Below are 72,089 nucleotides of genomic sequence, written 5' to 3' on the forward strand. Positions count from 1 at the left end.
TAGACTCTGTTTTCTGGATCTCAGCTGGAAATGTTTTTCAAGAGGGGGACTGAAACTATAAAAAGGAGAGACAAACACCCCAAGGGACCCTATCTCTTCTCCTGCCCATGTCATTCTCTGCACCTGATAACACAAAAGGAAACAACTTTTACACTCTGGGGAGGAGTCCTGATCTGAAGTTTGATCAGTAATCTGCTGGAGCATGTGGTGAGATAGTTTGCTTTGCAACAGGTAGTTTATTAAGTAGATACTAGTAACTGTTTTATCTTTATTGTTCTTGTAATCCTTTCTGAGTTTTATGCCCCATTACGTATACTCACTTAAAATCTCTTTGTAATTAATAAACTTGTTTTATCTAGTTCAATGTGTTTAAACTGAAGTGTCTGGGTAACTATTTAAAGTAGGTTTCAGAGTAGCAGCCGTGTTAGTCTGTATCCTCAAAAAGAACATGAGTACTTGTGGCACCTTAGAGACTAACAAATTTATTAGAGCATAAGCTTTCGTGGGCTACAACCCACTTCTTCGGATGCATATAGAGTGAAACATATATTGAGGAGATATATATACACACATACAGAGAGCATGAACAGGTGGGAGTTGTCTTACCAACTCTGAGAGGCCAATTAAGTAGGAGAAAAAAAACTTTTGAAGTGATAATCAAGATAGCTCAGTACAGACAGTTTGATAAGAAGCAAGTGTGAGAATACTTACAAGGGGAGATAGATTCAATGTTTGTAATGGCTCAGCCATTCCCAGTCCTTATTTAATCCTGAGTTGATTGTGTCTAGTTTGCATATCAATTCCAGCTCAGCAGTCTCTCGTTGGAGTCTGCTTTTGAAGTTTTTCTGTTTTAAGATAGCCACCCACAGGTCTGTCATAGAATGGCCAGACAGGTTAAAGTGTTCTCCCACTGGTTTTTGAGTATTATGATTCCTGATGTCAGATTTGTGTCAATTAATTCTTTTGCGTAGAGACTGTCCGGTTTGGCCAATGTACATGGCAGAGGGGCATTGCTGGCACATGATGGCATATATCACATTGGTAGATGTGCAGGTGAACGAGCCCCTGATGGTATGGCTGATGTGATTAGGCCCTATGATGATGTCACTTGAATAGATATGTGGACAGAGTTGGCATCGGGCTTTGTTACAAGGATAGGTTCCTGGGCCAATGTGATCTCCCCTTGTAAGTATTCTCACACTTGCTTCTTATCAAACTGTCTGTACTGAGCTATCTTGATTATCACTTCAAAAGTTTTTTTTCTCCTACTTAATTGGCCTCTCAGAGTTGGTAAGACAACTCCCACCTGTTCATGCTCTCTGTATGTGTGTATATATATTTCCTCAATATATGTTTCACTCTGTATGCATCCGAAGAAGTGGGATGTATCCCACAAAAGCTTATGCTCTAATAAATTTGTTAGTTTCTAAGGTGCCACAAGTACTCCTGTTCTATTTAAGGTAATAAAATGGCATATTATTCACTGAAGGGAATCACCAACTTAAATATATTTGTTCTGACCAGGAGAGGCTGAGCAATACAGGACATACTTTTCTGGGTGACAATCTGGGACTGGGGGGTGTTGGGGTCACCCAACAGTATAACCAAGGCTGAAAGCCATGGGGTAGCTGGCAGGCTGCAGTTACACATAGACATTCATAGTGTGGCTTGCATGCTGGAAGGCTGTTCATGAGTGACCTGGGTGGGAGCTACTACAGCAAGGAATGAAAGTTACCTAAGGTTTCCTGGCAGAAGTGACACAGCCCTCCCACCCCACTAATTTGAATTGTATCCCTGATATGAGTCACAATATTCCATAAAGGAACCAGAAAAACTTGGACAAGAAGGGCAGAAGGAGTCCCACTGAGATGAGAGCTGGTTGGGAGCAGGAAGCAGGGCTGGGGCTTGGATTGTGAGATCAGTCAAAATACAGCAACCCTATTGGCTGGCAGTAGTTCAGAGAGGGTAACCTCTCAAGAAGCAGCATTAGTAGTACATGACCTGAAACACCAAACGACCATCAGCCTTTCCATGGCAACAAATGTCCAAGGTGGCTGAGCTCAGACTGGTGCCCTGAGAGCTCCTCACGCTGGGGTGATCAATTTACAGTAATACGACTCCACAACAAGGATGGTTAACTGCCTCTGCTGTAATAAAAAAAAGCATGAATCAAGAACAGGGAGGACCATACTTTCTCCCATAGTGGAGAGGTTGTCTTGCCTTTATGCCATCTGCTATTCAGTGTGTCACATAATGTAGGAATTAAAAAATTGAAAATTATTTTGAGTTAAGGCACCAGAGATAGAGCATAAGCTAAAAATGCTGTTCAGAAAAGGTCAGAAAAGTCTCTCCCTTGGATTGGATAAAGCTGGGGACATGCACAAGTCAGGAGAGACTCTTTCCTACAAACTTCTAGGAATGAGCGATTTGTCCCTGATACAGAGTGTTGGTGCCATTGTATAGGAGAAATAAATTTGATCTGTTGTGCCTGTGAAATCATGCATAAAAGGCAGAGAAAAAGAGAGGGAGGGAGCTCCCAGTGTTGCCTTCAAGGATCAGTCAGGCAAGGTCCTTATGCTTTGCTCGCCATCACACTCCTAGAGAGAAGCTAAGCTTCTCAGAAACACCCTCAAGAGTCAGGCAGAGTGTACTCATAAAAGAGTCTCCTATCACAGGCATGTCTCCCAAATATGAGGGGAAATGTGATTCTACGGTACAGATCCTTTAACTCTAACACCTTCCTTATTGATTATGGAATAATGGTCCGGCCAGTATGGTTTAACTTATTTCCAAGTCAGGGGAGCTGGGTGAATGCACGGAGTGACATTATCCCATCTCCTAGAACTGGAAGGGACCTTGAAAGGTCATCGAGTCCAGCCCCCTGCCTTCACTAGTAGGACCAAGTACTGATTTTGCCCCAGATCCCCAAGTGGCCCCCTCAAGGATTGAACTCACAACCCTGGGTTTAGCAGGCCAATGCTCAAACCACTGAGCTATCCCTCCCCCCATTAAAAGACTTATTCCAGGCAAAACATCTAACTATTCTGTAAAGAAACCAGAATAATTGGGACAAGACAGGCAGAATGAGCTCCATCGAAATGAGAGCTGGCTGGATGCAGGCAGCATGGCAGAGGTTGGACTGTGATCAGATCAGTCAAAATACAGCAATCTGATTGGCCAGCTGCGGTTTAGAGAGGGTGGAGTCATCAATGGAGTGTCACAGTGCTGATGACCTCATCTCCCCTGTATGTTCTGTCAGGACCCATCTCTGCCTCACAATATCAGAGGGTCAGCTAAAAGCCTGCTTCCCTAACTCTACTAGAGCTTTATCACTGTTAGAGGTGGGCCCAAACAAAAGAATTTGGATCCAGATCTCGATCTCAGCCCTTCTTTCAAAGCTCTGAGGTGTTGCAATACAAGATTTGGTCTGTACCTTCCTTTAATAGATAATATGGTGATAATGTTACAGCACACAAAAGAGACTCACAGCAAATACACAATTCTCCACCTGCATAGGTAAGTCCAGTTTCTTGAATGCACTAAGATGAGGTTAGTGCAAATGGCTGTCCACTCTCTAACTGTCCTTGATGCTTGCTCTGTCTTTGTGTGTGAAGGAAAGAGAAGGCTTCAGGGTTTCTGGGATCACAACTGAGTGATGTGTGATTAGAATTACAGATAGGGACAGAGCTGTAAATTTAAAATCCAGATTACAAACACCTCAGAATCTGAGTGCAAATGGATTCAGGGATTGGGTGCGACCAAGACTTGTATCTCTTTATCACAAGATTTCTTTCCAGTCTGTCCCTTTCCTTCTTGCTTGTTGCTTTGTGCACTTTTCCTTCTCTGATCTTCAAATGGTTTTGCTAAAGATTTTTTTAAAAATACTATGTTTATAATGGCTCAAAATGGTCTTTTCTCACTCTGTTGAGTACAATTCTAGATAATGAATTCCCTTTTAGGGAAACCAGAAACCTGTGTGTGTGTGACGACTGTGATGTTGTTGATCTGACCTAGTGGTTGGAGCAGGAGTTAGAAACAGTGAGATACTAGGAGATCAGTGTCTGAGACAGGCCAGACGGCGAGCCAAAAATCAGGAGACAGGCAGGATCAGGTTATCAGGAGACCAGAGACAGGCAGTAGGAGCAGGTAGCACAAGGGAACCAATGCTTCACATGTGAAATCCAATTACATGGGCAACTTCCTGTATCTGTGCTTGGTTTAAATAGAAGCGGGGAACCAATCAGGACCTGTAGATTTCCTCCAGTCAGATCCAAGGACAGGAAATTTCTGACAGAGTTGAGCTTCTAGTTCTGACAACTCTTAAGCAGGTCACTGGTTGGTAGATTAGTATTTATTAGTGCCTTAGAGCACGGTGGACCAGGACTTGAGACCCACAGTCCCTGATCACATGTGACAGAAAGAAAAAGGACTCAGCTGAGAACTGGAATAGCAACCCTGAACACCTGGGTCATATTTCCCTCTCCCTCACTGACCTGCTATCTCCAGAGACAAGTCCCTTTGCCTCTATTTCTCTCCATCCTTTGTCATTTCTGTTTTGACTATTTATATTCTGAGCTCTACAAGGCAGCAACTGTCTCTTACTCTGTGTTTCCTGTAGTGCAGACACAATGGGACCCCAAATTGTATTGGGGTCTCTAGGTACTCCAGTTATACAAATATTACTTATAATTTGGATGGTGGCTAGGTGGGAAAATAGCCCCATGTATTCTTTTGAGGAAGAAATTTATAGAAAATGCATCAACTTAGTCAGTTATTGGTGGTTCAGATGGCAGGTATCACCAGGGTGTGACATCAGGGATGGTGCCATTTTTCCTCAACTACATGTCCATGGGACTCATTCTGGGAAAGGAAGAGGCTCTGGCACTATCAGTGTTATGCTTATAAGAAGCACACAAAATGTTATGCCTATAAGAAGCACCGGAATCTTTTTCAAGGGGATAAGGCAATATGCTGTGTTTGTTGAGAGTACAATTTAAGCATTAAAACCAGCATATGCTTCCGTTCGTTCACCCCCCACCCAAAAAAAAATGGTTCTGAAGCTGGATCTTATAGTTATCAATCCTTCATGCTGCTCTGTCAGGGTATATCTACACTACGGGATTAATCTGAATTTATATAATTCAAATTTTGGAAACAGATTGTATAAAGTTGAATGTATGCGGCCACACTAAGCACATTAATTTGGTGGTGTGCGTCCATGTACCGGGGCTAGCGTCGATTTCTGGAGCACTGCACTGTGGGTAGCTATCCCATAGCTCCCGCAGTCTCCTCCACCCATTGGAATTCTGGGTTGAGATTCCAATGCCTGATGGGGCCAAAAACATTGTCGCGGGTGGTTCTGGGTATATTCTCCCCCCTCGCCAGGGAAGCAACGGCAGACAACCGTTTCGCGCCTTTTTCCTGGGTGAATAGTGCAGATGCCATACCACGGCAAGCATGGAGCCCGCTCAGCTCAAGACAGCAGTCATGAACATTGTAAACACCTTGCGCGTTATCGTGCAGTTTATGCTGAACCAGAACATGCAAAACCAGGCTGCGAGGAGTAGGCTATGGCAGCGCGGCAGCGAGAGTGATGAGGATATGGACATGGAATTCTATCAAACCGCGGGACCCGGTGCTTTGGAAATCATGATGTTAATGGGGCAGGTTATAGCCGTGGAACGCCGATTCTGGGCCCGGGAAACAAGCACAGACTGGTGGGACCGCATAGTGTTGCAGGTGTGGGATGATTCCCAGTGGCTGTGAAACTTTCACATGCGTAAGGGCACTTTCATGGAACTTTGTGACTTGCTTTCCCCTGCCCTGAAGCGCCAGAATACCAAGATGAGAGCAGCCCTCACAGTTGAGAAGCGAGTGGCGATAGCCCTGTGGAAGCTTGCAACGCCCGACAGCTACCAGTCAGTCGGGAATCAATTTGGAGTGGGCAAATCTACTCTGAGGGCTGCTGTGATGCAAGTAGCCAAAGCAATCACTGAGGTGCTGCTACGAAAGGTAGTGACTCTGGGAAACGTGCAGGTCATAGTGGATGGTTTTGCTGCAATGGGATTCCCTAACTGTGGTGGGGCGATAGATGGAACCCATATCCCTATCTTGGCACCGGAGCACCAGGGTACCCAGTACATAAACCGCAAGGTGTACTTTTCAATGGTGCTGCAAGCACTTGTGGATCACAAGGGACGTTTCACCAACATCAACGTGGGCTGGCCAGGAAGGGTTCATGACACTCGCGTCTTCAGGAACACTAATCTGTTTAAATGGCTGCAGCAAAGGACTTACTTCCCGGACAAGAAAATGACCGTTGGGGATGTTGAAATGCCAATAGTTACTCTTGGGGACACAGCCTACCCCTTAATGCCATGGCTAATGAAGCCATACACAGGCAGCCTGGACAGGAGTCAGGAGCTGTTCAACTACAGGCTGAGCAAGTGCAGAATGGTGGTAGAATGTGCATTTGGCCGTTTAAAAGGTCGCTGGCGATCGTTATTGACTCGCTCAGACCTCAGCCAAACCAATATCCCCATTGTTATTTCTGCCTGCTGTGTGCTCCACAGTCTCTGTGAAAGTAAGGGGGAGACCTTTATGGCGGGGTGGGAGGCTGAGGCAAATCGCCTGGCTGCTGATTACACGCAGCCAGACACCAGGGCGATTAGAAGAGCACACCAGGAAGCGCTGTGCATCAAAGAAGCTTTGAAAACCAGTTTCATGACTGGCCAGGTTACAGTGTGAAATTTCTGTTTGTTTCTCCTTCATGAAAACCCGCCCCCTTTATTGACTCATTCTCTGTAAGGAACCCACCCTCCCCCTTCCCCCAGCTTGCTTTCAAAGGAAATAAAGTCACTATCATTTAAAAATCATGTATTCTTTATTAATTGATTATAAACATAGGGAGAGAACTGACAAGGTAATCTGGGTGAAGTTTGGGAGAAGGATAGGAGGGAAGTAAAAGGCCAGTGAAAAAATTCAATATAATGACAGCCTTTTGGTTGGGCTGTCCACTGGGGTGGAGTGGAAGGGTGCATGGAGCCTCCCCCCTGTGTTCTTACATGTCTGGGTAAGGAGGATATGGAACATGGTGACGGGGGAGGGAGGTTATACAGCGGCTGCAGCGGCAGTCTGTTATCCTGCTGACATTCCTGAAGCTCCACCAGATGCCGGAGCATGTCTGTTTGCTCACGCAACAGCCCCAGCGTTGCAGCCTGCTACCTCTCATCTCGAGCGTCCCTCATGACCTCATGTTCACTGGCATCTTTCCTAAATTTAGATACCATGTCCTTCCACTCATTCAAATGAGCTCTTTCATTGCAGGTGCATTCCATTATTTCCGTGAACATCTCGTCTCGCGTCCTCTTCCTCCACCGCCTTATCTGAGATAGCCTTCGTGACGGAGGAGGGAGGCTTGAAAAAATTGCAGCTGCTGGAGGGAGGCTTGAAAAAAAGGAGAGAAGTTTTTTAAATGATACATTTTACAGAACAATGCTTATACTCTTTCATAGTGAACTACACTATTCACATTACATAGCACATGTGATTTCAGTACAAGGTCACATTTTCCATCTTCATATTGAGTGCCTGTGGCTTTGGTATTAGAGATCACAGACGCAGGTCCGGGCAACAGAATTCAGCTTGCATGTGGCCATGGTAAGCCATTGTCTTTCGGTTTCTGCGCCCTCCTTCCCCCCCCCCTGCGCTTGGCTAACTGCAGGGAAGGATTTCTTTTCAGCCACAGGCAAACAGCCCAGTAGGAATGGCCACCTCTGTCCCCTTAATTAAATTTCCATATTTCAACCAGGTTACCATGAGCGATATCACTCTCCTGAGGATTACACAGCGAGATAAAGAATGGATGTTGCTCGAATGCCAGCAAACACCGGGACCATACGCTGCCAGGCTTTGTAATGCAATGATACCAGATTACTTGCTGCAAGCATGGCGTGGTCAAGTGTCCTACCATGGAGGACGGAATAAGGCTGCACTGCCCAGAAACCTTGTGGCAAGGCTTTTGGAGTACCTCCAGGAGAGCTTCATGGAGATATCCCTGGAGGATTTCCGCTCCATCCCCAGACACGTTAACAGACTTTTCCAGTAGCTGTACTGGCCGCGAATGCATCCCAAGTCCTCAGGGCAAACTAATCATTAAAAAATGCTTGTTTTAAAAGCAAGTTTTATATTTTAAAAGGTAAACTCACCTGAGGTCCCTTCCATGGGGTCATGGTCTTGGATATTGGCTTGGGAGGGTTGGGAGGGTACTTCAGTCAGGCTAAGAAAAAGATCCTGGCTGTTGGGGAGAACAGAGTGCTGGGTGCTCTCCGCAAGCTCGTCCTCCTCCTCCTCCTCCTCTTCCCCATCCGCAGAATCCTCAGGTGTAGCTGATGAGATTATCCCCACCTCGGAATCCACGGTCAGAGGTGGGGTAGTGGTGGCGGCCCCGCCTAGAATTGCATGCAGCTCGGCGTAGAAGCGGCATGTCCGCAGCTCTGACCCGGAGCGACCATTTGCCTCCTTTGTTTTTTGATAGGCTTGTCTGAGCTCCTTGACTTTCACGCAGCACTGATCTGAGTCCCTATTGTGGCCTCTCTCCATCATGCCCTTGGAGATTTTTTCAAAAGTTTTGAACGAAGTTCTGCTAGCATTGAATCCTCTCCCCATATAGCGATCAGATCCAGTACCTCCCGTGTGGTCCATGCTGGTGCTCTTTTTCAATTATCGGCCTGCATGGTTACCTGTGCTGATGAACTTAGCTATCTATGGTCATCTGTGCTCTCCACACTGGGCAAACAGGAAATGAAATTCAAATGTTCGCGGGGCTTTTCCTGTCTACCTAGCCAGTGCATCTGAGTTCAGATTGCTGTCCAGAGCGGTCACAGTGGTGCACTCTGGGACAGCTCCCGGAGGCCAATATCATCGAATTGCGGCCACACTAACCCTAATTTGAAATGACAATATCGATTTTGGTGCTACTCCACTCGTTGGGGTGGAGTACATAAATCGATTTTAAGAGCCCTTTATTTCAAAATAAATGGCTTCGTTGTGTGGATGGGTGCAGGGTTAATTCGATTTAACGCTGCTAAATCTGAATTAAAGTCATAGTGTAGACCAGGCCTCAGTTCCAGTGGCCAGCTGAAACTGTACACGAGGGAGGGGAGCAGGTGGAGCTGGGTCTCTGTCGGACACGTCTGAAGCTCTGATGTTGATGCAGAATGAACCCAAAGTCCCATGACAATACACCCTTCTTTTATAGTAATAAGTTCCCATAAAAGTCTATGGACCTTGCTGTGTCACACCGGAGCTGTTAATCATGAGGTAGTCAAGGTTGCTCCCAATCAGCATTATTTTGAGTTGTTATTGGAAGTATCCACGGCTATTTCTTATCTCGTCCCTCTGGCTCCACTCTTTATCCTCTCCTTGGGGTGTACGCCTTTGCTTTAGGGTTGTCAATCTGCCATCCAGGTGATTCTGATAGTAAGGTTGGTGCTTCTCAACTTCTCCACTTCCCTCTTGACCATCTGGCCCATCAGTACTGGCACCTCCTGCCTCTTCTCTGTTAGCATGCCATACATTCTTCATTCACACACAAAACAATAAATAATTTCAAAAGCAAGAATTACAGCCATAACACTTCTATCCTTCTAAAAGCAATCATTAACACATAAACATAAAATGAAAACAATATAGTCTTGCTAATTCAAAGCTAACAAAATAAGCAAAATGGAGTACAATTTACTTGAGACAATCTCTTCCCCTTAGGCTTTTGGCCTACATCAGCACTAAGGTACAGTAGAATGTTTTAGTTCCAATAATGAAGTTTCTCTTTCCACAGGTCCCACAGTGCATAAATCATCCACCATTCATACAGAGAGTGAGATGGAGAGAGATAAATAAAGAGAGAAAGATAACCAGTACTGCAAATCAGCAGGGAAGCCCAAGAAACCCCATGTGGCAGTTCAGAGTTTGCCTTGTACCCACATCTCGCAAAGAAGCAGAGACTGAGGGTCTTTTTTGATTTAGGGGCAGATTGTGAATCCCTTACTCCCACAGCTGAGAAGTTACTCACCCAGGTAAAACCACTGACTCCAGTGGGACTAGATGTGCAAAAAAGAGCTCACCACAGTGAATTACTTCTCACAGTTTGGTCCTTTGTCCATTTGGGGAGGGACAGCTCTTGGGCATGTGTTTGTGCACATTTGCTGTGTTCTATAAAAGCCATTATGTGCCACCTTTTACTGAGGCTGAATAGTGCCTTACTGCAGAGCAGTTGCCATTGATATGAATGGTACTACTGTACTTGTGCTAAACATGTATGTTACAATCCCTCACTTCCACACCAGGGGAAGAAAACCTTCTCTCTCTGTAGCTGAGATAAGAACAGTCAAATTGTATGCTTCAGGGCTTTGGCTGGTTGCCTGCACTGGGCCAGGAAGGAATTTTTTCATCTTAGTACAAAATTCGCCAAGCTATTTACCCAATAATCCTTTGTTTCTTGGAGAATCCAGTTTGAACTAGTTTATACATCTCTCTCGAGGGAGTGGCTTCTAAGGGTTAATAATGGAAGAAGTACATTAGCATTCCCCAATCCCTACCAAAGAAGGTACATATAATGCCACAACACATATACAATTGCATTTTTAGTACCCATCGGATACATTGTATTGACATGAATCAGTAAAGTTTAACTTAATTCAGTAAAGTTTATACTAGTTCTATAAGGTTTGTTGAGGATACAACAGAATAGTCTGTCACAGGCACGACAAAGCTCTGGTTCTTTGCACCATAAACACATTACTAAATATAATAATTGCTAAATAGCATGAACAAGCAACTTTTGGCCTGGAAAAAGACATTCTGCCATAAGTGACCTCATTAAATTTTTGACACCCACAGTTGCAGAATCTGTAGAAAGGGATGACTTATACTTGCCCCCTCCCTTGCTAGATGCACTTGGATTTGTTTGAAAAAAAGTACTGTGAAATACAGAGGCTTATCAATGCCAATTGTTAGAAGAGGTCAGACTCCCATCCCTAGGGCAAGGAGTATTTTTTATGGGGGAAAGTAGCACTGAAATAGCTTAATGTTTGGTCCACATAAGAAAATAAGAGCTGAGTACTGCTACTAAATAAAGAAGCTATGTCTTTATCTCAAGTAATAGAGATCTGTCCTGTGGTACTGGGAGTCCTTGGGTTGCAAGCAATGATTTTGCCTGTTCCTCCCTTGTTTCCTGAGAGGTCCAGAGGCACTTAAGATGACAAGGCTGAAGCTGAGGAGTCTGAACACTACTGGTGATCTATCAGGGGGTTGCCACTCCACTGCCGCCTGGTGATTCCAAAAGGTGGTCTAATTTTTCCCTACTGCAAATTTTAAACTTCATCTTAGCAAGATGAGTCTCTCCTATACCCATGCATTGAAAAAGCATTAAAAGATTTCTGCAATTTTGAAAAACATTTCAGCTGTTGGCCTGACTGATGAATTTTCAGACTGATCTGTCTTTTTTTGTTTTTAGACTTGAGAGAATGCAAAATCCCACTTCAAATAGAAACTTAACTACAACTATAACTATGGAGGGTAAACTGCCTCTCCTATATAGTGCTTGCCAGGGGAAAGCCAAAGTCACACTGGAGTTATGATATGGCAAAATCTTATGTAGCTGTGATACCACAATCTGTTGGCACTCTATGAAAGGTCTGATTCAAAGCATATCAAAGTCAATGGAAGTCTTTCAAAATTAAAGAAAGTTCAAATGCACTTTTTTGTACATTCTACTCTCTCTCTAATTAAAGGGAATAAAAAGGCTGCATGAATATTAAATATCCGTGTTCTGATTTGGGCCAACAATAATTTCATTCCCAGTGTCTAGTAGTAAATCCTAATAGTACACAAATAGCAAACCTGGACCTTAACTAATGGCAAATAAAACATCAGAAGCATTTTGAATTTTTAAAGTAACCTATTATATATATATATATATATTCAGTCAATTGAGTTCTCACTGTGATATAAACCAAAATCTGAGATCTAATTAACTCAGCAACCAGTCGAATTGGTTTTAACATCCAATTTTCTTGGAAACTTTTCAACATGCTTATGTAAATCAAGGCAAATCCCAATCATTCTTACATATTTCCAAGAAAGTGTTTGAAAGCCATAATTGCAGATACAATTTAATTTAAAAGTAAATTTAATTCTCTTACAGCAAATTTGTTTTTTCCAAAATGTTAATATTTGAAACAATTGGACAGCAAAGATGATATCACTTAGGTGCAAATAGAACTATCATCAATATTTCCAATTTAATCTAGCACAGGGTTGGATTATTAATGGCCTTAGGCCTTATCTTCATTGTTAAAAAAGGTGCATTTTTAGCTCAGGATAACTAATAGATGTTAACTATAAAACTACAGCAAGAACAAGGCAATTCAGTTTTAACACAAGGTTAACTAGGTGAGGTGAACCCCAGTGCATTTACAGCATGGTGAATTTACCTCAGAGTACACCTAAATGTTGTCTTTACTGTGTTTTTACCTCAAGATAACTTGTGCATTAGTGTCAAGTATCAGGGGGTAGCCATGTTAGTCTGTATCCACAAAATGTTGTGCATTATTACACCCTGGGAAAAAAACACACATCTTTAAACCATGAAGTCAAGGATTAAAACAAACTGGGAATACTACCGTTAACTATCACATTTAATTCTCTTTTTATTCTTACCTTGTTTTGGATTCAGTTGGAACACAGATGCAAATTGCTTACTTCTATAATCAGGCATTCTGTAAATTTCAGTGTCAGTGCCATCATGATAGCATTGCCACACGTGCTGTAGCACATTTCTTTGCAGGACATTATACCAGCAGAAATAGAAGCAAGTCCATCCTTTATTCATAACAGGAAGAGGAGCATGTTATAGCTCAGGGGTCGGCAATGTTCGGCACGCGGCTCGCCAGGGTAAGCACCCTAGCGGGCCAGGCCAGTTTATTTACCTGCTGACGCGGCAGGTTCGGCCGATCGCGGCCCCCACTGGCCGCGGTTCGCCGTCCCGGTCCAATGGGGGCGGCGGGAAGTGGCGCGGGCCGACAGATGTGCTGGCCATGGCTTCCCGCCGCCCCCATTGGCCCGGGACAGCGAACCGTGGCCAGTGGGGGCCACGATCGGCCAAACCTGTCGCGTCACCAGGTAAATAAACAGGCCCAGCCCACTAGGTGCTTACCCTGGCGAGCCGCGTGCCGAACGTTGCCGACCCCTGTTATAGCTTTTACCATCTACTTTATCATATCGCTGCAATGCACATTTATATTACTGCATTTATAATGTGTAACTGCAAAAAGCTCTTCAGTCAATTATATACATGGAAGAATTGCTGAGGATAATCTGGAACATCTGACTACTACCACATGCTGCTCATCCATGTGGGCACTAGTGATACTGCAAGGTATGACCCTGAACATTTGAGAAATGACTACAGGGCTCCGAGAGTAAGGGTGAAGAAATTGGGGGTGCAAGTAGTGTTCTGATCAATCCTTCCAGTCAAGGGTAGGGGCCTAGGCAGTAGATATGTCCTGGAGGTCAATGCATGGCTGTGCAGATGGTATTGCCAGAAGGACTTTGGCTTCCTCAACCACTGGATGCTGTTCCAAGAAGGACAGCTAAGCAGCATTAGGGTCCACCTATCAAAGAAGGGGAAGACTATCTTTGGATACAGACTGGCTAACCTAATGATGCAGGCTTTAAACTACGTTGGATGGGGGCAGGAGACAAAAACCCACAGAAAGTCCAAAATGTGGAGACCTAGTCCAAGGGTTGGATTCTGGGGGAAAACACAGCAGGGACAAAAGTGATATAAGATGGAATATAGAGGGAAAATTAATGAACATCTTAGATGTCTGTATACCAATGCAAGAAGTATGGTGAATAAACAGAAAGAATTAGAAATACCAGTGAATAGTTACAATTACAACACATACAGGCATAACTGAGACTTGGCTGGATACTTCACATGACTGGAATATTGATTTAGAAGGATACAGCTTGTTCAGGAAGGATTGGCAAGGGAAAAAAAGGAGGTTGTGTTGCCTTGTATATTAAAAATGTATACACTTGCATTGAGGTTGAGATAGAAGTGGGAGGCAGACCTGTTGAAAGTCTTTGGATAAAGAATTATATACAAGGGTGATGTCATGGTAGGGGTCTGTTATAGGGGCTTTTTTAAACAACAACAAACAGGATCAACCAAAGCACAGGAATTGGTGGTAATGGGAGACTTCAACTATCCAGAAATCTGTTGGGAAAGGAATACAGCCAGGCACAAATCATCCAACATAATCCAATTATCTTGGAATACATTGAAGAATTTTTTTTTGTTGCAGATGGTGGAGAAAGTAACTAGAGGAGGGGTTGTTCTAGATTTGATTTTGACAAACAGGGAGTAACTGGCTGAGAACTTGAAGGTGGAAGGCCGTTGGGGTGAAAGTGATCATGAAATGATAGAGTTCATGATTCTAAGGAATGGTAGGAGGGAAAAAGAGCAGAATAAAGACAATAGACTTTCAAAAAGGCAAATTTTAGGAAACTCAGAGGATTGGTAGGTAAAATCCCATGGGAAGCAAGTCTAAGGGAAGATGGTAATCAGGAGAGTGAGCAGTATTTTTTTTTTAAAAGATAGTTTGCTTATGGGTCCTAAATACTATCTCAATTTGTAGGAAAGATAGGAAGTATGGTAAGAGACCATCATGGTTTAACCAGGAGATGATCTAAAACCCAAGAGTCATACAAAAAGTGGAAACTATATCAAATTATGAAGGATGAATATAAAAAAAGCAAAACAAAACCAGAAGCACATAGTTACTACAATTGCTCTTTTTAGTCCTCTTGGCTCTCTCCTGTCCTCCATGAAATTATTTTTAAAAACGCTAATGGCTCAGAGATCTCTTGAGCCAGTTCTTTAGGTATTCTAGGATGTATTTCATTAGGCCCTGCTGACTTAAAGACATCTAACTTGTCCAAGTAATTTTAACTTGTTCAGTCTCTATTTTAGCTTCAGATCCTACTCCATTCATACTGATTTTCACTATGCTAGTTGTCCAATCACTGCTAACATTTTGGGTAAAAACTGAACAAAAAAAAGTCATTTAACACTTCATTGCTGCATTTTTTGTTATTTCTTTCCCTCCTCATTGAGTAATGGGACTAAGCTTGTCAGTTCTCCTCTTGCTTCTATTGTATTTGTAAAGTATTTTCTTGTTACCATGTATGTTCCTAGCTAGTTTAATCTCATTTTGTGCCTGGGGCTTTCTAATTTTGTCCCAATATATAAAAAGGGGAAGGACTACCCAGGGAATTATAGACCAGTCAGCGTAACTTTGGTACCCAGAAAACTAATTGAGGAAAAAAATAAAATAAAAAATAAAACAAAAGAACCAAACAATCAATTTGTAAGCACCTAGAAGACAAGTCAAGAATAGAGTTGTTGTTACTCAAGTCTTGGAAATGTACTCAGAGTATCATAACTAAATACAAGATAGAACAGATTGTTTAGCGTAAATAGATAACGCACATTTCAAGGGACCATTCAAAGTCAAGTGGCTTCTTAACACCCCTCTAGACATAGTTAGGGAAAGGCGGGGTGGTGTTTTAGTGGGTTATAGATTATTGTAATAAGCCATAAATCCAGTGTCTATTCAGTCCATGATTTTTAATGCCTAGCAAAGTTATGAATTTAAGTTCCCACTCTTGACCTTTGAAGTTTTGTGCAGTTTTCCTTTGAGGATGAGAACTGATAGGTCAGATATAGAGTCATCATTTTGTGAAAAGCTTCACCCACAGGTGATACGGTGTTTTTATCTTTTATTATTTTCCTGTGTGATTTCATTCAAGAGTATAGTAACTGTCTGATTTCACACACATAGTTGTTATTGGGGACAGTTAGTATACTGGATGAGGTACATCATGTTGTGATAAGCATGTCTAGGACCCATGGATCTTGAAAGGTTTGTTGTGGGGGGTGCTGATCATTGTAGCAGTGGAGATATGTCTGCAGGTTTTGTACCTGTTATTCTAGAAGGATCTGGTGCCCCTTTTAGTTGGTGCATCCTGATCTGTAGATGTTTGCTTCTGATGATAAGATTGAAGGCCAGAAGAGGGGATTTCTCTTATGATAGGTTCCCCATTGAGTATGGTGAGACTATCTATAACTGTCTGACCACTACATGCAACTCCAAATATGCTGATCAGCTCTGCACACTTCAGAAAAACTGAGGAACCACTTATTGCACCTCACATACTCCAGAAGGGACGACCTCAAACAAGAAATCACCACATGCTTCCACACATTTGAAGAAAAAAAAAATCAGGAAAGTTACCTGGAAAACCTGAAAGAAATCCCAACTACCAAAAAAAAATCTGAGGTCAGCAATCCAACACAAAAACAAAAAAAGTGGAACCAACTACAACTACTCCAAAACCCACAGAACACAACCTCCAGGAGAAAGCATGGCACCAGTACCCACTTATGTACACTACATGACACCCACACATCAATTTAACAAGACTACCGTTAACTGAAGCTGAATTATCTGTACTCTTCAAGAGACTGAACCTTCTGCTCCATCACAGACTCTGATACTATACTAACATGTGGAGAACTAGAAGAATTCTTCCACTGACTCTGCCTCAAAGAATTCCTTCACAACAATGACGCCACCACTCACAATTACCATGCCCCCACGGTCATTCATAAGAAAAAAAAATCATTTGACTGGACACCACAGAGCGGACAAAATCACATCCTTAATCACTATATATTGTTTGCTTCAGGGGAAAAGAAGTGACTGAAATCCTTATCAAACATTACAATCGCTCCGCTGCTGAGAGGACAGCTATACAATCCCTGCACCAACATTCACTGATTAATTCTTGCAAATGAACTATAAATTCATGGGTAGGAAGTGGTGAAGATGGCCTCTGACTTAGCAAACACTTGCCATTAGCACAATGCACTGAGTTACACTCACACTATCAAATCAAGGTCAGGATGTTTCTCTTTTTTCTGTATTAATTCCATCCAGCCAAAGTTAAGATTAAAAATACAAAATACACAAGGGGCTACTATGGAGAAGCCAATCATTAACCAACATATTGTAGGACAAAGATTCCTAACCTGGGAAGTGGTTGGAAACAATGGGCTGCAAGTTGCACCTAGCTGAATTAGATCAGGGATCAGCAACCTTTGGCATGCGGCCCGCCAGGGTAAGCATCCTCACGGGCCAGACTGGTTTGTTTACCTGCCACGTCTGCAGGTTCCGCCGATCGCAGCTCCCACTGGCCGTGGTTCGCCACTCCAGGCCAATGGGGGCTGCCGGAAGCGGCAGCCAGAATCCAGTAGGAGTTGCTATAGTGACCCAGTAGGGGTTACTATGAATTATGTGTTTTGAAAGAGCTAGCTATAAAATATTAAGTAAAAGAAACACCTCGGAGTAGAAAAGTAGGGACCTTTTCTTCAGGCAAGGAGCTGAAACCGAACCTGAGGACACGGCAGGTAAACAAACCGGCCCAGCCCACCAGGGTGCTTACCCTGGCAGGCCGCGTGCCAAAGGTTGCCGATCCCTGAATTAGATTGTTACATGCCGGAAAAAACCTGTTTTGTTATGTGAGACGAGTTGTGTAGTGTTAGCTGTGGCTGCCTAGAGCCACTGTGTAGATGGTCATTAAGGAACATTAGGGGAGAAGTATGAAGCTGTAGGCAAGGAGGAAATGCAGTTCATTCAAGTTACTCACCCTCACTAAGTTGGACATAAGGGGCTTGGTTCTGATCACATTGTCAGATGTTACACACAATTACCCAGGGTTTTCTAAACCCAAAGCAGCAGTAACTTAACTGTTTCTCTCCAGGCAGTGTCAGAAATAAATCAGTGGGGGCACAACTCATCCATCCGATAAATGACTTATACGAACCAGATTTTCCTAAAACTACTCTTTTAGTAAGTCTAAAGCACATACACACATATACGTGATAGCAATACGTTCAGAGCACTCCAAATATTATAATTACCGAAAGTCTGAGATGGTTTTGAGTGATCACCAGCTGGGCTTCTGGCTACTCTCCTTCAATCCAGCAGATGGAGAGTTTAGGTGTCAGCTCTTAGCCTGAAGAAAAGCTCCCTCGGACTACTCCAAGGTGTTTATTTTACTTAATATTTTATAGCTAGCTCTCACAAAACACATAATTCATAGTAACCCCTACTGGGTCACTATAGTAACTCCTACTGCTCCTACTGGGTTCCTAATTCTAGCTTTAACAAATTGCTCATTATCTCTTCTTGGCAAAGCATTTCTAGTTATAACAATAAAGTTTATATCTCAGGGACACTCAAAACCAAAGTTGCTATCCACTCACTCTTTCATTTTTATGGTCTGTTAACTCTTTTCCCCTCCTCCGACAGCTGGCAGTGTTTGCTGAGCAAACCCCCTAGGGAGAGATGGTCCCTAGGCGGGCTCCGTGCGCTGTCCCACCTTGAGCGCCAATTCCACAGCTCCCATTGGCTGGAACTGCGGCCAATAGGAGCTGTGGGGGCGGTGCCTGCAGGCAGGGGCAGTGCACAGATCCCCCTGCCTCCCACCAGGGGCTGCAGGGACATGCCGGCCACTTCTGGTTGCGGTGCAGGGTCAGGGCAGGCTGGGAGCCTGCCTTACCCCTCTGCACCGCTGGACTTTTAGTGGCCTAAAATCTCCCGGTTTGGCTTCAGTAGCCTCCAGGAGATATAGCTGGATTCCAGGAGACACCCGGCAAAACTGGGAGGGTTGGCAACCCTAAAGTTAACTGGGTTCAATTTCCAGCTGTGCCCCAGACTTCCTGCACGACCTTCGGCAAATCATTTTAAATCTCTCTGTGCCTCAGATCTCCAGCTGTAAAAGGCGAATAATAGCACTTACCCTACTTCCAGGCTGTTGTGAGAATAAACAACTTATAGATTGTGAGATGCTCAGATACTATAGTAATGGGGGCTACAGATAGGCAGATGGTCTTCATTGTGACTTGCTGTGGAATTAATAGTTTACCTTAATAGCAACAATTGTCCCAAGTTTCTATCTTTCTAGGAAAAGAATAAAAAAAAAGTTTGTTTCTAACCTGCAGCTGATGAGTTCATTTACAATCAATCATAGTTAGCCATGAAGTTACACATTAGTCTGACACTGAACTTTGGTACAATTATTTAAAAATAGAATTGTGTTTAACCTTGATTTGTACCAATTAAAAGAAACGTTAAGAAGTGATGGCATAGAATCTTGCTCTCAATAGTGAGAGTGGCATAGGCAGCCATAAAAAAAGATTAAGACAGATTCAGATCTTGACTTGAGAATAATAATATTGCCAGTTCCATAATATTGTTTAACCTTTCTCCTATCCTGTGGCACAGATGCACAGGCAGGAAGACAAGGACTACACTATGTTAAAGAGTGGCAAGCAGACAGTGCCAATGCACTAAGCATTTTATTATGTGGATTTCCCATTCCACGAGTTAGTGAGCTCAGGAATAGTGGCCCGTCAGACAGTAGCATACCTGGCAGGTTTCCTTCAGGAGCCACAGTGGCTGGCAGAGGCAGGAGGTAGTGCAGAGATACTGAACATCTATCCAGAAATCAGGAGATCCACACTTTCCGGGGGCCTAAACCTGCCTCCCAGTCAAACTCAGAGTAAACAACATGCATGAAAACTTGTCAAGTTTCTGTCCATTAAATGGTGAAAACCTAGTGAAGGTAGAATATGGCTGTATGTACCTAAAGCTCTCTATGCTAGGGAGGAATAATCAGACACTGAGAGAGACTCAGAAATGTTTGCTGCTATTCTAGTTTTTGTAATAATGTTCTGAATGCAACTATCTTTAGCTTTACATCCAAGGTAGAAATTACTTTACAATCTTCAAATTGTCATGACAGTGGATTAATTTCATAGCATTTTCAGATCTCATTACTATTGACAGAAGAATAGAATTTCTACCCCTCCTCTCATTGCTGTTTCCCCCCCACACACACACACTGGAATGAGCTTAAGACTCTATAATGAGCATTTCAGTCATTAGCATTTTGGTAATACCTTGCTTCTGTGATAAAGAGGATAATAAGAATTAGAATATGGGATAAAACTGGAACTGGAATATGGCATGTGTGAGGCTATTTTAAAGTTATTGCTTGGTCATTTTCAGATGCCAAAATTCAGCACATGTTGAAATTCTGTGCCTTTTTGTCTATACAGAGTGTGTTATAAGCTTGATCTGCTCTGACTTCTCTCAGTGCCAGGCTGTGTAATTAACACAAAGGCTTCAGTTAGGGATGGTGCAGAGCCACACAGCTGTAGTATACTTGTAGCTCCCAGAACTTGCCAAAGTGCAGGAGCCATTTGCTGTGGATACTTGTGAAGAGGTGCCTGACTCATCTCTAGGATGGCGCCTCCTCCTGGCCATTTTAGGGATTAGCTTCACAAGATCAACACCCTTTCCCATAATTACAAGCTGTCTCTCCACCTCTTTCTCTGGGTCTGCAGCCCCTCTCTTGCTCCACAAGCTGCTGCTACCTCTTCATGACTCAGCCAGGTTACTATATGCACTTCAGAATGAAGTATCGAAGTCCATCCTCACCAGCAGTCTCAGACAGTTTTCCATTTCACTACCCCATAGGTTCAAGTCCTCCGTGGCTGGTAGGGGGAACCTGAATCCACCCTCTAATCTAGATTCCAGCTCAGAGCTCCACAAATCAGCCACCAAGGTCTATTCCCTCTTAGACCTTGCTAACTTTCCCTGAGCCCTCTCCTGTCTTCCTAGTTTCCTCCTCTCTGGGTTTGCCAGCCTCTCAACTCCTTCCTCCCAGGGAGTAACTCTGCGTTACCTGTCTCTGGAGCCTCCAAACACTCCTCTTGTCTCCCAGAGAGCGACTGCCGACTTTCCCAGCTGCCTCCTCTGCTTCCAATTTCCTGTCTTCAGACATCCAGCCCAGTTTGTTCCTCCCCAGCTGGGCTCCCGCACTGAATCTGGGGATTCCTTAGCCACCTGATTCCTCTCAGCTGTGGTCTATCAAGTTAATTAACCCCAATCTCAATCTACATTAACCCTTTCACTAGCCAATGTGGGATGAACACCCCATCACAATAGTGTAGCATGCTCCCTGCTGTGCTGCTGGCCAGTTCTGCATGTTGGTGTAGAAGGGGGCATTGGGAGCATGGCATTTCTAGAAAGGAGCATGCCTTGTGCTTCCCCCAAGTAAGAGACAAATGGAAGGAAGAGATCCCATGCATCTCTCCCCTGCCTTCTCCCCTATACTACAGCCAGACAGAGTCTGGCCTTTAAAATTAAAAATGGTGAAAGTTACTGGTCATTTGCTGGGCCAGACTTATAATTTCAGTGATGCCAATGCTCATTGTATTAACTTTTCTTAAAGCTCCCGGCTCCTGGAGTCTGAAGACCATATAAGTATCTCAACTTTCAGTTAAAAAATATGTTTTTGGCCTTCACGGTTATAGAGAAAGGCTTGACAATGTAATTTAAGTGTGCCCTACATGCTCAAAGAACAGATGGCAAGGGGAAAAAAAATCTCACATTTATTATTATTATTATTATTATTTTAATATTATGATTTCTAAGCCACTCCCACAGTTTTCTTGGACCTAACTCGTGATTTTTTGGGTTGGCAATGCTGCAATTCTAAGCATCCCAGGCTGCCTAGAGAAGAACAACCAAGTCTCGAATTTGTTTCCCTGCCTCTAGTTCTGCTGCTGAAGTGTGTGTGTTTCCTAAGTTGTTTTTTCCCCTGCCGGTCCTGATGACAAGAGAAGAACAGTCTATGTATTATAGAATTTCAATGAGATGTAGAGCACAGCTGGTCAAAATTTCTCATTTGGGGTTTTTTTGTTTTTGTTTTTTTGGACAAAAAATGTTTAATCAAACTGAAAATTTACATAGGAAATGTCAAAAGTTGTTTGGTTTTTAAAAACCCTACACTGAAAAAATTCACCAGGCAGGTGAATTGTATTCAATAAAGTCAAAAGAGTTAGCTGGAATTTTTTCAGTTTTGGGTGGCCGAAATCAGAAACATGTTCATAAATTGCTGAAAATAAAGTTTGTTTTTGTCAGTGGAAAGAAAACCATTTCCCGACTAGTTCTAGTTCTCAGGCAGGTGCCTGCTTTGCTCTTGTTTAATTGGGTTTGCTGTGTGCTGCTACTTAAACAAACCAGTTACACCAAAAATGAATTACAGTGGACCCATTGTAAGCAATAGCCACCATTGGTTACCTCAGGTAGAGCTCTGAAAGACAGGGTGCCTCATGGAGTACACTCCCGGGCCTATAATGGAGTATGCATACTCCCCTGTCCCTTGGTTTGGTAAAGCCTGCTCCCAGTAACACTCCCAGTTAGCTGTGCAGGAAGCAGTGGAGCCATGCTTCCACCTCTTATTCCTCCTCTTTGGCTGATTTGCATCCTCTGAGGTGCCAGTTTCCATGCCCTCCTTAATATAGAGATTGTTATTATGCCCAAACCTTGTGCAGAAGGAGTGGGAGAAACAAAGGAATGGAGAATTTTTATTGACAGAGCCCTATCCCCATTCCTTGCCCCTGTGCTAGCACCAAGTATGATCTGGCCCAGTGCATGAATTATACAATTTTCAATGATTATTTTCATTAACTATATAGAAAAGGAAAATCTGAGTTTATAAACTATACAATGCATCAATAAATCACACTAATTATGTTTTTTGAGGGAAATGAGTGGTGAAATTACTTCAGTATTGATACTTTCCACCAGATGCATTATGACAGCAGATTTACTGTACTCTAGGCTGAGGTGTGTGTATTTTAGTTCATAAAAGCCTGTGATCTCACATCACTGAATGCCTAGTTTTTTGGAACCAGAAACCACTGACCCACTAAGAGAAAAATAGTGCAAATCCACATTAGGGTCACATAAGCCTTCCTCATTCTCTTGGATTGTATTCAAAAAGACAGCATGACAGCTAGTGTCTAAAGCAGGGAGTATGTTCTGGAGCCACACTGTCCCACCTGAAGCTCCCATACACCTATTGATAGGGACCTATCAAATTCAGGACCATCAAAACATGTCACAAACCATGAAATCTGTTTTCCCCCAATGAAATCTGGCTATTGTTGGGGAGGGGCAGAGCTGGCCTCGGCCAGGGGCTCCTACCTTGTGCTGGTCTCCAGCTGCTAGTCCTGGCCCAGGCTGGGAAGAAATGGGACTTCCTCTTCACCTGCAGGTGCTGCTCCCAGAGTCGGGTCAGACCCACCCCCAGGAACCTCCAATGGCTGCAGGAAGCTCTGTGATTGCTGGGGGTGAGCCCAGCTCTGAAGGCAGCACAGAAGTTGGGGTGACTGTCAGCCCCTGACCCAAGTGGGGAGGCTGCAGCTCAAACTATCAGCCCCCTTGCATGGAGAGGCTGTGGCTTGAACTGTCAGCCCCACTGCATGGAGAGGCTGCAGCTCAAGCTGCCCCCCGCCCTGTACGGAGAGGCTGTGCCTCCAGCTGTCAGCCCTCGACCAGGGTGGGAGGCTGTCGGAAAACCTGGACATATGGCAACCCACCTGCTATACCCTGAAACCCTCACTTCTGTGCTTCTGCTGGCAATGGTGCTGGCTTTAGATCTGGATGCCCGGCCAGCAGCCGCTACTCTCCAGCTGCCCAGCTCTGAAGGCAGTGCCCCTGCTGGCAACTGTGCAGAAGTAAGGGTTGCAATCCCATGACCTCCCCTATAATAGCCTTACAACCCACCCCAGGGACCCTCATGGTTACATTTGAAATTTCACGGTGTTGTAAATATCTGAAACCATCAATCTGACTATTTTTAAAATCCTGCAACTGTGATATTGATACAAATGGATCTTAAATTTGCACATTCGACTCAAACAATGAATTTAAGAGGAAGATGGAGCATGGACCATGAACCTGCTGTGCTATATGTGTGACCAGCTCTGGGTTAGGACAGTTGTTTCCAAACTGTAATTTAAGAGATATCAGTGGTCTGCAGAGTTGATCACACGGTTGTGCCTCTCCTCCTCTTTCCAGCTAATGCATCCCATTAAAAGAAGCTAAAATAGGATAAGAGGTCCTACTATGACATATAATATTGCTACACAGTAATTGATGTAGTTCCCACATCTATTTTTTTTTAATATCATAGAATACAACTTCAGGATGCCTGGAGTAGACTGCAATGCCCAGAGTCACACAGATCTAATGTCCATGCTCTAACTAGCACCATAGATTATGATGAATGTGATAAACCCAACAGAAGAAGCAAAGTTGTTTCTCAGGTGGAAGGTATAGCGGAGGCATTAATGATACTGTATAATACATTACAGTTTTCCCTTCCATAGCATCCTCCATACATATCATATCATATTATACAGTTAATGTCAATCATAAACTAGATTAAAAACAAAAATATGAAGGTTTTAAAGGTCAGATTTATAGAAAGCTGCTGACACAGTGACCAGGAGGGAGATCTCCAGCCATATAAAAACACAGCACAAATGAAAAAGTGACTTACCAACCCCTCAAGATTCATGGAAAAGGTCAGAGAGGAGAACAAGACTGACTTGTAATCCCCGTACTTCCAAACCACCATTTGATTCTTCCAGAGAGGGAATATGGAGAGTTTTGAAAAACACATTCAAAGTCAAACTAAACCCAGAGCTTGATATTAAGCCAATGAGGTGACTGAGCATGGATCTGATATAGTACCTTGTTAACTTTATAATGGAAATTATGAAATGTCAGATTATTCATTTGCCTTGAGACCAGCAGCTAGGGAATGGTACATTTTGTTTCTTCAAGTGCTCTCACTGACTCATCTTGATTCTATGAGCCACTTGTTTATATTTCTCATGAATCCTGAGAGGCCTGCATAGATATTGCCAGTGTAGAAAGGTCAAACGCCTTCTTGCTTAAGAAGAGACGTAGGCATTACTGATAAGGTGGATTGTATGAGTACAATGAAATTATTCAAAGGCAACACTTTAAAGTATGTGATGAATCATTATATTAACGCTTATATTCACTGAGTACCAGTATCATAATTTGTGATTAATTAATTTGCTGGTAAGCGGATTCCATTGTAATATTGTACTATGTGTCCAGGGACTGTCAGTTGAAAATGTGTTGGGAAATATAAGGGGTCACCAGAGCTGAGCAAAATTTGGTTTTGTGGAACAGAAATTCTGAAAATTTCAATTCAGAAATATCAAAAAAGTCAGAAATCTGTTTGGCAACATGTGAATACACATGCTCCAAAGAGTGAGGGTAAGGGCGTGGAGTAAGGGCATGCGGCACACAGATGAGCAGAAGAAATGTGCATAGCAATATGGGGAGCATCCAGAAAAGTACTGAAAAAGACCAGGAAAGAAGTTTATTCTGACCATCCGATGTTATTGGGCTACAGGAGTACTGATGAGAGCTTTATATAGTTTAGATATAGTATATGTTTTGGAAAAGTTAGATTAAAAACATATTGGAAACGTACTGGGGAAACCAGTGAAGTGGCTAGGGAAGATTGTGGGAGTGAAGCATCACTGAGAGTAAAGGGTATTGGCTATGGATGTGTTTGGGGCCAAGCATTCAAGATAATTTCAGTTTTGGAATTCGGGTGCAGTGTTTGCCTAGAGTGCTCCTGCTGCTTTTCTCCCTTTGCACTCCCCAGGTCAGGGACAAGGACACAAGTCTCACTGCACCTGAAAACAGGTATGAAGAGATGGCAAGAATGTATCATTTTCCTCTCCTTGGGGAGGTAGAGCAGGCCAAGAGCTGGCTTTCTTCAGCAGTGGGAGTAAACCAGTTAGCGTTCTACCAACATTTCCAGAGGATCCTTTTCTGATACAGAGTATTCCCCATCACTGTTCTCAGAAAAGTCTGACGGCACCTCATGAAGGCAATGTCCTGAATTATGAATGTCAGCTCTGATATTTGAAGGTTCAGAAACTTATGGTATTCCGGACTTATGTATGCACCTACTGTTGGGAACAGTGTTATAGCAGTCATTCAATATAATACTGGCTGAATAATTTATTTGCTTAATGTTGCCAATATTCATTGTTTGAAGAATAGTAAAGTACAGTTCAAACTGGCTGAATAATACTACACACCCATCCAATTAATAAAAGAAAAATGTGGCAAATACTGTGTTTGATTAATAGGATTCAATCAGCTCTGATTAAGGATGAAGGAAAAGTATGATCATGTAACAGCTCTGAATCATGATCTGAGTTAAAAGGACTCACTGAGTGATCAATTTGTGCGTGATGTCCCAATGACTAACCAATTCCAGTGATGTTCCACCAAATACTTCCAGGTTATTGAATATATGTTTCCCCTTGCCCCCCAAAAAAGAAAACTAGAAACTTCTGCAAAAACCTATATGTTAAGAGAATATTAATCATGTGCAATCTAAACTTTGTTTGATAAAGTTAAACTACATTATCACACACTATGATTCAAATAATACACTATAATTATCATCCAATTCAAACTGCCTCTTCTAACAAACATAATCAATGAGGAAGTGGCTCCAGCTTGTATACAAATTCATGGACTGTTTGACATATATATGTCAATACATAATAAGGAGATATTACATGTGTGTATCCATGTTCTTGATCTTGCAGTTTTATCTGCTTCACTGCCATAAGAACAGCCATATTGGGTCAGACCAATGGTCCATCTAGCCCAGTATCATTTCTGCCGACAGTGGCCAATGCCAGGTGCTTCAGAGATAATAAACTGAACAGACAATCTTTAAGTGATCCATTCCCTGTAGCCCACTTCCAGCTTCTGGCAGTCAGAGGCTAGGGAGACTCAGAGCATGGAGTTGCATTCCTCACCATCTTGGCTAATAGCCACTGGTGGACCTATCCTCCCTGAAATTATTTAATTCTTTTGTGAACCCCATTATAGTTTTGGCCTTCACAACATTCCCTGGCAATGAGTTCCAAAGGTTGACTCTGCATTGTATGAATAAGTATTTCCTTTTGTTTGTTTTAAACCTGCTGCCTATTAATTTCATTGGGTGACCCTTGGTTCTTGTGTTATGTGAAGGGGTAAATAACACTTCCTTATTCACTTTCTCCACACCATTCGTGATTTTATAGACCTCTATCATATCCCCTCTTAGTCATCTCTTTATCAAGCTAAAAAGTCCCAGTCTTTTAAATCTGTCCTAATATGAAGCTATCGCATACCCTTAATCATTTTTGTTGCCCTTCTCCATACTTTTTCCAATTGTAATATATCTTTTTGATATAAAGATATCAAAGATAAAGATATAAAGATAAAAACCTGGGGTTTTTTAGTCTTCTCCTCTGCATTTGCCTGCCTCTGCTTTTTGCAATACACCTTGAGAGGTTACCTCTGTCCATGACCCCTCTGACTGAGACCTTGAGTGGGGAGTCAGACCCCAGGAACTCCTGAGACTTCAGCACCTCTCCTTGGAGGCTGAGGAGGTCTCATCTCTTTGGAATCAAACTGTATGAAATTACCCTGTGGTATTCTTCAAACCATGATGTATTTAGAATAGAGAACAAATGGTAAGATACAGTTTGCCCAACATACCTCATCTGAATACTTTGCTAAGCCCTGTGAGGTTGGCCTTCCCTTAATCTACACACAGAGAAAAGAAAGTCTTACATCTCTAGAAATCAATCCCCTCTCTGACCACTTCCTGGGCAACCTGATAACCTCTCTGTACTGTCAAGAGAAGGTCTCCCATATCACTTGCCTGTCTGGCTAACCAAGTCCTAGAGTTCATCATAATATCAGGTTGTGGTTACGTTAACATTTCCAAAAAGTAGTGTTTAATCAAGAATACTAACTGAAGGAAATGCATATTTTTTTCCCAGACCAATATAAGGACCACTGTTACCTCACCACCTATGAGAAATCCCCCACATTCCTGTCTCCAAATCAAGCATATTACAGGCCCCTTTGATCTCCACTTCCTTAGACACCTTATACCAGTCAAGTTGATTGATCTTTGAGTGTATGTCCATTGTTCTTGGCTATAAGAGTTAGATCATGTTCTCCACACTTTTCCTGTAGGATCTACAGTGTATGATTATATTAGAAAAAATATTAAACTGGTGAAACATGAAAATAAAATCCCTTTCTGTGTGATACTTGCAGTTTCTTCAGGGCCTGTCTACACTACCACTTAAGTCGATGTAACTGACATCGCTCAGGGGTGTGAAAAAACTACCCCCCAGAGTGACGTAAATTACGTCAACTTAAAGTGGTGTCTGCACCACGGTATGTTAAAGGGAGATGCTCTCCTGCCAAAATAGCTTCCTCCTCTCATCGAGGTGGAGAAATCACGTTGATAGGAGAGCACTTTCCAGTTGACATAAGTCTTCACCAGACGTGCTACGTCAGCGCAGCTGCATCAATGTTTGATCATTTGTTGCAAAAGGATGTTAGCAAAAAAAAATGCAAATAATTATCTCTAAAACACCACAAAACAAATCACATTAGATACTTTCTTCTCCATTATATTTTGTTAGTAATTTGTTATTTGAATATATTTGAACATGTATTAAAAATGCTTCAGCACAGTCATGTTTGCTTTAGGCAGGTATTTTGAAATATAAGTATTGAATCCCTAATGACAATACATTATTATTATTCTCATAATAAAGACACCTTGGCAATTAGATCTATTCCGTAAGGATTATGTTTTTCTTTTATAAAGTTATGAACATTTTTGCTTCTAAAAAAGATATTGGACTAATTCTCTGGAAAGCTTAGGAACTTTCCTCAGAATGTGTTTTCCCCTATATTATTGACACTGTGGTTCTCATATTTTTTCATAGTATTACCCATATTTTACTAGAGATAATTTCATAGACTACTTGTCATCCCATTCACAGTCACAAAATCTTTGCATAGTAATAGCTTGAATGGAAAAGTAATATTATGAAAATATTTTATATGTTGTGCAGATGTTTTTTAATACCATTGAGCAGCTGGAAATAAGTATCAGGGAACCAACCAGCAGCCTGTGGATCAGTAGAAAGTTTCCTGGGGACTATGAACAGAGAGAAAAGGCAATAAGTAAATGCTGATCTTCAAATCAGCCTCAAATAAAGGTCAGTGATAACTGCATGATGGTTTTAAAGTATGGATAACTAGAGTGAGGGATGAAGAGAGTCACAAGCAATTTCAGGGACCCCTGAAGCCTGCAGTTATCCAGGGTCCCTGAAGTCATTTCTGAAAGAAAAGGGGTAGGAGATGAGTGACAGTCAGAAAAGGGAGGAAGATTAGGGGTCTGGATTTGTATTTATGGTGTGGAAGGGAAAAGGGTAATGGTGGGAGCATTTGACATGGATTGCTCATAAACAGCCAGGAAGCAATGGCAATTGGTGCTGTGGAGGGGATGAAGAGGCTGTTCATGACTTCCCTCTTTCACCCAAATCATTCTGGGACACCATCAAAACTGGCCACGAAGCAGCAAATGGAAGCAGAAGTTGCTGGTCAACCCACAGGTACTGCACTGACAGACTAATGTTTCCTCACTTTTGAGCATCAAATCTGTGTTTTAAAAGTTATTTGGCAAAAACTAAGCATTAGGATTTTGACCAAAACTGACTCTTTCTTATACAGAAAGTGAACAGGACATCATTGTAAATGCTGTCTACAAATTACAACAACAAAAGCACCTTCTGAAAATGAAACATCAAAAACTATTCACAGAGTATGCTCAACATAATGTACTTCACATCAAAACATTCACTAATCTAAAAGTAAATGCTTTTCATTCTCATTAAGATTTAAAGCACTCTTTGTCAAACTCCTGTAGCATATTCATTTGGTTTCTAACTGATGTATCCTTGCCCTGCCTTTATATGCAGAGGATCTGGCCAGTGTTCTGCAATCATTTCATAGCTATCTGCAACTGTTCAGGAATCAGCAGGTCAGATATTTGTAAAAGAGCTGGGATGTGACCGAAGTCCTGCACATGTCTGCAACCAGGTCATATATGAACTGATTCTATTAGATTCCAATCTAAGCAGGTTTGGGCCTACTTGGTACTTGAATAGATACTTATGATGAATATTTAGGTACTAGAGCAAAATGATTATATTGATTCAGCTGAAGACACTTTCCCCCTGCATCAGTACTAAACAAAGGTTTCAGAATAGCGTAATGGAGCACTGTTGAAGGTTTTGTTTTATAGCAGAATTAAAACTGGCCACTTATAGTAATTAAAGGTTATTGTCATTCAGAAGTTTAGTATGCTTATAAAATTTGCAGATGCCATGAAGCTGGGAAGGAATGCAAGCACTTTAGAGAACAGGATAGAATTCAGAATGACCTTGAAAACTGGAGATTTGGTCAGAAATCTACAAGATAAAATTCAATAGAGACAAGCGCAAAGTATTACACTTAGGAAAGAAAAATCAAAATGTACAATTACACAAAGGAGAGTAAGTGGCTAGGCATTAGTACTGATTAAAAGAATTTGGGTGTTATAGAGAATCACAAATTGAATATGAGCCAACAATGTGATGCAGTTGCAAAAAAAAGGCTATTACCATTCTGAGGTATATCAACAGGAGTGTTCTATATAAGAGATGGGAGATAGTTGTTCCACTCTACTTCACACTTGTAAGGCCTCAGCAGGAGTATTGTGTCCAGTTTGGGTGCCACTTTAGGAAAGATGTGGACAAATTGGACAGAGTCCAAAGGAAAGCAACAAAAATGATAAAAGGTTTGGAAAACTTGACCTATGAGGAAAGGTTAAAAAAAAGTGAGCATGTTTAGTTTTGAGAAGAGAAGACTGAGTGGGAACCTGATAACAGTGTTCAAATATAATAAGGGCTAAAGAGGACAGGGATCAATTGTTCTCCAGGTCCACTGAAGGTAGGGCAAAAAGTAATGGGCTTAACTTGCAGCAAGGGAAATTTAGGTTAGATATTAGGAAAATCTAACTCAGGGGTCGGCAACGTTCGGCACGCGGCTCGCCAGGGTAAGCACCCTAGCGGGCCGGGCCAGTTTATTTACCTGCTGACGCGGCAGGTTCGGCCAATTGTGGCCCCCACTGGCCGCGGTTTGCCATCCCGGGCCAATGGGGGCGGTGGGAAATCGCGACCAGCACATCCCTTGGCCCGCGCCGCTTCCTGCCACCCCCATTGGTCCGGGATAGTGAACCACAGTGAGTGGGGGCCGTGATCGGCCGAACCTGCCGCGTCAGCAGGTAAATAAACTGGCCCAGCCCCTAGGGTACTTACCCTGGTGAGCTGCGTGCCGAACGTTGTCGACCCCTGATCTAACTATAAGTGTTATTAAGATCTGGAATAGGCTTCCAAGGGAGATTATGGCAACCTCATTGGCAGTTTTTAAGAACAGGTTGACAAACACCTGTCAAGGATGGCCTAGGTATACTTGGAGCTGTCTCAGTGCTGGGGATTGGACTTGATGACCTCTCAAAGTCCCTTTCAGCTCTGGATTTTTATGATTTGGTGTGTGAATTGTTGGTCAAAGTCATGTACCCTGAAGGGGAAAGGGGCAAAAGGAGATTCAGGAACATTAAAAATACATGGGGAAGGGGGGATATTTTTAAAAATGCTAGCTCCTGTAGGAACTGAAATAGCAAAGGTTAAAAAAATTGCGGTAGGAAATTCTAAACAATATATTTTCTAGTTAAAGAAGAAAAAAAAAAACAGTTACAGCAAATCTTTTTCCAGGTTAAATAAAATCTTCTCACACTTGTGCTGGCCTCTGCCAGACTCTCATGCTAAAGTCAGTCCATCCAGGCTGGAACACACTTCTGCCTAAACTAGGTTTCTAGGCTAATTTCAGTCACAAGGTAAACTAAGGGCTTGTCTACACAGGGACACCGAGGAAAATTAATCTGAATTAACCATGGGTATGAATTAAAAGTGGGTTAGTTAAACTACATTAAATCCCTGTGTGGGGACTCACATTCAGAATTAAAGAGGCTTTAATTCAATTCAGTTTATTCACTCTCCAAAGTAGGAGCAGGCTTCTGTCTAAGCTAAACTCTGAAATTGACTGAATCTTTAAGGAGTGGAGCAGGCTTCATAGTGCCTTAGCTCCTTTCTCAATACACTTTACCAATCCTTCCTTTCCACCAAAATAGAGTCTGCCAACTAACAGCAAACACTACAGACTCCCTCAGCTCCAGGAGAACTTCACCAGCACGGCTCCCTCAAGATAAACCAATTGAGCTCTGAGGAAAGGAAACGCCAGTTCTGCAGAGCACACACTGAAGCATGGTTACTACCTCCCCATTTCTCTTGGACCAAAATGAAATTAATACCAATGACTCATTTAACGTAAACCAACCAATCCCTGGGGTCTCTCCACTCCCAATGACAGACCACCCCATTACAGACACGTGGCAATATTACTAAGAATCATGGTGTTATCCCTGGTTTCCTTCTGGTCAAATCACAGAGTAACATTCTCCCTATTCTAATTCCCCCTGCCATTTCAACTGAAGACAGTACTTTCACCCTCTTCTTTCATTACATTGGGATACAGTGTTTTATCACATATAGACACCATGTCAGTCCATGCTAGTGTCCCATGGCTATGGAATGCCTCAGCTATTTGGGGACAGTTCCTTAAATTTAACCAGTTAATGTACACCACCAACTGTAAAAGGGAACAATATTACTATATAGCTCATCAGGAATTCTACCAGAGGAACCCAGTTAGTCTTTACTGTATTGTACTTGATATAAGTTGATATTTTTTAAAAATGAGCACATATTTCATATTGTAATAATTCATTATTCACTGTTTTTTCTCTCTTCCCTTTGAATGTGACTGTGTGTATGCTACTCACATAGTACTGTTGACTGTGTATTTATTTGGGGTCATTAGCAGAGATCAAACAACAGAAGTGATTTACTGAATGTCAGTAATTTATTATAAAATCCCCACAGAGTAAGATGTAGAATGAGCTCCTGGTGTAAACTGCATTTTAATTGGTCTTCTAGGGAATCACCTTAAAACAGATTATTGCATATTGACAGAAATCAAGAGCAAAAGAATAAGAGTATTAAAATCTCATTATGTAATTATATATTTTTGTCGCTAATGACAGCAGTTTAATTTCTGGTTAAAGCAGCAGTTATTGTATGTGGTTAAGCAAAATAATGTTATTTGGCAGTCTATATCATTGAAATTAAATAGAAAATCTAGAATATGCACGCCCTGACTAGCATTATGTGAGGACATTTCAAAGTCATCTGACATATTGGAGCTTTGACTGGAGAAGTAAACATATGACATACAGCAGTATAAATATACATCAAATAACTCATATGAAAATATACATAGAGTTGAAAAGATTTTCTACAATTACAGTAGAAAATTAGGGCTGGAGGGACGCAAGTTATTGGTCCCAATACTATTCATACACATGATAGGAAAGAATACTTCCCTACATTGCAGGAATTACTGGATCAAATTATAGCCTGTGTTGTGCAGGAGGTCAGACTAGGCCCTGGTCTACACTATGAGTTTAAGTCAATTTAGCATCATTAGATCGATTTAACCCTGCACCTGTCCACACAACGAAGCCATTTTTGTCGACTTAAAGGGCTCTTTAAATCAATTTCTGTACTCCCCGACGAGGGGATTAGCACTGAAATCGGCCTTGCTGGGTCAAATTTGGGGTAGTGTGGATGCAATTCGACGATACTGGCCTTGGGAGCTATCCCAGAGTGCTCCATTGTGACCGCTATGGACAGCACTCAACTTAGATACACTGGCAAGGTAGACAGGAAAAGCTTTGTGAACTTTTGAATTTCATTTCCTGTTTGGCCAGCGTGGTGAGCTCAGAGGTGACCGTGCAGATCTCATCAGCAGAGGTGACCATGGAGTCCCAGAATCACAAAAGAGTTCCAGCATGGACCGAATAGGTGGTACTGGATCTGATCACTGTATGGGGAGAGGAATCTGTGCTATCAGAACTCCGTTCCAAAAGATGAAATGCCCAAATATTTGAAAAAATCTCCAGACCACCGCTGGATCCCCTGTGTAACCAACCACCCTCCTCCCCAGGTTCCATAGCCTCCTCACCCAGATGCCCAAGAATGCGGTGGGGTGGCCTACAGGCACCCAACCACCCACCCCAGAGGACTGCCCAAGTAACAGAAAGCTGGCATTCAATAAGTTTTGAAATGCAGTGTGGCCTTGTCCTCCCCTCCTCCACCACCCCACCTGGTGCGTCCCTCCTCCCCCACCCCTCCAGAGCTACCTTGGCACTAATCCCCCCATTTGTGTGATGAATTAATAAAGAATGCATGAATTTGAAACAACGACTTTATTGCCTCTGCAAGCGGTGATCAAAAGGGGGAGGGGAGGGCAGTTGGCTTACAGGGAAGTAGAGTGAACCAAGGGGGCGGGTTTTCATCAAGGAGAAACAAACAGAACTTTCACACCGTAGCCTGGCCTGTCATGAAACTGATTTTCAAAGCTTCTCTGATGCGCAGCGTGCCCTGCTGCACTCTTCTAACTGCCCTGGTGTCTGGCTGCGTGTAATCAGCAGCCAGGAGATTTGCTTCAAGTCCCACCCCGCCATAAACATCTCCTGCTTACTATCACAGATATTCTGAAGCACACAGCAAGCAGAAATAACGATGGGAATATTGGTTTCTAACCGAGTCAGTAAACTGCACCAGCGCGCTTTTAAGTGTCCAAAGGCACATTCTACCACCATTCTGCACTTGCTCAACCTATAGTTGAACTGCTCCTTACTACTGTCCAGCTTCATGAGCCATGGGAGCAAGGGGTAGGCGTGACCACGCGGTGCTGCCGGCTGGGAGAGCAGCCTGAGGCAGAAGCCTCCAGCTCGAATGATATTCCAGGCAGGACTGAATCTCCATGAGATTAAACTTAAAGAAGAGAATGACCTGGAATGCCTCCCATTTATGTCCAGGCGCCACTGACTGACCTCACCAAGGTCTGCCAGGAGCACCCATGTCTTCCCAGGTGCCCCTGACTGACCTCAGCGAGGTCGGCCAGGAGCCGACGACGATGGCTAGCAGTCGTACTGCATCATCTGCTGCCGTGAAGGCAAGGAGCTGCTGCTGTGTAGCAATGCAGTACCACGTCTGCCAGCAGCACCCAGGAGATCTACGGTGACGGTGAGCTGAGTGGGCTCCATGCTTGCCATGGTATGTTGTCTGCACAGATAACCCAGGAAAAAAGGCAAGAAACTATTGCTTGCCATTGCTTTCACGTGAGGAGGGGGCCTGATGACATGTACCCAAAACCACCTGCGGCAATGTTTTTGTCCCATCAGGCATTGGGAGCTCAACCCAGAATTCCAATGGGCGGCGGACACTGCGGGAACTGTGGGATAGTTACCCACAGTGCTACGCTCCGAAAGTCGATGCTAGCCTCGGTACTGTGGACACACTCTGCCGACTTAATGTGCTTAGTGGGGACACACACAATCAAATGTATAAAATCAATTTCTAAAAAATCAACTTCTATAAAATTGACCAAATTTCATAGTGTAGCTATACTCTAGATGAGCATAGTTGTCCCTTCTGGCCTGAAAATGTAGTAAACGAATGCTTTGGGTAAAATACCAAACATCCCTCAAGGTCTAGTTCTACAACTTTTATTCATGCTTAGTAACACTTACTCAAACAATTAGTCTCATTGAATTAAATAAGGTTACTCATGTAAGGGTAACTCTGTGTAAAATAATGAAACTAGTTTAAAATTGACTGTGTGTTCCTGTCTGCCAAAGCAAACATGTCTTTTCAGCAGTACCACAGTCTGGCAAAAGTCCAATATCCATAAATGTATAAGTCAGAAGTATTGATAGAGGGGTAATTCCCAAAACAACCACTGCTCAGAAGAAGAATGGCGTTTTTTTCAATGAAATCATAAAAGACAGATAAAATCCAGATTGAAATACAAGTGCTTCTGATACCAGCCTTGCATGATGATGACACAGATTAATTCAATTTATTAATCTTCCTATATGTATTACATAGGCAATCCAGAGCCATAATGTTCTCTGGTGTCACTCCATCCATTTCAGTGGAGCAGCACCTGGGATGAATCTGCCCCACAATGCCTAAGAAATAAAGTGTGTTACAGAGATGCAAGCTTATGTGATATAGATCAACGTGTATTTTATATTATTTTAATGCTTTCATTTACTATTGTAATTCAAAGAGTCTGAGTTTAGGTTCAGATTTTGCTCAAAATTCGACATTCTTCTGACTAGTTCTAAATACAAATGTCCAAGAATACTCTCTGAATTTACTACTAAAGTAGAAAGCAGAGTCAGACATTTAAATCTTATCTTCAGACATAGGGTTCATTTTCAATGTTCTCCTGAGGCATTTAACTGTACAATTCAAAGGAGTTACTGAGCTATTATATATGCCCAAGTATCACTCTGAAACCACTTTTCACATATAGGGGTAATAGTCAAAGCCCTTTCTTTATGCAAAAATTGTATAGGTAATTATGGTGGCAGGGATTAATTAAGAGGCCTATGACTACTCTATTGTAGTGTCTTTACTAGGAAAAAGGTGTACTTTTAAAACTAATTGACACATGTAAAAACCCTAGTGTAGTATGGGTAATTTGTATTTTAACATATATTAGCTGGGTAAGGGTCAACTCTGACCTCTACCCAGATAATATGCATTAATATATAAATTGCTCAGACTACACTAGGTGTAGAGGAGCGGACTCACCCCTGCAGCACCATCTGCTGGTCTCTTCTGGAAATTAGCTCATCAACGCAGGAGCGCCCTCTGCAGGCTGGTGATCCCCCTGTCCTCTAGCCCCCATATCCCTCCCTGGACCCCAGTGCCCTTGTACCTGGGGTGCTGCCCCCTAGCAGTAACCCCTCAGTCTTAGGGTCTCCCCTCCCCAGGGAACCCCCACTCACTATTCCCACCTTGCCTCAATATAAGGCTACTGTCAGTCATCATCTAGCTCCATGCCCTGGGGCAGACTGCAGTATCAGCCTACTCATCACTGGTAAGGTTGGGTTTGGACCTGCTACCCTGGCCTACCCCTAGGCTGCCCTCTGAAACCCCCAGTACATCTTGGCCTTCTGCTAGGCCGCAGCCTGGGGCTTTCCAGGCTGGAGCTCCCCAGCCCTGCTCCACTCAGGTACTCTGTCTCTATCTCCCTGCAGCCAGGCCTATCTCCCTCTATAAACAGAGAAAGACTGAGTCCTTGCTCCTGGCTCCCAGCCTTTATGGGGCCAACTGGGCCCTGATTGGGGCATGGCCCAGCTGCGGCTGCTTCCCCAATCAGCCCAGCATTCAGAGCTGCAGCCCTCTTTAAGGGCTGATTTCAAGCCCTTCAGGGCAGGAGCAGGTAACCACTCTGCTACACTAGGGTTTTAATATATTAGTCAACATGTTTTTAAAACACACCTTTTTCTCTAATGTGGACACTGCCTCAAAGGGTTAAATTATGTAAAAAAGCTTATGAGGTTGTTTGCTCCACCTGGAAGCAATAATACTTTAGCTTGAAAATGTATACATTTTTGTAGAAACTGATAACACTACCATAACTATAATAATTTTTCTAATTAAATATATACCATACTGGAGAAATACTGTTAATAAATAATGAACATTTGTAAGCAATGTAATACTTAATTTTTTGTATTTCTAGAGAGCCATTCATGTACTGATTAAATACACTTTACAAAGGTAAGTGTTATTACAGCAGGACAAAAATGTAATTGCGGGGGGGTTGCTTTTTTAGTTATCTTTGAAAGCTTGGAGATTTTCAAAAATTCTTTTTCTCCCCCCATCAATAATCTTGAAATTTTGCAAGTTATTTTCTACATTTTTTGATCAGTTTTATTTTAGAGATAGAGAAACTGAGGCACAAAAGGGCTAAGTCCCTTGCCCAAGTTAACAGTGAGTCAATAGAAAGGGCATAGAAAACAACACAGGTCTCCCAACTACCAGTCATTAGACCACTGGTGGGCAACCTGAGGCCCGTCAGGGTAATCTGCTGGTGGGCTACCAGACAGTTTGTTTACATTGGTACGGCTGCCTGCAGCTCCCAGAGGCGGTTCACCATTCCCAGCCAATGGGAGCTGCGGGAAGCTGTGGCCGCCAGTGCCACTTCCAACCGCTCCCATTGGTCAGGAATGGAGGACCACTGGGAGCTGTAGGTGGCCATGCCAATGTAAACAAACTGTATGGCAGCCCACCAGCAGATTACCCTGACCCACCACTGCACTAGACCATGCTTATCAACAGCTAAAAGGAAAGTAGCATAACTTATGAATTGGTTTAAAACAAATTTGACTTATTCAAGAAAAATTAGGACCCTAACATAACTTGGCCCTTTTACTTTTAAGCAGAGCATTGCATCAGATCAAAATAGATGAAAAATTCTACTATTGCTGACTGTTTGAATCATGCTGGCCAAATATGAAGAATGTCTGACCTTTGTGCATGAGATCTGTCTGCCTAAGTACAGCGCGTAAGATAGTTAATATCACTGATACTAGAGTAATTGAAAAGAAAGACAGAGGAACTGTGCTGGATTTACTACTTGATTGTGCATAAGATCAGAACAAACAGTAAAATAAGCCACTTTGTAATACCTCACTGATCATCATTCAGAGGGTAGCCAAAAGCCATTTAAAGCCTTTGTTATACAACATTCTCAACAAATCTAATAGTCATTAATGTACTATTTAGTCTGCCTGTTAGCAAAGCAATCTAATGAAACTGTTGTTAAGCCATCTCATGTGCACTTTAATGGTGACTGGAGATAATTATATTTGGCTCTCTCTCTAATATGTACACAGGTGTAGTCAGAACAAAACCAGCAATATCACATTGGGATTGTTTCCTCGCAAATTAAATTAGCACTAAACTCTTCAGAATAAAAGTAACATCTCTGTGGCAGGTGCAGTTCAGCTATAAAGATTATATACTATAATGCAGGTAGTGTCTGCTGTAGGAAGGATGATTGTCAACCTCAATTCCAATACCACTTTGTATGAGAAATGTACAAGTAGATGAAAAATTTCTTTTGGCTGATATTTGCTATGCTTGGTCTTGGCCCAAAGGCATGAAGAGGATGAGCACAATCATATGGGATGCCTTTTGAGTTATTTGAATAAGGGGGGCTGTGAGGAGGAGATATACTTTGTAACTTCAAACCTGGCTTGTTTTATGTATGTCATCAACACTTAAAAGTAACCCACTCTTGTTAATAAGCCTAGCAGGCACTCTAGGGGGCCAAAAAGCTATTTAAAAATCTTTCCTCCTAACAAAGCCTCCTCACACATAATGAGGAGTTGTTCACTTTCCCCACACACTGGAGCTGCTGAAGTCTCAGCTCCTGAAACCATTTCAGAGGCTGTGGGAGCTTTTAGGCTTGTCTGGAGATGACGAACTTTCACAGGTACTTTTGTGGGCTGGTGAACCAGTTGGTCACTAAATATCAATGCACTTCTCCAGTCTTTTGAGGCAGCAGTGCAACTCTGGGTCCTTGTTGCACCAGGAGGATACCAAGTCCTTGAGACACTCACTTAGTGTCAAGACTGCCGACCTGAGGAGGAATGTAGAACAAGAGACCCATTCCATACTTTACTGGTGCAGCTGTGGAAAGAGACACTTGGAAAGTCTTAGGCATAACCCAGTAAGCCTTCTATAGGACAAGTGGAGCAAAGTCCCTGTGCTAAATGTTTAAGGTGTTAGTGGCTTAACCCAGTAGGCTTTACATGGCCCACTGTGGAAAAAGGCAGTAGTGAGTTCTATGCATAACCAGGTGAATCTTAAAAGGGAGCTAAGTTTTAAACCCTAATTTGGATTTTCCTTTTCCATCGCAAGTCTTTCACAATACAACTATTTCTTAATGTCTTTGCAAGAACTAGAGAAATTCCCCAAACCAAGAAAACCCCTGTAGGTGTATAGGAAATGGACATCTGTTTAAATAGTTTATGACTTTCTGACTTCTGTGTTTAGAACCCTGACAGAACAGCAGCATGGCTAGGTAGCTAGTCCTTGCATGGTGTGTACAGTTAGTAAGCATGGTCATTTTGACCTCATTATGCCAGTGTGGTTCCTTCTTATTAAGTTTGTTGTGTAAAGGGACAAACCCCATTCCAAATATTTTTAGCCAGAATTAAAGTTGAAAATGGGTTGCAGTTTGTCCCTTTACACAACAAAATTAATAGGAAGTTTTGAAAGACTTGGAGTTATCAAAAGAAAAACCTTTTTTTTTTTTTGGAATGTTAACCTTAATTTGTTAAAATAAATACATAAAAACTGCCACATTCTTGTGTATTCCTTATAAACATAACTCTGAATTGCGTGTGTGTTTTGTGATAATGTGTGTTAAAGGTCTTGAAGGAACACCAAAGTCTTTGAAGTGTATTTTCATGCTTAACTTTGGCTTAAAACTATTGCCTGTTATAACACATGTTTAGGTGATATGCATGTCATTAATTGCAGAATGATGCCCATGATAAATTGCACAAATTATGCCCTTTTGACTGCCTCACCTGCGCTCTACCCACTAATCACCTTCCCGGGACTTTAATATTAAAACCTCCAAGTAGCTTCAAACAGACACCATTTTTGAAGCAAAAACCTACCATTGTGATATTTCTCTTCCCATCAAATATGGAACTTCTCCTTCCTCGCCAAAAGAATTTCACTGGCCTGATGTGTCAAGAAGGGTGAAATTTTGAGTCCACTCATGAGTAAAGTGACCCTCCCAAATTTATGCCACTAAAACTTTCATTGTATGCCATCATAGATGCCTTTTATATAACGAGAGTCTCTGAAAAAAGTCTTTGATTTAATTAGCCTTTTTAAAATTCAGCTATTTAAAACTTCATGCCTTAGAAAGCCCAGGTGTTTTAATTTTCACATGTCCTTATTGTATACATTAATTTCCAGTTTGTAACATTTTCTTCATACATAATTTATTAAACTACTGTCTCTCAGTGAGGAAAGATTCATTTACATGCAGTACAAGACAGCAAAGAAGCAAAATCCCATCTTACCATCTTCCTGAATTCAAAGGTGTTTCAAAGAAATTACAACTTGGGTTGAAAAAGAAAGGAAAAATTTAGAACACATGCAAATGCTGAAAATCCACCCGAGCGTTTCCCGACTGACCAAAAATATCTTTGTGAAGGTCAGACCCTTTGTAGACCCATGATAACCTTAGATTGATTTCCTGATCCCCCAATCCCTGAAAAAATCCTGGAATCAAGGAGTTAAACAAAGAGAGCCTTTGAAGGTATGGCCATCCTGCAATCATGGCATGCGTCTGCAGCTCGCGTAGACGTACCCAAGCCAACGTTAATCTAGCTAGCTCAGGTACTGGAACACTGAAGCCATGGCAGTATGGGCTTCATCATGGGCTGTACGAGCCTGCTCAGAATGCTGGGGCATTACACATGGGGTTAGTCAATGCTGAAGCGCATGCTGCTGCAGCTTCACACCTCCAGTACCCAAGCGAACTAGATTAAAATTAGATTGGATATATATATATATATAAATTAAAGCTGCAATAGCACCCCATGACTGCATACTGTATGTTTGCAAAGGAGAGGGAGCAGTGAGGAGGGCGTAGTGGTGGAAGAAGAAGCAGGTTGAGGAGAAGTCAGCACAGCAAGTGGTGAACCATTAAAAATGGCTTCCATGATTCTAAGGTTTGGTCATAGACTATGGAGGCAGATTCCCAGCTGGTGTAAACCATTAGAGCTTCATCGTAGGTATGACAACGTAGCTATTGGAGCTAACAGAAATCAACGTAACACTAACTCCCTATAAGAGTGTCAAAATCACTCCTGCTGACCTCTCAAAGGTGATGGTTAAATTTAACAAATCAGAGGATCACAATCAGTACTACATAACCTGTCTTAATCAACACAGCTCAAGATTCAAAAATGCTCTTTGAAAAAAGATACTGGAGAAGGGTTTGCAGTCAATTGATATGAAATTTTCACATGGACAGAAAAATTCCACTCAAAGCACCGCATTTCTGTAGAAGCTCTGAAAACTGAAATGATCAGATTTCAAGAGTTTTTAATTTCATTGCAGATTTCATGATAGGTTGCATATGGCCAAGCATTATATTTCCTTTCGAAATAATAGATTCAACTGCAGATACCCATGCTAGTGTTTGTACCTTACATGCTGCTAAAGCGTGATAACGGAAATTACACTGGTATGGCGGCTTTATTTCTTACTTTGTCTTCAAACTGAATTATACTTGTCTACTGAATTACAAAAAACTTGAATGACAGCCAATGTTAAATCACACTGATGCAGTTATGACACTCATTTCTTCAAGAAAGAAAATATGAATGACAAGGAGAAGATTAGATGAGAATATACAACATGAAATAGCTTCACATTTTCTTTCAGAGTTTCCAAACTTCAGGGAAATTGACTTTTTTGATGCATCTAATTTCTCAAGTTAGATTGTATGCCAGAATTCATCCCAGTCCCCAATCCTGTGCAGGATGGTGTTTGGGGTTATGTATTCCACAATGCATGTCACTGTTTTGAACAAAAAGAAATGACATTTTCTGTGGTGTGAAAATACAAAAATGCTGCTAAAAAGAGAAAATTCAAAACTAAACAACATACCAGTTGGGTAGAAAATTATTCAGATAAGACTACATTTGCAATAATACTAAACAGAAGTAGAAAACACGGATAGGGGAAAAGGAGTGTGTGTTTTGGTTTTATAGCAATGACAAGGCAACAGATTCAATAATATCATGGTGGAACTGCAGCACATTATATGCACTATATCTTGTTTCTCTTTATGTACACATAAGCAGGGATCCTAGTTTTCCATGATAAAAAACAAAATTATCTGATAAAAAACATAAAAATCCACATTTTTTCCACAATTAAAATGAAATACTTAACTTCAGTTTCCCTAGCCACAACATATATAGGTATCAGTTAAACACAATTTTTATTATCCCCCCATTTAGCTGAGCCTCCATTATCCAGCTCACTGTAGTAACCAAACCACTGGCCGCCCAGAGCCGATAGCGGTTGGGCTTGGGCGGTCAGCCGTGACTCACTGCTTGAGCCCTGCAGAGCTGACTGCCTGAGTCTCCCCTCCGCCCCCATCTTAAAATAAGGGATAGAAAGCTTTTTGCCAATTCTCCTGATTATTTCAAATTTTGATTATCCATCTGTCCCTAGTCCCAATTAGATCAGATAAACGGGGTTCCACTGTCAATTTAAAGCACAGTCAAAAATCAACCACGAGAGGGGGAGGTTGTGCACATTGAATAAGTGATACTGATACTTGCAGTAAAATTTAGTTGATAGTTGTACATTTTTATTTTTTCACAAAATGTAAAAACTGAAGATTCTCTGTAAAAACACAAAATCCGCATTTTTCCATATTTTCCTATGGCAAATGGATTGCTAGGGTTCCTGCACCTAAATAAGCATGTACTATACAAATAAGATGTCCCTGTTTGTTTGTCTCAGGCCGAAACATTTTCCTCCATGCTGAAGCTTGTTATTTATTTCGTTCATTTTTTCTTATTACAATGTAAAAACGAAAAGAAAAAAGCATCAACAAAACTGTTTTTGGTTAGTTATATTTAGCAGCTTGTTGACCCAAGGCATGCATAGCAGTGATTTCAGATATTTCGGAGAAGGATTTAAAACATGAAGTACTTCATTAATTAACTATGGTCCATTCACAAAATGTAAATGACTTATGTGAGTCAATTTTGGGATTTGTTATGTTCTATTAATGCAACTGTCTTATTCTGCTTCTCCAAAGAAGCCTCAAAATGCCTGATTCAGCCCTTGCTAAAGTCAATAAGAGAAGAAGGATGACAAGGCACTAGCCTGGGACTTGAAAGACTAAGGGCAGGTCTACACTACCACTTATGTCGATATAACTTGCTTCACACCGGGGAGTGAAAAAGCCACACACCCCTGAGCGACGCAAGTTACAGCTACTTATCCACTGTCCATGAGATGCTCTCCCGACAACATAGCTTCCACCTCTCACGGAGGTGAAGTAATTATACCTATGGCATAGATTGTCTTCACCAGATGTGCTACAGCGGCGCAGCTGCACTGATGTAGAACTTCTAACGTTGACTAGCCCTCAGATTCAATTCCATGATCTGCTGCAGTCTTGCTGTGTGACATTGGGAAGTCATTCAAGCCCAGATCCACAAAGTGACTTGGGCATGTAACTCCCACTTCAGGACCCAAAGTCTACATTTAGGCACCACAGATTCTCAGAACCCCTGCTGCACTGCCACATAACTTTGGAAGCACCTGAAAACCCTAGACACCTAAATTTCAACTATTAAAGTGGCTGAGGCACCTAAATTCTGCCTCTGGGCATGCACACTGATGCCTCAGTCCTGACAGCCAGCTCTTGTGTCTTTCCTAAGCCCCAGTAAGATCCTCAAATCAGGGGAGTGTGCCCTGCGTATCACAGCTGAAGGGCCTAATCTGGTAGGTGTTTTCAAAACATGCCGAACACCTCACAAAACAGCCAGGGGGAAAAGATGGTGGTCTCCCTTATAACCTTTAGCTTAGTGGCTAGGGCAGTCCAGGGATGTGGCAAACCATGGGTAAATTGCTACCCCCATGGGAAGAGATTTGAACTTGGCTTTCTCAACTCTCAGGTGAATACCCTAACTACTGGGCTATATGGGCTATTCTGAGGTGGGTCTTCTCAATCTCTTCTTTTGAAGCTGCTCAACTGTGTATAAATAATTAAGTATGCATTGAGTCAGAGAAAGAAAGAGAGAGAATGACTCTCTAGTTCAGTTGTCACTGTCCTCCTCTTCCTCTTCACTCACTGTTTTGAATCCAGTTGGGCTTGTGCCACTGCTGTTCTTGAAAGAAATGGCTTGGGTGCCTGACTCTAGGAGAGGGTTCACAACTGTTCAAGTGGAGAAAGATGCCTCCCTCCAGCCCAGATTTAGGCATGCAGCTCCCTGAGAGGGGTGGGGTTTAGGACACACCCCTCTCCTTGGCATCTGCTATTGGCTAGTTTAGGTGTCTCCCCACCTAGAGTATTGGCTTTTGTGGATCCCATTTTTATGTCTCTGTCTTTCCCCTTATGTTGTATAGGGAACATAGGCCAGGTCTACACTACAGACTTATATTGGTATAACTACATCACTCAGAGGTGTGAAAAATTCACACCCCTGAGGGGCGTAGACAGCAGTATGTTGATAGGAGAGCTTCTCGTATTGACATAGCTACCACCTCTCACAGAGGTGGATTACTATGCTGATGGGGATGTCCCAATTTGGAAGTAGAAATTGGTAGAGTCTGATATTTTCTTTGATGCAATCTTGTTTATTTACAAAGACTGCACAAAGTCCTTCTGTCTCTAAACACACAAGGAATCAAGAATGAAAGGAGCAATTTCTTAGCATATAGCCCCAAGCCTAATTACCAACACCAGATACAAAATTGCCCTCTCTAGATTTTTCCGGGATCACACTGTGTTTACAGGCTCCGGCTTGGCTTCTTGCCTCAAACTCTCTCCATATAATTGCCTGGTCTCTCTTCCCACCCACACTTCTGTCCAAAACAATACTCAGCCAAAAGTTCCTGCCTGGGTTCACACACGCCTTTTGTCTTAGGTGGGGGGTTATGCTTACAGTCATATAAAATGAAGGGTGAGTTCACACATATCAATCTCAATGGGGCTTTAACTCAATCCATAAAAAGGGTTCTCTCAGATCATAATAGGCACAAGATAGCCCACAGGCAGAGAAGCTAGAAATTCTCTAGATCAGTGGTTCTCAAACTTTTTTTTCCCCATGGACCACTTGAAAATTGCTGAGGGTCTCGGCGGACCCTTAAATGATCTTTCCAAATGTCATTTGTACCATTAGCTAACTATTGTAAACCGCTTTGGATAAAAGCGCTATATTAAAAAAAAATGTAATAATAATTACCGTTTTTGGTCTACAAATAAAACTACACAACTCATATTTTCATATCAGTAGTCTTACCTTTCTAATGCAATGGACATGCCCTCTCTCTCCTGCCGCGGCAGCCCCCGAGCTGAGGCTGGGAAGGAGGGCTCTCTCTCCCTGGCAGCCACAGCCCTGGAGCTGAAGAAAGTTGCCTCTTTCTCTGGCCACCGCAGCCCTGCATTGTCCCAAATTCCCCCCACCCCCTCTTCTCACCCTACTACCCCCTCCCATCTACCCCTGATTCCCCCCATGGCCACCACCTCACCTTACACGTGCATCTTCTCCAAGGTCCAGGCACCTAATTAGTGGAGCCATGCCTGCGCAGCTCCACTAATTAGGTGGGTGGCCCTTCATTCTTTTGTGTGCAGTCGCCCTCACACACACCTTAGAGGGAACTATCCGTGGACCACCTGAATGGAGCTCGCGGACCACAGTTTGAGACCCTCTGCTCTAGTTGAAGGCAGGCTTTTTGAGGCTGACTGGACTTCAGTGAGCCAGGGAAAAGGTTTAAAAAGGTGCCTGGCTATTGTGCGTTTCCTGATTTGTCCCTTAGTACTGGTGATGAGGAAGAAGGCAAGAGTGGTTCTTAAATTGCACTACTTGATTGATCACAGAAATGGTGGCATCAGCTATGGTAGAATACTAAAGATGTCATGCTTTTTCTGACACTACTGTAACACTCCACTCCCCTTCAAAAGGAAGTAAACAAGTGATCTAGAGATGCTGAGCATAATTTAATATAAGGAGATATACCCATCTCCTAGAACAGGAAGGGACTCTGAGAGGTCATTTAGTCCAGCCCCCTGCCTTGACTAGCAGGACCAAGTACTGATTTTTGCCCCAGACACTGTAAGTGGCCCCCTCAAGAATTGAACTCACAATGCTGTGTTTAGCAGGCCAATGCTCAAACCACTGAGCTATCCCTCCCCATTACAATGAAAAGCACTAGACCTCATGATCACAAGTAAAATCAAACTCTAAGCATCAGAGGGTGACCTGCTGAAACCATCCACCTGTGACATCAAAGGAGATTTCAGCCAGGTGAGATCTTGTGTAACTTGCTGTGCAATCCCGAGTAGGGTATTTAAACAGAATGAGAATCCAGCACAAAGACCCATAGGACAATTAAAAAGAATCTACAGGAACTCTCCACATCTCTTCTCCCCAGAGAGCTCTAAACTGTTCAGCTGTGAAGCTATTTGATTTATTGTGTGTGGGAGATCCCTGGCAGGCTGACCTTTGTGCTGACCAGAGGAGCCAAGAGCTAATTCTGTGACCTTCCCCAGCTTGTCAAGCAGCTGCTATTTTTAGCTGGATTCAGCCCTGGTGTAACACCAGGATGTTCAAAGCTAATATTGATATTCCTCTTTAATTTACATAGCAGTACTTTCTTTAATAACAGCATTTTAAGGTAGGAGTGAAGTGTCAGGCTTCACTTTGAATACCTGAGCATTTGCTGTTTTGTCTCATAATCTCAATGTTATTTAAACATATTTTTTAACTGTGACTTTAGATCAGTATCTTACACCATATTAGTCAAGTCTGGCTTAGTCTGTGTAGTCTCTTTTGCTGGAGAAAATTATGCCAAACATGACTTAAAAATTTCCTTTAATAGTACACACATCAGTGAACTCCAAATGCCAGTGTTTGATACCAAGCTAATCAAGATTAATGGATTCATTTACCAGATGGTTACAATGTTATTAAAATGCAAATGGTTGGTTTCTGCTAATTGTTTAATATCAGATACAATTAATCTGGGGAGCTTTACATTTTCAGTTCACCTGAGAAGCTTGAAATAAAATAATAATAATAATTTTACAAAAGCTGTAAGAGAAGTCTTTTCCCCTTCACAGGGCTCTCAGCAAACAGAGCACAAAACAAGGTAGCTGTTGTAAACAAGAAATGGAAGAGAACATTGGGATACTTTGTGCCCGTTTCATAGTATTAGACTGAGGGCTGGAGGAAAAGAAGGAAAAAAGATCAAATACATTTTTGCTCAGTTAAGAATATTGTTGAAGTCCTGAAAAGCAACTACCACATCTGATGGGAAACAATGAACTCAAAACAGCAGGACACTGAACTCTCTGGTCCTAGCCCCACAAAGCACCCATTAAAAAAGGTTAGAGTTAAGCACATGCTTAAGTGCTTTGCAGGATTAGGTCCAGCGTGCTCTGCACCTGGTAAGATTAAACCCTACATGAGTCAAAGAACTTCTTTCAGTCCAGCACAGTACCTGAAGCAGGTAGCTGCATGCCCATTGGCTCCTGGAATTTAAGAAGGCTCAAACATTTGTTTTTGTTTGTTTTAATATTTTATCTGGATACCCAGAGGAGAGAAGAGGAGGCTTCGGACCACTTACTACCCAAATATGAAAGATTTCTATAACTGATCCAAATCCTGCATTGCAGTACCCTGTATCACTTGCAAAGAATATGCTCTGGATACTAATGGTGATATAATGCCCTCATTTCACATGTGTGACTTGATCACCTTGAATTGGGTTTCCTTCATGAACTGCTGGCTGCAGAGTACATAACCCCCAAACCAGTATAGACCCTTCTGTGTCTCTCACTGAAGAGTGTCAGACCAAAAGATATATCAATTATCTCTGAACGTTAATTTTCTCTTTTATATTTTCCTCTTGCGTACACTGATGTTTAGTTCAAGAAAAGGAAAATTGAATACATGCCCTTTACTTTAGATTGATGTATCAGATATTAGTTTCTTACTTTTGAGCATCACATTTTTGCTTAAACATTGAAAAATGAGCATGAACATCACAGAAATGTGTAAAGAATAAGATCAGACATATTATTTAAGGATTTCTGAACACATGTATTATGGTATGTTGGAAAAAAATGAATATATGTGGATGACTGTTTAGCTATTCATTTACAATTTTCTAGTGAAAACTGAATTGTATGGGCAGATTCCCTCATTAACAGGTAAATTTAGATAAATGAAAGGGTCATTTAAGCAATAATTATGGAGAGGCAAAGAAATATACGAACCAGTAAAGCAGAACATTAAGCATTAATACTAGAGAGCTTATGATATTTTTAATAGGTAGAAGATTGAGCCTTATAAAGATCATCAACAAGCATGCATTTGTGGTAATCACATATATTTGGATCTTTGTGAAAGAAGGATGCCTTTGCGGTTAAGGCACTGTGGGTTGAGTTCCTGGCTCTACTGCAGACTAATCATGCAAACTGGACAGGTCTTTTATCTCTCCCTGGCTCCAGTCTACATCTGTAAGAGTTAATAATACTTCCACATTCAGAGGCGTTGTGGAGATAAATGTCTGAATGTTTTTGAGGCGTTCTGATACCATGGAGAAGGGGCCACATAAATATTTAGACAGAGGTAGATATATGTTGCCTGTTTTTATGGCAAATACTTCACTCTATAATTTTTATAGCAAATATGCTTATTTCAAACAGTATCGTGCAGATAGTACACTAGAAAGAATTAACTATCTTAGCTATGCTGCACAGCTGCAACAGAAGAGCATACATAAATTGTCTGATCTTTCATATTTACTGAGTTTCAATCCTTAGAGACTTTAATCATGGATACCTATATTTTACACCCAAAATTAAGATATTTGATTCCTGGAATATAGAAATATACAATTCAAAAAGTCACTATCTGATAGCAAAATCCTTTAAAAAGTTTGACCCTTGACACTCCATGGGCTCTGAGGTAATATGGCATTCAAGGGCCTGGAACAACTGACATTACTGAGTGTAATGCTTTTCACAGTGAGCACTCACATTGTGAAGCCTTGGGCACAGGCCAGTGGCATAAATATTGCTTGCCATTTTCTAGGAATGAATCCTCACTCAGCTCGGAGTGTGTCAAATCCTGTTGGCCTAAGAGGGTGCAATTTGGACAGCTCTGTATCAGCAGTGGTTCTTGAAAGATCCATGTAGATTCTGCAGCTGTAAAACAGGACCCTGTCTGGTTTTGGATGTGAACTGAACACCAAACCTACAGAAAGCAGTACATCTATAAGAGGCCAACTTTTAAATCTATCCATTCCCATCTTTGAAGTGGTTCATCTCTGTGTTTTGGCCCTTCACAACTTCCAAACTTCTGTTTAATCTTGATTCAGATTTTTTGGTTTTTCAAATGCTCAGGTTTGTATTTAACTATAATCTTCTAATTATGGTGTTGTAAACTCACAGTCTATTCACAGTCTTAACTGTCTTAACATTTTTTGGTTGGCAGTCAAGCTGTATTTGTCAGACATATACTGACAAGTAATCCCTCTATCTTGGTTTTCAGTGTATTTCTTATTTGGATTTTTCTTCCAGACTGACAGGCGTGGATTAAAAGTAATTTACTCCTTTATGTGCATTTGGTTCTTTGAAATTCCAGGCAGTTGAATAAAGTAGTTTCTCTTACCTGTTTAATTACCCATGGCTTGTTTGTCTCTATATAGCAGTCTTATCAAACAAAAGCCAATTTTGAATCCCAATTTTGATTGTCAAGTGAATATTAAGAACTATGAATCATTGCTTCACAATGACTGACTGCCTTTCTTTGTAAGTTCCTTCTTTTCTATATACATTTTAAGTCATTTTTTTCTTAAAATGAAGGCACTTTAAAAAGATTAAGTTCATACATAAATGAATTTGAATGTAATGTGAAAGGAAATGTTAGAATACATTTATGACTTAAGGTGAAATCAAATCAATGTTAAACTGACTTACAATGGAAACATATTCAGAATTAACTTTGAATTCATTCAAAACTTGAAGTGGCATTTTTGTGTTAAAGAATTTAAAAAATAACCCTCCTGAGAACAAAGATAGAAGGCTAAAAGGTTGTATTTAAGATGGTCGAACCCATGAAATATTATACTAGCATAAGGTCTTATTCATCATTCTCTTCCTCCAGTTTTATAATGGTGAAATTATTGAAATCAATGTTGATGCACCAATGTAAAAAAAAAGTGAATGAGACCAATAGTATATTAGATCCTATTAAGTACTTTGCTGTGAATTGCTACTTTGAATAATTTTTATTTGTTGGCTGTTTTTATATCACTGTATTTCAAAGTATACATAATAGTCAACATGGATTTGTCAAGAACAAATTATATCAAACCAACTTAATATCTTTCTTTGACAGGGTAACAAGCCTTGGGGATGGGAGGGAAATAGTAGATGCGGTATATCTTGACTTTAGTAAATCTTTTGATACTGTCTCGCATGACCTTCTCATAAACTAGAGAAATATAGCCTAGATGGTGCTACTATAAATTGGGTGCACAGGTGGTTGGAAAACCATTCCCAGAGTAGTTTTCAGTGGTTCACAATAAAGCTGGAAGGGGATATTGAGTGGAGTCCTGCAGGATCAGTCCTGGGTCCAGTTCTGTTCGATATCTTCATAAATGATTTAGATAATGGCACAGAGAGTACACTTATCAAGTCTAAGGATGATATCAAGCTGGGAGGGGTTGTAAGAACTGGAGACAGTGAAACAGTTCAAGTATTTGAGGGTAATCATCACTGATGAAGAATCAAAGGCAGAAATTCTGTCAAGAACAATGCAAACAACAGCAACAGTAGCAAAGTTAAAGCCAATTTGGAGGAACAAGAACATCTCCCTGGTCATCTCCATTTTTCTGTATGCATGCGAGACATGGACCCTTATGGCAGAAATTGAATGGAAAATAAAGGAAGTAGAGATGAGATACTTCCATAAAATCCTGGGTCTCTCCTACTTCGACCACGTCACTAATGAAGAGTTCCGCAACATCCTCACACAATGCGCTGGTCATATGAAGACCTCCTGATGACCGTGAAGAAGCACAAGCTGAAGTGGTACGGCCATGTAACAAGATCATTTGGCCTATCCGAGACCATCCTCCAAGGAACAGTACAGGGGAAGAGAAGAAGAGGTAGAAAGAAGAAGAGATGGATTGAAAACATAAAAGAGTGGAAAGAATGGACTTCGAGGAGACTCAAGCACTGACACACAATCGTCAGGGGTGGAGACAATTGGTTGATTGCTCATCAGTGATGGCGCCCAAATGACCAATGCGGCAGCAATGATATTTCATAATGAAATAATGAACCAAATTGTGGTCAAGCAATTGACTATACAATTTATTAACACTGCAGACCCTGATTGACCTACACGTCTAAAAACCCCAGGCTCTCCACCCTTTGCAGTCCTTGAAGAACTCTATGGTTGCTTCTCCCTAAACAGCCTGAACAAAACATTTGACATCACAGGGCATATCAATATCCCTATTACTCCACGCTGGGGACAACAAGGAAAACCACTTTGCATACATTGACTTGTGAGATCCAGGGTTGGTGTACGTGTAGCCACAAAGGACTACATTTGTGCACTAAAATAGTCATGAATGTTTACTTTCTTTCTCATTTAAATTTTTCACTTAAAAGTGTATAGCATTGTTTGTGGAGGGGTTTTGTACTTTCTCCACTGTTTTTTCACACTCAAAGTTCTGTTTTTGGAGAGCCAAATTATCTTAATTAGCTCTCAACACACATTGCAGAATGCATAGCAGTAGTCAAAGCAAACAGTTCTTGTAAATGCACACTGAGAGCCAAAGAATTAATACCTTAAGGAAAATACACAGTCATATTTATAAATATACTGCAACCACGACATAATTCTAAGCAGCACCCAATGCTTGAGGCCCATAGGAAAGTCCAACACAGAACATTACTTTGACTGACCATTAAAATGCTTATTCAAAGTTTCCCTCAGTTGCATAGCTTCATGGTGGGCTCTTGTCATAGCCTTTGTTGTTAGCTGTTCAAACTCAGCAGAGAACCATTCCATCTCTACCATCCACCCTGGTGGCAGCTTTTCCCCCTTTGCCTTACAAATATTATGCTGGACATAACAGGCAGCTATAACCATTGGGATATTTTTCTCAGTGAGATCCAATCTAGTGCGTAAATACCACCAATGTTCCTTTAATCTACCCAAAATATGTCTGACAGTCATTCTGCTGAGTCAGTAGTTGAATCTGTCCTTGGTACTATTGATGTGGCCAGTGTATGGTTTTATGAGCCAAGGAAGCGTGGAGTAGTCTGGGTACTGCAGAATCACTACTGGCATTTCAATATCTTCAATGGTAATTCACCAGTCAGGAAAAAGTGTCCCCACTTACAGCTTTTTGAATAGTCCCGTGTTCTTAAAGATGCGAGCATCACACACCCTCCCTGGCTAGCCTACAATAATATTGGTGAAGCGTCACCAGTGATCTACCAATGTTTGCATAACCATAGAAAAGTAGCCCTCTCTCTTGATGTACTCTGTTGCAAGATATACTGATGTCAAAATAGGGTTATATATGCTATCTATTGCCCAACTGCAGTCTTGGAAATTGCTGCAAATCCATCCACCATTTCCTCTTCATTGCCAAAAGTCACAGTCCTGCATAGCAGGAGATGATTACAGGCCCTGCACACTTGCATGACATGGTCCCTATTGTGGATTTTCCAATTACAAAATTATTTCTCACTGAAAGTTAGCAATCTGACATTGCAAACTTCCAGAGTGCTATCACCACTCACTTCCTCACTGCCAAAGTTCTCATTCTTGTGTCCCTGCATTGGAGAGTTGGGGCAAGCTGGGCAGAAAATCCAGGAATGTGGCCTTTTGCATCCAAAAATTCTGCAGCCATGGATACTCATCCCAAACCTGCATTATAATGCAATTCTACCACTCAGTGCTAATTTCTCAAGCCCAGAAGCAGCACTCTACAGTTTGCAGCTGCTCCATGAAAGCCACCAACAATCTTGAATTGTTTTTTACTATGTCCCTCAGCAAACTATCCTAGAAGACATCCTTATGTCCCCTGTTGTGGTGGTACTTCCGGAGGGTGTGCAAATACAGGAGAATCATGCATCCTGAATATGCAATGTTCACAAGAAGAGCGCAGAGCTCTGGGGAATCCATGCATCTGTCAGAGACTAAAAAGTGCCATGTAAGTTTTTAAAGAGTGCAAAAAATATGTGATATGAATGGTATTATGGGATGAAGCAAGTTGCAGGCTGAGAACTTGACCCCTACTTCCCAGATATCACTGGCTGAGTTATTTCTATCCCACAAAATACTGTACAAGTTTCCCAAAAAAGCATTGTGTTGGACAGTGACAAATGACACACTGAGATGCCTACCTGTGGGACACTGCACTTTACATCAATACAAGTTTTCCTGGTGAGTACATGCAGTGCTAACCAAACAGCCAAGTGTGCATGCTCCAAAGTGATATACAAACTCCAGCAGCTGTACACCGATGTAACTTGCATTGACCAAAGTTTGTGGTGTAGAATTATATAAAACTAGAAGTAAAGTGAGCAATGTAACTTTTGTAAACCAAATGACAAAACTAGACACTTGGTGAGATTTGTGTTTTGTGTAAGGTTGCTAGTTGTCCGAGTTTTAACCAGAACACCTGGTTGAAAAGAGACCCTGGAGGCTCTGGACTGTACTGCTGACCGGGCCATTAGACTTCCAGTTGGTGGTGCAGTGGGGCTAAGGCAAGTTCCCTGCCTGCTGTGGCTCTGCGCAGCTCCCAGAAGAAGTGGCATGTCCCCGCTTTGGCTCCTATGCCCCAAGCTGCAGGGATGGTGCCTGTGGACAGGGCAGTGCACAGAGCTGCCTAGCCACAGCTCTGTATAGGAGCCATAGTGGGGACATGCCACTACTTCCTGGAGCTGCTTGATAAGCGCTGCTGGGAGCTTGCTCCCTTGACCCCCCTCCCATGCTCCAGCCCCCAGTCCCAGCCCTGATACCCCTCCCACCCTCCAAATCCCTTGATCCCATCCTGGAGCACCCTACTACAAGCGAAACCGTTCATCTCCAGCCCCACCCCAGAGCCTGCACCCCCAGCCAGAGCCCTCACCCCCCCACACATCTGAACCCTCTGCCCCAGCCCTGATCCCCTTCCCACACTCTGAACCCCTCGGTCCCACTCTGGAGCACTCTCCTACACCTCAAACCCCTCATCCTCAGCCCCACCCCAGAGGCTGCACCCCCAGCCAGAGCCCTCACATGCCCCCCCCACCCCAATCCCCAGCCCGGAGCCCCCACCTGCATCCCTAATTCCTCATCCCCGGCTCCGCACCAAATCCCATACCCCCAGCTTGAGCCCTCACCTCCCCCTCCTGCACCCCAACCCCCTGCCTCAGCCCGAGCCCTCTCCCATACTCTGAACTCCTCAGCTCCAACCCATCCCGGAGCCCCCTCCTCCACACCAAACCCCTCATCTCTGTCCCCTCCCAGAGCCCGCATCCCTACTTGGAACCCTCACCCCATCCCACACCCCAATCCCTTGCCTCAGCTCGGTGAAAATGAGCATTTGAATGAACTTGGGGAGAGTCCGTGACAGAGGGAGGAAGGATGGAGTGAGTGGGGGGCAGGGCCTCAGAGAAAGGGTGGGGCAGGGCTGCTCAGTTTTGTGCAATTAGAAAGTTGGCAACCCTAGTTTTGTGTCATGATGTGCAACCAATATTTTCCCACAAATCAAAACTTGTTGTGCTTTAAATATATTTATGCATCTATATGTATTTTTGTAACAATCTATAGTGACTGATTAGGAGAGCTAGCATTGTTCAAAACAATTTCAGACAGAACTAGTTATCTTTAATTCTCTCAATTTGTGTTAACTCTGATCAGAAAATGAAATGTTTGCTGCTTGGACTATCCATCTGGTGATCTCCTTGAAGAGTGGGAATTTTGAAGATGACGTAAAAAGAAGATCTGGACTTGCCACTACTGCATTCAGAAAACTCTGCAAAATATGGAAGGCTAAAGACATTTAGATAAAAGTGAAAATCAGACAATTGTCACGCCGATACTCTGGTATGGCCAGGAATGTTGAGGTCTGAGGAAAGCTGACAAACATAAGATTTTGACTGCAGAAATGAACTGGTTGATGGGAATACTGAGAGTTTGAAGACTGCAGAAATTATAAATAATGAACTGATAAGAAAACGTCTAGGGAAAGAAATAATGCTGCTACAGATGATTCAAGAAAGATGACTGCAATAGTTTGGAGATCTGTCAAGAATGGACCCAGAAAGTTTACCATACATGGCCATATACACCAAAGTGCACAGAACTAGAAATAGAAGATGACTAGGGATGTGTTGGATAGACATTGTGAAGAATGACAGAACAAAAAGGTTTAAAGATGAACAAAACTATTAATCTGGTACAAGATACAAAGTGAAAGAAAGATCTCATTCGGCCCCCATCGTCGCAGCTGAGCTGAGAGGTGGGAATCAAAGAAACGAGAGTTCGGCTTGGATACTTGGTGCTGTGGGAAATAATGTTTGTGAGAAGAAGACTTCCTCCAGACAGCTCAATGATCTTACAGGTGTTAGGCTGACAAAAAATGCAAATTATCTTATCTCAGTGCAAGGGTACTATATCTACGAAGTGCATAAGATTTACTACATTCTTATCTTTTAAATATTTCAGGCAATATGGCAACTTTTTATGAAAATCTTAACATTTGGGTGAAACACCGTTTCCTCAGACTTTCTGATTTAGAACCCCAGCTGCTTCCTCTATACATTTCAGCTGGTTAGTTGTTACTATTTCTAATAGAAAAACAAACAAACATCTTTACAAAAGATAGGAATTAATTCTCTGATTCATCTTTTATCCTGACATAGGTATCAGATAAAGATAAAATACAACTGCAATAGGTGTAAGATTTATTAAAGGAAGAGAGATTTGGCTGAGACAGCACAGTGACACGGAAATTAAATATAGTTTGAGAAAGGCAGTTTAGGCCCGGTCAGAAACAGACAGACACTTTCAGGATACTGAACTTTTTTACTTCAATGGCTGTTTTATTTTAAAAGAGAATATTGTATTTCAAAGGCCAGATGCTATTAAAATGATTTTTTGACTTTTCTTTGAGTCTGTGTTTAATCTCAGTGCCTCTGTGCTGACCTGTGGAGAAAATGATAGGAAAAATACAATTTAACTTCAGCTCAAACTTCTTTAATCCCCCCACCCCCCAACATCCTATGAGTCCATTTTTAACAGTTCTTTTCACAGCAAAAGCCTCTGACGAAGGGCTTGACTAAGCGAGTCCCAATTCCAGGCTATTTTTTCACACCCTGGCTTCTTGATAGTGGGATAGATGGGGTGAAAGCTGCATGCACAAAATATGAGTTAATATGAATAGGCAGTCATACATGCAAAATGTATAGCTGCATGTACAAAATGGATAATTACACATCAGTACCCATTTTCATGGGCAATTATTCATTGTACATATACATTCTATGTATGAAGGCATTATCTCTGTGTGCCTACACATACTTATTTTGTATGCCCAAATTAGGTATCTATTTTTGATAGTTTGGGTCTGATAGGTTTTCAAATCTGGGATTATGGGAATTCAAACTAAGAGGTCTCAAGGGCATTCGGATGCCACCTCTCTTTGGTTCCATATGTATTATTGTAATTTGTATTCACATATCCCACTGTCTGGTGTGGAGGAGAACATTATGCCTGTTGAGAATTGGGGCCTAATTCAATTTGCACAACTCAAACATAAATACTAGTGTGATACTGCACCCCATACTCTCCATAGTGATATTATTATGATATGATTATGGCATAATTATGATGCATTTAGTACATGCAGGGCATGTAAGGTGTCACTGGAAAGTTAGGATTTGCTGAATATGAATATCCTATTTGGGTGCATGTATCGTTTTTGTATCTGAAGTTATGAATATTAATTATGTATCTGTATTTCACATGCAGTCACACCTTGGTGACACCCACTAGGCAAGATGCTTCCAGTCTAAACAGCTGATTGTGAAGGGCCTATTCAGGGTAAAGGGCTACTAGGGAAAACAATAGGCCTCAGGAGAAGCTTATCCCCCAACCTGGTGAGCCTTCCTGTGGATGTTTCAGCCAGCCTGTAAGTAATGGCTGCTATGACTCTGCAAGGGCATGTGACCAGCCCACATGACTCTGGACTCCATTTTGTGAGCCTGTATTTTCCCACAAACTGGGCTGGGAACTGTTTTTGGAACAAAGGGTTCCCACCCTGTGCTAAAGCTCTATATGGCAGGGAGTGACATCAGCTGTTGCTCTTCACTCCCCCACAACTGGACACTTAAGAGAAGCTCCAAAAGAAAAGGACTTGGAATGGGGATGGGGATCCCCAGCTGCAAAGCAAGTGCAGCTTGTGCCTGGAGAATCTGCAAGCCTGTTTGTACCATCAGTCAGGGTGAGAAATGCTAATTCATATCTCATCTATCTAGTTTATTCATTTGTGTTTTTGTTTATTTGCTAGGTAATCTGCTTTGATCTGTTTGCTATCCCTTATAATCACTTAAAATCTATTTTTTTGTCAATAAACTTGTTTACTTTTAAACATAAGCCTTTAAGTGAAGTGTCTGGGGAAAACATCTTAGCTTGGTTAAAACAAGTGTGCATATTCCTTTCCACATTGAGGTGGGGCAGACATATTAATGAGCTTACACTGTACAGATCCCTGTGCAGTGCAAGATGATATAATTTTGGGTTTATACTCCAGAGGGCAGTGTGTGCCTGGAGAACTGGGAAACTGGCTAGGGTCTGCTGTTTACACTCAGGTAGCCCAGTTTGGGTGAGTGGTGCCACCTGCTGTCGTGTTGGATGATAACAGAGCCTGGGTGAGGCTAGTTCCAACCAATGTGGGCAGGACCAGTCCAACTGAGTGGTCAGAGGGGCGCAGTGGCTTCTCATGGCTCCCAGACTGCACCTAGGGGTGACAACCCATCACAACTAGCTTCAGTGATGTCAGCAGTGCATGTGGCCCTTGGAATACAAATGTGCAGAAATGCTTTTGTTCCTCCTGAGCAGTATTTTCTCAATATGACTCTGGCTATCTTGCCTCATTTCATCCAAGAAGAAGTTCTGTTACCCCAGAATTTGACATTCTGTGTGTACCCCAGAACTTGACAGTACTACAGTCAGCCATTTTATATGTTCAGCCACTTCCAGCTGAATACCAAAGATCACATAGTGAGGCCTTTGTGAGACAAGGTCAGACAACTGCATACTTGCAGTTTGTTAATTAAAATAGGAGGATGGGACAGAAAATGGTGGAAGAGAGTGAGTGTTTTTGTGCCCTGGAGATATTGTTTTTTTGGCTAGAAATACTAGAAATATTTTGAGATGAGTAGTTTGTTGAAATTAGTTATTATGCTGACCCACTAGGAGTGACTATAGGTTATGTACTTTGTTAGCGTTAGCTATAAAAGTTTAGGTAAAAGTAAACACCTCAGAGCTTTTTTTTGGGCAAGGAGCTGACATAACTTCCCATCAGCTGGACAGAAGGAGGGCCCCTGGAAGCCCAGCTGGTGATTACTTGAAACCATCTCAGACTGTGAGTAACTATATCTGGGATGTCATAAATCGTATGTGTGTGTGCATGTGCATGCATGCATTCCCATTGATTTATTCCTGGCACCACCTGGAATGAAACAGTTAAGTTACCATTGCTTTGGGTTCTAAAAACCCCAGGCAACAGTTTGGGTAACAACATTAGACATCCATATAGCTCATATCTTGATGTTTAACTGCTGGACAATTAAACTTAAACAAAAAAAAATAATTGGATCTAATTTTAAACCATTTTATTTTTTAATGTTTAGTTTCCTGCACATGTTTTAAAAATCCCGATAATAGGTTTTATGATAAGCATAGGCAGTTTTCCATTGGTTAAAATAGCTTTTCCTCCTGAAATGCTTTTAAAAAACAGCTAGCAGAAAAAGTAAAAGGCAAATTTTTCAAATGTGAGTGCCTGAAACTAGACACTTAGAGTCATATTAGTTATCTAAGTAAGAGGCCTAATTTTCAGATGAGAGCGAGCATCCACAATTCTGACAATTTGATTTCCAGTATTGTTGTCTTAGTTTCAGTCCTTTCATCATAGCAAGTAAAGACTGTTGTCTATATAAACAAGAGAAGGAATTGACACTGATTATCACTAAATTTCTTTTATGTTTGTGTGTGCTCAAAACCCTGCTGGGTCATACAAAGAATAGCTGTAAGGGGTAGACATGAGAGTTGTGTGAAAAAGTAATTTAGACCTGCCTAAATTGCCACTATAAAACCCCATCAGGGAACCTTGTTACTAAACTATTCTCCCTTAACTGGTTACAAACATTATTCTGAACTGTAGTGGAGATTGGAACTTGACAATGTTTTATAAGCAAGATTAAAATCTAGCCTCCACTACAAATTGAAACTATGTTTATAACCAGTTCAGGGGAAACTGTGCTGTAATTTGGGTCCTTGACAAGGACATATTTGAAGTGCTGACTGAGATTTATCTATAAATTCCATTGTGAGAGTTAAACTGTTAGAAGATATTTCTTACTTTGCTCAAGATTTAACTTTCCTAACCTATCCCTTTCCCTGAAGAAGTGTTTTCAGACATGAGAAGTCAGGAATTTCGCAAACCAAAAGACAATTACAAAAAAAAAAAAAAAGTGGGAAGAGAGTATTTTCTTTAATTCACACTGCCAGTGATACTCAGTTTAAGACAATCAATGTACTGCTAAGTTATATTTTCATACTAAACTTCTTTCCCCACAATATACCAAATATTTTCCTTTTGGAACTTCTAATTCTCTGTCCCTTTCTAAACTTCCTGGCACAAGTTGTGTCCCTGATCATTCATTAGTTACTCTTCATTCATTTGTTAAAATGTTGTGTTATGCAAATTTGGCCATCATGACCTAAAATAAATTTGGCATTGCTCTTTGCCAACTCATCTCTGCTTCCTTTAATATACGTCTTTCTGTAATAAGTTAAAGGCACGTTCTCCATCAAACCTAGATACATGTTGCCTAAAATAAAGTGACAAACTCTGTAGTCAGGCACAAAAACTCTACAGGGTCTTTGTTGAACTACCCTGTCTTTTTGTCTTCAACTGTGTTTTAATCTCTATTGTCTTTCTAAGGTGCCTGGATGTAGGTCAAGAGCTGTCAGCATTCTTCTGTAAAATGGATGGCATTCTCTACAACTGTTTGGTGCTGAAGTATTAGAAACTGCTTCTAGTATGTGTTAAAGGTGAGATGCTCATGGCACCTATATATATATATATATATAAAAATAAACCTAAATGTCTGGATTATATAACTACTCCATATGTTGCCAATGGACTCCGTATATCAAGAAAATAAAAACAGCTTTATGGCCATAGACTACACATTTACTACTTTAGTCATTAACTCTGTGCTAACCTGGCCCCACATTTTTCACCCCAAAAGTCCTTAACAATAAATCAAAAATAACACCTACAGTGACAGGATTCTTACTCATGTCTCAGCTCTCTAGCATAGACTGTCAAAACTCTACAAGATCTTGAAAACCATTGATTCCCAAGGGACATAGTAGAGCATGCTTTGCAACCCCATGCCATTGCAGTAGGATGGAAAGGAAGTCAGCCTCTGGTGTTGGTTGAAAGCATGCCATCTATTTTTAGTTTAACTGCTGTATTTGTAACCTTCCAGTCAGCTCCTGATTGAACAGGTGATGAAGCTCCCAAAACCAATCAGTATAATGATTTAAAAAGTGATCTGACAGGAGGATTCAGGTAAATACAAGAATTTCCATATTAATCTGCATCATTCCCAGAAAATACTCCCAGCCTAAATTATAGCTGCCTGTTACTCTCATAAAATTGGACTCCGGTGCTGAGAAATATTCTTACCATAGGTTTGCCCTGCTGTTTCTGAAGACTCTGTTTTTATTTTTATTTTTTTTTAAATTCTGATAAAAAACATTCTAGGCTCTAGGCAATTTTAATGGATATTAAAAACACTCAAACAAGAATCTGGAAACCTAGCCTCAAAATCATAAGCCATAATAAATGTAAAAAGAACAATTACTAGCCTACCTCCCACAAACACCCACTGTAATTGGATTTCAGCTATTTTCCCAGGGCATGTGGGAAAGGGAAACAGAGTAAGGTGCCAAAAAGTCAACAGATTCAGGCTCCCTCAGATCATAGGGGAGGGAGAAACTTCCATAACTGGACATGGAACAAAAACCTTTTAGATAATCCATCTGGCCTACTAGAGTAAAAAGTCCAACCCCCTCTGCTTGAGAACAGTCTTATACCCTGATATTCAGCTATTCAACATTTCATCCACTAGGCTTTATAACTCCCGACTACCCAAATCAGATCCAGCCCACCACCAGCCTAACTACTAGTTGGGAATCACACCACACAGCATTCCAGGCTGGTAAGCCTTTCCCCATAATGAAATGTTGTGGCCAAATATATATAGCATGGTACCTGCAAGAATGATCCTTACTGACCCATTTTCAAAGCTAAATGTTTACAAACATATTAAAGCTATTACACCTCACGAAGGATTACTGGTATTTGGTGTGAGATCTGCACAAAACCATTTTTAGTTATTCAGAGGCAGAAAAGGCTTTTCAAAAGTTTCTTAACTGATAGGGAAAATAATGGTTGTTTTAGATACCCAGGTAATGTAAAAATGGTAAATGCATTTGTCTGAAACTTTCATATACCTTTATGAACTTAAATTAATTTCATGGCTGAGACCAAGCATGAGAAATTTCAGCCCAAGAGATAATTTATTGAGACAATTATTCTCCTGGAAATAGGGGTTGAAAATGGAAGTGTCACCTCAATCTTAAAATACAGCTTCTGTACCAGTGCTCTTATAATGGACATGCAGGTTACACAAGAACATATTAATTATTTTATATTTGTGTGTCATAAAGACAAATTTCCCTCTCTAAAGAGATGATAGGCTTCTCTCACATATATAGTCTATTTTTTCATCTTGCTTACCACTTTAGATAAAATCCTTTTTTCTGTCACACATGCCTCAAAGCACTTTGACTCTTATCTCAGAGGGTTTTTCATATACATATATTAATCCTGAACAGTGCATTGTGAAAAGAAGATTCCAGAACCATCCAGCACATAAAATTATTTTATGACAATAATCAACTTCAGTCGCGTTCATATATTTTGGTCTTTTATTTTTTGATCATCATCATAGGTTCAAGGCTAGCGATCGCTTTTCAATAATAAGATGCCAGCATAATGTATTCACTTTTATTAGCTATCCAGAAGAACAAAACATGCCATATTTTTCATATAAACAGTTCTCTTTCTGATTTCTTTCCCTCTCCTGTAATTTGCCATTTGGTAGGAATTACTGCAAAATTTTGTTCAGAGTGCTGTGCAGACTTATTAGATACAAAGTTTAAAATGAAAAGCTGAACTATCCCAGAAAAATTAAAATTACAGAGATAGCATCCTTTTAAATCCCATCTAGTATATGAACTAAGACCATTTCAGTAGTGAGACTGGTTATTTGTGTCATCATCTATGATACCAATTATTTATTTTAGGAGCTTGCAGAGAATGAGTTTGTAGGGTAAGGGGGAGCAGGAATAATTTTTAAAATCCATCTCTAGCCCTTAGTACAATAGTATACATTGCAAGGCACAAATGCTAACATTAAATATACATGCTAAACTGATCTAAATCTTGCAAATTCTGGTCAAAGAGGAGCAGCAGCAGTTATGTGAATGGGTATCAGGATGTCTTTCTGCTCTCTTGACAGGAGTAGGTCCTACTGTTTAATCCTCAGAATTGGCAAAAGGGCAAATAAGACTCAGACTAGACATTAAGTCACTCTGCCTGATGTTTCTAATTGGTCAAGTACCCCACTTGTTCTGCATATGAGTTTGCTGCTCATTTTTCTTAAAACAGACTCCCTGGAATAAACAGCAACAACAGAATCTAACTAATCTAGTCAGATGGGTCTGATGAATCTTTATGATAGGAAACAACTGGCTTCAATACTGGCACCACAAAAAGTAAAATAGGCTTCTGATGCTTACATTCCTTTCCTAAATGTATGATCGGTTGGCTAAAGCTTGACATGCACCATGTGTTCCTTCTCTGTAGGTACAGTGACAGCTGCACGATTCTTTACAACATCCATGTTGGCAAGAAAGGGCCCACAGTACTAAATCCCAACAGCTATAATTAGCATCAATCAATAAAAAAGTGGTGATGTTTTACTGCTGCCTTCTCTACCTGGTGACTATGGTGTTGCTCTCCCGCTGTTGTCTACAATTGTTTTGAACTCAAGTATCAGAGGGGTAGACGTGTTAGTCTGAATCTGTAAAAAGCAACAGAGGGTCCTGTGGCACCTTTGAGACTAACAGAAGTATTGGGAGCATAAGCTTTCATGGGTAAGAACCTCACTTCTTCAGATGCAAGAAGTGAGGTTCTTACCCACGAAAGCTTATGCTCCCAATACTTCTGTTAGTCTTAAAGGTGCCACAGGAGCCTCTGTTGTTTTGAACTATTTACATTTACTTTCAAAGGGCATCATTTTCCAGTGGACAATATTATTAATGTTTTATATTGCAGTAGTATTCAAATGCCCTAATGAGGCCTGGGACCCCACTGTGCCAGATACTGACCAAATACATATGGACAAACCAAAATGCTTGGAATTTGGATGAAAGATGAGAAATGGGTATAACATACAAATAATGTTCAAGGTGATTGACATGTGCTAGTTGTGTGTTTTATTACTTTTTGGATTTAGGAAGAGATAGAGTGAAGGGGAATAGTGGGAATCGGAGTCACTATGTATAAGGGAGCAAGAAAATGGTGGATGAGATACAAAGAAGGGAAGAGGGAGTCTGATGAGTGTAGAAGGCAGGGAAAGTCATGCTGAGACTGTGCCAGAGAGGAGGGAAAAGTATGGGGCAAACACCTAGACAATAAAGAAAACCAAGAGTCCCTATTGTGAAATGCAGAGTATGATTGAAAAATTAAGAACTGGGAGAATATGCTGTTGCTGCCTCATCCATTCCCCCCACCCCCAGCTCTTGCCAGAGAACTCCATCAAGGGACCTCATGCACATCACCTCCCACAACCTCCATGTGGCTAAGGACGAGTATGTGGGAAGTCTGAGGTCTTGTATCCATGGTTGATTACAAAACAGGGTAATATCAAATATAGGAGTCATGTCATGGTAAGGACCTACTATAGACCACTAAATCAGAAAGAAGAGGTGGATGAAGGATTTCTGGAACAAGTATTGAAAGCAGAAGACCAGGTAGTAATCCTGTCATCTGCTAGAATAGTAATATGGCAAAACATAAAATTTCCAATAAGTTTTTGGAATGTAATGGGAACAACTTTTTGTTTCAGAAAGAGGAGGAGGTAACCAGAGGGACAGCCATTTTAGACTTGATTCTGACTAAGAGGGAGGAAATTGGTAGCAAATCTGAAGGTGGAACGCAACTTGGGTGAAAGTAATCATGAAATGATAGATTTCATGATTCTAAGAAAAGGAAGGAGTGAGAGCAAGAGAAAAAGGACAATGGACTTCAAAAAAGCAAAATTTAACAAACTGTGAGAACTAGTAGGTAAGGTACCATGGGAAGAAAATGTAAGGGAAATAAGAGTTCAGCAGAGTTGGCATTTTATCAAGCAGATAATATTAGGGGGATAACTGCAAACTATTCTGATGCAAAGGAAGGAAAGAATAGGAAGAGGCCAATATGGATCCATCAGGAGATCTTTAATTTCCTGAAAATCAAAGAAGAATCTTACAAAGAGTAGAAACATGGATGAATTACTAAGGAGGAGTACAAAATAATATCACAAGCATGTAGGGTCAAAATCAGAAAGGCTAAAGCACAAAATGAGTTACAACTAGCAAGAGACATAAAGGGAAATAAGAGACTCTTTAAATACATTAGGAGCAAGAGAAAGACAAAGGAAAGTGTAGGTGGCTCTACTTTGTAGTAAAGGAAAGATAACAATTGATGACATCAAGGAGACTGGGGTGTTTAATGCCTGTTTTGCTTCATCTTCCATTAAGAATATTCATGGCCATCAGAAGTGCTCAACATAATTAATATTAACAACAAGGAGAAAGGAATGCAAGCCAAAGTAGGGAAAGAATAGATTAATGTCTATTTAGATAAGTTAATGTGTTCAAACCAGCAGGTCTTGCTGAAATTCTTCATAGGGTACTTAAGGAGCCTGCTGAAGCAATCTCGGAACTGTCAGCAATTATCTTTGAGAGCTTTTGAAGGATGGGTGAGGCCTCAGAAGACTGGAGAAGGGCACATATAGTACCTATCTTTAAAAAGGGAAAGAAAGAGGACCTGAGAAATTATAGACCAGTCAGCCTAACTTTGATAACTGGAAAGATTCAGGAACAAATTATTAACAACTAATTTATAATCACCTGGAGGATAATAGGGTTTTGAGGAATAGCCAGCATGGATTTCTCAAGACCAAATCATGTCAACCAGCCTAATTTCCTTCTTTGACAGGATTACTGGTCTAGTGGACAGGAAGGAAGCAATAGAAATGATGTATCTTCATTTTAGTGAGTCTTTTCATAGTGTCACATGACAATCTCATAACCAAACTAGAGAAATGCAGTAAAGATGAAATTACTATAAAGTGGGTGCAGAACTGATTGAAAGACCATATTCAGAGTAATTATTAATGGTTTACTGTCAAACAGGGAGGGCACATGTAGTGGGGTCCCACAGGGGTCAGTCCTGGATCTGGTAATAGTCAATATTTTCATTAATGACTTGGATAATGGAGGGGAGAGTATGCTTATGAAATTTACAGATGATGTTGAGCTGCAAGGGGTTGCAGGAATAGAGTTCAAAATTACCTTGACAAATCGGAGAATTGGTCTGAATTCAACAAGATGAACTTCAATAAAGACAAGTACTTCACTTAGGAAGGAAAAATCAATGCACAACTACAAAATGGGGAATAACCAGCTATGCAGTAGTCCTACAGAAAAGGATCTGGGAGTTATAATGGATGACAAGTTGATTATGAGTCAACAATGTGATGCAGTTGCAAAAAAGGCTAACAACATTCTGGGGTTCATTAACAGAAGTGCTGTATGAAAGACATGGGAGATAAATTCTCCCACTGTACTTGGCACTAGTGAGGCCTCAGCTGGAGTACTGTGTCAAATTCTGGTCCCCACATTTTAGGAAAGATGTGAACAAATTGGAGAGTCCACAGGAGAGCAATAAAAATGATAAGTTTAGAAGACTAGACCTATGAAGAAAGATTAAAAGAAAATGGGCATGTTTGGTCTTGAAATGAAGACTGAAGGGGGACCTAATTAAAAGTCCTAAAATATTGTAAGGGCTGCTATAAATATGATCTATGAATATGAAATATGATGATCAATTGTTCTATGTCCAATGAAGGTAGGACAAGCAACAATGGGAATAATCTGCAGCAAGGGAGATTTAGGTTAGATATTAGATATCTGGCAGAGACTTCCAAGGGAGATTGTGGAATCCCCATCACTGAAGGTTTTTAAAAACAGGTTCAACAAACACCTCTCAGGGATCATCTAGGTTCATTTGATCCTTCCTCAGTGTAGTGGGATGGATGTCTTGATAACTTCACTGCCCCTTCTAACCTTATATTTCTACAATTTCACTGGGACCAAATAGTGCTTGCCGCTGCACCCTGTTCAACTTCATTTCTAAACTACAGCATGAGATAGCCTTATTCCTTTTAAGGGAATAAGACATTATTGAGAATGTGTACAGCAAATCCATATTCTTAACTGTAGAAGAATAGAGAATAAAATGGAGCAGAGTGGAAAAGTAAGGATACACAAAGATTATCTAAATATCCACCTAACAGTTATTATTTATATTTTAATAGCCCCTAAAATATGCTAAGCACTAAATAAATATAGAGGAAGACTAAGGCTCCGAACAGCCAATGGTCTAAAAAGAATACCAAAAACAGGGGGAAGGAGAATGCAACAACTTGCAAGTAAGCTTTTTTTTTTTTTTTTTTTTTTTAAGATGACCTCATCAACAGATTCCCTTTTTCAAGCAAAGACAGGAAAAAAAAATGGGATGAAAAATTCACTTGGAAGTAAAATTCTGACCTTTGGCTATTATTCTATCTTGCAACAGGAACAGAACAGTAAATAGAAGTAATTATTCTTTTATGTTTTTACCAACAAATACAGTAGGTCAGAATATAGCATTTTGCTCTGAAAGAGAATTGTATCTCTCACTCTCCAGAGATTCAGCCTTCTCTTTACTAAGAAAGAGTTATATTTAAAAGATAAGTGCACAAGTTCTGCCATATGTTTCAGTTGCGAAAGTGTGAGTAAACTGCAGGACATAGAATTAGGTCTAAGAGAAAGGGAATTGAATTTCACAGCTGCTACAAACCTACGTTCCAATGTTTTCATTGCAGTTCTATTTGTAAGACTCTTTATTGCAGTGATATATTGCCCATAGCCTTACTGAAGCAGAAACGTAACAGTTAACACTAGGCACATTATCAATAAAAAGACAAGCTTATTTAAAGATGAACTGCATGAAGCAATTTATGATATTCATGAATAAGATCCTCTGATAAATACAAAAATGATCAATGTTCAGTTATTGTATAATTATAAAGCACACTGGTTTGTATTCAGCATTATTTAGCATCTGTATCTTTCCAGTAATTTTGTAGCTGGCTAAGAAGTGTTTTTTGATAACTGCAATATGAGGGATACTATTAGAAATTGGATGATATTTTGGCCAAATACTTCCTTTTCCTAGAAATGGCTTTAAATTAAGTCAATGTAAGGATTGCCATTTAAAACAATGGGATTTTTTCTTTTGACTTAAATAGGACAGGATGAACTTTAAATTCTTTCTCCTAGTCCTAAAGGTCCCATTACCTTGGCTTTTAAGTACTGAATATATATATATTTTTTACCCACAGCCTTTAAAATATCATTTTTTTTTCAATAAAATTTTAGGATTAAACACAAAGCTACCCCTAATCATACAAAGCAGGTAGCAGTCACCAGAAAATGTAAAATCTGGATCTTCTTTAGCATACTAAAAGCATTATTACTGAAGTAGTCCCAGGAAAAAAGCCTTAACAACAGGAATAGGCTGACATCGTTATCTATCTTAGGGTTTGGACTGCTCCCCATCACTTTAGTATCTGAGCCCCTTTCCCATACAATCAATAGCAAAGTCCCCAATGGATTACACAAGTATATGGAACTTCTCCCTTTTAGGGGACAAAATCTCTGCTTGGGGGTAGCGGTTTTGGTTTTGTTAGTTTAGATTATTAATTTCTTTTTGTTTTTAAATCATAAGAACATAAGAACAGCCATAATGGGTCAGACCAAAGATTCTTCTAGCCCGAATCCCATCTTCCAACAGTGGCCAGTGCCAGACACTTCAGAGAGAATTAATAGAATAGGGCAATTATTGAGCAATCCATCCCCTGTTGTCCACTTCTGTCTTCTGGCAGTCAGAGGTTTAGGGACATCCAAAGCTTGCGGTTACACCCCTGACCATCTTTGCTAATAGCCATTGATGCACTTATCTTCCATGAACTTATCTATTCTTTTTTGAACCCAGTTACACAATTGTCCTCCACAAAATACCCTGACAAGAAATTCCACAGGTTAACTGTGCATTATGTGAAGTAATACCTTCTTATGTTTGTTTTAAACCTGCTGGCTATTAATTTCATTAGGTGACCCCTGTGTTTTTTATTATGGGAAGGACTGAATAACACTTCCTTATTTACTTCCTCTGCACTATTCATGATTTTATAGACCTCCATCAGATCTCCCCTTAGTAATCTCTTTTACAAGCTGAACAGTCTCTGTCTTTTTAGTCTCTCCTCATATGGAAACTGTTGTCATGGCCGGGTCATGGGTGGCCAAACCTAGTAGTCAGAGCAAGATTCCACGGTTGCAAAACAGGAGTCAGTTGGGTCAGGATACCAGGAGGTCAGAGTCAGGATACAAACTGGAGGTCAGAACCACAAATTAGATGCCAGGAGTTATGCCAGGTCAGGATGCCAAGAAATCAATCCATGGGATCAGGAAGCACAAGGCACACAGTCCAAAACACGTTGGAGCCCCATTGTTGGGATAGCTTCCTATTCCTGCTGCTGGCTGTAGTAGTGTCAGCAGGACAATTAGCTGCTCTGGGACTCCACCAATAGGACTTCAGGGATGGAGAGTCGACCTGGATCTGGGCTTCATGGACCCCAGGTATGCAAGTGTCAGTGAGCTTCCAGATGGAGGGTTGGACCTTGGATGTTCCTCGAAACCCTGCAGACCCAGGTTAGAGACCTGTGGGTCATGACATCACCCCTTCTCCTAAGGATGCCCTCTGGGCAACTTGGGTCCAGGTTTTATAGAATCATAGAATATCAGGGTTGGAAGGGACCTCAGGAGGTCATCTAGTCCAACCCCCTGCTCAAAGCAAGACCAATCCCCAACTAAATCATCCCAGCCAGGGCTTTGTCAAGCCTGACCTTAAAAACCTCTAAGGAAGGAGATTCCACCACCTCCTTAGGAAACCCATTCCAGTGCTTCACCACCCTCCTAGTGAATTTTTTTTCCCTAATATCCAACCTAAACCTCCCCCATTGCTTCTTGTTCTGTCATCTGCCACCTCTGAGAACAGCCTTGCTCCATCCTCTTTGGAACCCCCTCTTCAGGTAGTTGAAGGCTGCTATCAAATCCCCCCTCATTCTTCTCTTCTGCAGACTAAATAACCCCAGTTCCCTCAGCCTCTCCTCGTAAGTCATGTGCTCCAGCCCCCTAATCATTTTTGTTGCCCTCCGCTGGACTCTCTCCAATTTGTCCACATCCCTTCTGTAGTGGGGGGACCAAAACTGGACACAGTACTCCAGGTGTGGCCTCACCAGTGCCAAATAAAGGGGAATGATCATGGCTCTCAATCTGCTGGTAATGCTCCTACTTATACAGCCCAAAATGCCGTTAGCCTTTTTGGCAACAAGGGCACACTGTTGACTCATATCCAGCTTCTCGTCCACTGTAACCCCTAGGTCCTTTTCAGCAGAACTGCTGCCTAGCCATTCGGTCCCTAGTCTGTAGCAGTGCATGGGATTCTTCCATCCTAAGTGCAGGACTTTGCACTTGTCCTTGTTGAACCTCATCAGATTTCTTTTGGCTCAATCCTCTAATTTGTCTAGGTCCCTCTGTATCCGATCCCTACCCTCCAGTGTATCTACCATGCCTCCCAGTTTAGTGTCATCTGCAAACTTGCTGAGAGTGCAGTCCACGCCATCCTCCAGATCATTAATGAAGATATTGAACAAAACCAGCCCCAGGACCGACCCTTAGGGCACTCCGCTTGATACTGGCTGCCAACTAGACATGGAGTCATTGATCACTACCCATTGAGCCCGACAATCTAGCCAGCTTTCTATCCACCTTATAGTCCATTCATCCAGACCATACTTCTTTAACTTGCCAGCAAGAATACTGTTGGAGACCGTATCAAAAGCTTTGCTAAAGTCAAGGAATGACACGTCTACTGCTTTCCCCTCATCCACAGAGCCAGTTATCTCATCATAGAAGGCAATTAGGTTAGTCAGGCATGATTTGCCCTTGGTGAATCCATGCTGACTGTTCCTGATCACTTTCCTCTCCTTTAAGTGCTTCAGAATTGATTCCTTTAGGACCTGCTCCATGATTTTTCCAGGGACTGAGGTTTCTCAGGGTGGCTCCCAAGGAAGGCTGAACCAGACTCCCAAGTGTGTTCCTCTGGGCCATAACTTTCCCAAATGATCAGGTACCATAATTTTCCCAATTTGATCCTAGAATTGAGATCTTCATGTACAATGTATTCCTCTTGACCCTGTACCGGTGGGGCAGGTGATTGGGGTCTATGGGGAAATGTGTTCTCAGTGTATGGTTTCAGAAGTGAGATGTGGAACACAGGTGGACTCTAAGGGATTGAGGGAGCTGAAGCTTGAAGATGACTGGGTTGATTGTTTCTGAATGCAGTATAGGCCAAGGAACCAACAGTCTAATTTCTGGGAGGGTCTGTGTGTGTAAAGGTGTTTTGATGAAAACCATACCTTTTGTCCTACAGAGTATGGATTCTCTATCTATGTTTATCCACGTGCCTTTTGCAGTGCTCTTTTGCCTTTTCAAGGTGTCTCTTCCCCTCCTCTTGGATGTGATGGATGTGTTCTACTAGGTCAAAG

Source organism: Malaclemys terrapin, chromosome 2 (genome assembly GCF_027887155.1).
Source record: "Malaclemys terrapin pileata isolate rMalTer1 chromosome 2, rMalTer1.hap1, whole genome shotgun sequence".
Lineage (NCBI taxonomy): Eukaryota > Metazoa > Chordata > Testudines > Emydidae > Malaclemys > Malaclemys terrapin.